Raw genomic sequence first — 56,953 nt, forward strand, 5'->3', positions numbered from 1 at the left:
TAGGACAATTTCAGAATATGTAATTCAAAAGGTACAAGAGGGAGTCTCCCTCCACCCCATCCCCCAGCCTCTCACTCCTCCTCCCCAGAGGTAGAATACCCAAAGATACCTCATTCATGAACAAGTGTATGCATACACATTCTTTTCCGCCTCAAAGATGTACTTCTATACATCTTGCCCCCCCACCCGCCGGCCCTCCCCCCAAGTACATAGCAAGACGTCTGGGAGCTGCTTCTGTCTCTGTCTGCATGAGCTAGCTAAAGTTGTTTTGGGGCTGCCTTTTAAACAGGACAATTTTCCCGTTTTCCCAGTTCCCAGCCCTCCCTGGTGTCTCATGCCTGTCCTGTTTCACTCATTCACAGTTCTTGCCTGGCCCCTTTGGCATCTCAGTTTGCAGAATCTGGCACAGGTGAAGGACAGCCTAGCCACGGAGCACTGGCCCCCTCGCTCTCTGAAGTCTGCAGTTCTTGAACTTCCCAGCAGAGGGAGACACCACTCACACACCCCCCAAACCCCCAAGAGCACCAAAAGGGTCTTCCCAGGGACATTGTAATAGGGAAATGTCTAGGCGAGGGATGCATGCTCTCTTCCCAGAGACAAAGACCCCCTTAGCTGGACTGGGATCCTCCTCTCCAGGCCTCCCTTAACTCTGTTTCTGTCTTCCCGAACCTCCCACTTTGACTGAGCCCCACCCCAGAGCATCCCCTCCACTCCTTGTAGGGACTGGCCCCTTCCTAATGGGAGGAGGGTGGTGGTGGTTGGGGGGTGGAGAGGCCTTGTCCTAGTCTAGGACCTGGGATTGAAAAATTGCCTGAGGGAGTCACATAAAGAAAGCATGTAATTGGGCGGGCCTTCCTTGCTTCCCCATCCCTTTCTGCTAGGAAGTGGGGAGTCCTTTCTCTCTGTCCCCAGCAGACAACCCCCAGCAGAGTCTTGACCTCGGAAACCCCCTTTCCCCATCCTGCCCTCCACCCTCTCCCTGGCCTGGCTCCTGCAGCCCTCTGTCCCACCCCCGAGATGGTGTTGGGGGTCGCCTGGAGTCCAGCTGGTGGCCAGGGCACAGCCACCCCTTTCCTGGCCCTGCCCCTCCCCATGACCCCAATCCTCCGCCAGCCACTCAAAGGCGCCTTGTTCTCCATCCAGCCCCCAGACAAAAGTCCCTCTGTCTGAAAAGGCAGAATTGGGGGGAGGGGGCACCCCAACGAGGACCGTGTGGGGGCCCACGCAGACCCCAGCCAGAAGGAATGCCATGAGGAGGAGGGACAGGAGCGGGGAGGGAGGTGAAGGGAGCCTTGCACAGTGCAATGGCCTTATCCAGAGTGGGAGGCAGCCTCCACCCTAACGCCCACTGCATAGACCCAGGCATCTGGCTCCCAGCACCCCTGGGAAGAGCCTGAGCTGGCAAGGTCTGCTTGATGCTCAGAAACCAGTCTTCAGTCTCTCCTGAGAGCATCAAGGGCATGTGGGAGAGAGGTCATGGTCTAAAGCCCGACAGCCCCCCCCACCCCTTGTGCACCCCCACCCCCACTCCCACCTCATGATCTTGGTCATATCAGCCTCTTCTGCTGACCCTCAAACTGTCAAAAGCAGCAAGTGGTCCGGAAGGGGACCTTGGATGTCCCACAATTGCCACCAAGCCCTCCTCCAAGCGTAACCTGCCATCTAAGTGAAGGAAATGAGACAATTACACCAATGCACTGCTTTCCCCCACCATTCTGTGAGGCAGAAGCTTTGCTGCTAAAGACCTTGAATTTCTTCCTTCCAGGTCCTTTTCACGGGGGCAAGAGATTGAAGAAAGCCCCCTCCCCGGATGCGAGGAGCAGACTTCTGCCCTGTCCTATGCTCCTTCTGCCTACCTGAGGCTGTTGTGACCTTGGGGAGCTCCCTGCTGGGAAGAAAGGGTGGTAGCTGTCTCTTTAAGAGCAGGAATGGGGTGAGAGAGCCCCCGAGCTTTAGGGAGTCTGACTTGTTCTCTACCTGCCCAGGTTTGCCTAGGGCGTGGCAGCTGTGGATAAAGGCAGGACTCAGGCTTAGCAGCTGCATTCTCCCCTTCTCTCCCGGAACTTTCCAAGCAGCCTGGGGAGCCACACAGGTGAGAGGCTGGGGTCCCCTGTTTCCAACACCCTCTCGGCTCTGCCCCCAACCTCTCTCCGCCCCTCTCTAGAACGTCCTCTCTTCAAGGATCTTTTCTGGGAGGCAGGGGACAGGAGGTTAGGGAAAGCACCTTCGACTAATGTGATCATCCCCCCTTCAAGAGGCTGGGTAAGCTAGCTGGGATGAGCCCACCAGTGAGATTGGGGTGACTGGGTAGATCGGGGGTGTCTGAGTTGACCAGAAACATCTGGATCGGGGGTATCTGTGTGGATAGGGTTGGAGCAGGCTGCTTGGGTGGGTGAGGGGTATCTAAGTTGATCAAGGCTGGACTGAGGGTATCAGAGTGCACGGTGGGTGACTGGGTGGACTTGGGCTGTCTAGGGACTGAGGATGTGTGGATCCCAGAGACCTCTTGGAAGAGGGGACAGCGGCTTCCTGGGGGAAACTGTAAGGTGGGGAGGTGGGTAGGAAATTTCAGGGACACGGGAGAGTCATTCTGCACAAGCTTGATGGGCCTGGCCACCATCACGGAGGAACAAAGGGGATAGCAGAGGGCTGACGGTGGAAACGTCCATCACTCGGGTGTTGGGACCGGCAGGGCGGGGAAGGAGCCCAGAGGGGTGGGCACAGCCTCCCTCTGCTGGCTGTCTTCCTCTCCGAGGCTTCACGCCAACTACAGTCAGTCCGGAAGCAGCTCAGGAGCCCCTTCCAGCAACAGCCTGGGAGGGGAAGGTGAGGGCAGATGCCAGACACCAGCTCCCAGTGGCCTGCCCTGTAGGAGAGCCAGGTTGGGAATGTGGCCCCAGGGCTGGGGTGCAGCCAAGATTACTCCCACATCTCCCCTAGGCCAGGGATGCTGGGAGAGATGCCCTGGGGATAGGGAGTAGCAGAGCCCGGCAGCCAGGGGGACTAGGTGAACTCCATGGCAAGAAACTTCAGAGCTGGCACTCTGGGTCCCTGGTGACAGCTGCAGCGTTCAGCTTCGTTAGCAGGGTTTATGGGGCTCCAACAGCAGCGTGGGGTAACCACAGTGCCACCCCATCATGCTGCGGAGTTATATGAATAAGCGTGAAGCGCTGAGACCAGGGCCCAGCGTATGGTAAATGCTCACAGGGCACTAGCTCCTATTACTGGGGTATCATCTCAGGGCCTTAGACAATAGCTGGTCCTTCTCCAGACCTGTGCCTGGAACCACCAGGCTGTCCTGCCCACACACCTGCTCCAGCTCTCTTCCCCAAATCTGCGGGGTCCTGAATGCCTTAGCAATGTTCCCCAAAACTATAGGCCCCCTGCCTGCAAGAAATGGATGCCTTTGAGTCCACCATATGGGATTTAGGGCTGAGAGGATGCCCTGGACCTGAGTGTGCCCAGGGGGAGGGAGGAGCCTGTGAGAATGTGCAAGAAACAGAAGGGAACGTGAGGTGGGGGTGACGTGGAGGGTGCGGAGACAGATGGGGTCACTGTCTTCAGCGGTGGAGAGGAGTCTGGGGACAGAGCAGGGAATGTCAGATGGCTTAGTGAGGGCCCGTGCTGTGCCATCGGTGAAATGAGGGCTGGAACAGATCATCTCTGGGGTTACGGGGTGGGGGGAGGGGAATGGACGAAGACACAGTAAGGTCATTGGAGGGGGCCCAGCACAGGGTGGGGCAAAGGACGTGCTGGACAGTGTCTGCTGGTGGTAGTGGGCGGGTACTGGGAGAGGACTGGGGGACACACAAAGACGGGGGCTTAGCTCAGGCACCCGGAATGGGGAGAGGGTGGGCTGAGACCAGACCAGGAGGGGATCGGAGGGGTTCTTCTTGCTGGACAGGCCTGTCTGGAGAAAGAGGAAGTAATGGTTGCCAGGAGGAGCTTGGCAGGAGCAGGCAGGGGTAGGCGCGGGGGCGGGGCCTGGGGTAGGAGCTGGGGTAGGGCCGGGGTAGGAGCTGGGGCTGGGGCAGGGGTAGAGGCACGGGTAGAGGCAGGGGCAGGGGCTGGGCAGGGATAGAGACAGGATCAGGGGCAGGTACGGGGACAGAGGCCGGGGTAGGGGCAGGGGTTGTGGCAGAGGTAGGGGCTGGGGCAGGGGTAAGGGCTTGGGCTGGGGCTGGGGCGGGGATAGAGGCAGGGGCTGTGGCAGGGGCAGAGGCAGGACAGAAATGAGGAGGAGTCGTTGGGGGCAGAAGATGGGGCTAGGGCTCCAGCCATGTGACTCCTCTCTGCTCTGGCCCTCGCCCCTGCCCCAAGCCTCCAGCTCTCTCCTCCCCACACCCTGCTCTGAGCAGCCTGAGGAGCCAGCTCGAGATCTGTGGAGTCTGGCCAGGGCAGGCAGGCTCTGAGCTGTCTCTGAGAGACACACCCGGCAACCCGGGCCTCCTGCCACCTGGCTCCCTACATCCCATTTCCCAAAACACCCCGAGGCCCCGATAGTCCCGAGTCACAAACAGCCACTGCAGAGCTGGGCTGCTCAAAATCCTGCTCCCTGCCAAGGTGACCCTATGCACCCATGTTTAGTTTTCAGAGCCTCAGTTTCCCCATCTGTAAGCTGGGGCGAACAGCAGGCAGCGCCTCCCTCATTTGGTCACCAGGGCCATGTCCCTAGAGCCCCAGCTCGGTGTTGAGCCAGTGATTCCTGCAGCTCCTCTCCAGGTTCGCGTTGCTGCCACCCACCTTGCACCTCCCCACCCCTCGACCCCCTTTGATGGCTCCTCCTCACCTCCCAGACAGGGCGGTTGGTTAATAGCAGCCTCTCTGCCCCAGGGTGAGTTGTGTACCCTGGAGAGCAGAGTACAAGAGGACTGGAAACCAGAGGCACCGCTCTGGCACCTTGGTGGGGGGGCTCCCATAGAGCTGGACCCTCCCCCCTCCCTCCCCCTCCAGGCCAGCTGGTTGACATGCGGGAGGTGACAACACTGAGCCTGCTCCTCCTCCTGGCAGGTGAGTGTCTGGGCCCCTCACTGCCTTTCCCAAACCCCGCCACAGAGTGTTGGCCAAGCCCCATGTCTGTGCATCTGTGGGTGTATCTGCCTCTCTCGTGCTTTCTGCCTCCCCTGTGGGGCGGCGACTCCCCAGTCAGCATCTCCTTGAGGGTCGCAGTGTTGCACTGATGGTTTCAAGGTGCGCACAAAGACAGGACCCCCTTACGGCAGCGGCTCACACAGCTAGTCACCCCCTTGAGGTCTCCCTGATGAGAAGACTCAGCCCCGGGCACTGGGTCTTCAGCCCTTTATTATGCCCTTTATTATGAGAGGGAGCTGGGAGCTTCGAGGATGTAGCCGTTATGGAAATCCTTTGTGCCTCAGTTTCCCCAGCTCTACTAGTAAGTACTTAGTAGCCACTGTGAGGATTACACAAGTTGGTATTGAGAAGCGGTTAGAACAGGGCCTGGGACAGAGTAAGCTCTAGGTGTTCATGCTTTAAATACAATTAGAACTTATTAATCGCCCTTGAACACACAAAGATCAGAGTTTAGGCCCGGAGCTCAGGTAGCCCACGGCATCTAGCCAGAATGTAATCCTAGTCCTTTGCTTTTATTGTATTTTTTTATCCCTTACGTCGGGCCAGGCTGGCATTCCGTTCAGGGTAGGGAGAGAGGGCTGCATTTTTAAAGAAAGTGTATTAAGTTTATCATTAGTAATTTGCTCTACAAGGAAGCGGTGAGGACACGCCAGAACAGGTGGGGTATGGACGAGGCTCCGAGAATGATTGGGAGCTGGGACCGTCTGTCATCTCAAAGAGAATGTTGCTTGGTTTCTGATGGAGGGAGGATTAGGCAGGTGTCTGGAAACATCAGGCCAAAGAGTGGTCCCAAGCCACCTAGGCTAAAACCTATTTTGGGAGGCAAAATGTGGGCAGACCTGGGGGGCTCACAGGTATGGGGCGGCGGGGGAAGCCCACACCTTCAGGTTTGGGTCCAGGACCCCTGTGCCCTCTGGAGGCGGGGACTTGTCAATTAGGGGCCCCTGAGGCTCTGTGGCCCTGCCTCCCAGCTTTGCTGGGGTCCGCAGGCTATCCCCTCTCCTTCCCGCTTCTCCCAGCAGGCCTGCCTGTCTTGGATGCCAATGACCCAGAAGGTGAGTCAGACTCCACCACCAGGCTCACCCCCAAATTCTAGCCCCCACCCTTGCCTCCTGGCTGTTGTCCTGGATTCATGTTCTTTTTCTCTTTCTTTGCAGATAAAAACAGTCCTTTCTACTATGGTGAGAGCTTGTGCCCCTCTCTCGACTCCCTCCCACCCACTCCCCCTGCTAACATTTTGTGTCTGTGGACCCACGGGGCTTGGGTGGGGGTCCGATGTGGGCAAAACAGGAGGCGAGGGTAGGAAGGGGTAAGGATGGGGAGAGAGAGAGGTCTACATAGTGGAAGAAAGGAACGAGTCACATGGGTCTGGTCCCAGGGAAGGTTCTCTTGGGGCAGGAAGAGGAAGCCGGGAAGGTTCACCAGAAGCCGTTGTTATGGTTCAAATAAAATGCTAGGAGGAGGCTGGCTTTGGAAAAACTGCCCGGAGGAGGGAAGTTATTGGGCAGCCTTTCTGCTGTTGCTCACACACACAGTAGACACCCTCCAAAACCCCCGACCTTTGTACTTTCCGATCTCCCTGCCAGGGCCCCCCCTGCCTCATCTCCCCAGGGCTCTGCTCAGAGAGGCCTTCCCTGACCAGTCTCCCTAAAAGAGCTGCCCTCTGACTTTTTGTTCCCTGGCTCTGCTTATTTGCCTTCAGAATGCTTATCTCCACTTGACCTTCCATTAAATCTCTTATCGGTTGTTTGTGTGTAAGGGAGAATGTGAGCACAGGAGGGCTGCGGAGCTGTTTGTTCTCTCCCCTCTGTATCCACAACTCCCTGCTGGTGGTCCAGTTCCCCATACCCACCTGTTGGATAGATGGAGGTTTGGACGGGGAGGACACAGGCGGGCACTAATGGCCTCCTCTGGGTTTCTCCTAGACTGGCACAGACTTCGGGTCGGTGGGCTCATCTGTGCTGCGGTTCTATGCACCATCGGCATCATCGTCCTCATGAGTGAGTGGGGACCCTGGAGGCCGAGCTGGCAGGGCAGGGCAGGGCTGTGGGTCCTCTCCCTCAACCATCCCTTCTCCCCTGACAGGTGGGAAATGCAAATGCAAGTTCAGCCAGAAGCCCAGGTAAGACGGGCTCCCCATGTGCCTACTTCATACTGAACAGACACCTTTCCCTGGTAAAAGAACTGAATCTCACAGAAAGAGTCCTCCAGGCCTTGCCCTGGAGAATTCCTGCCACTGAGATGTCCCAGGTTTATTCTTCAGAGCTGATCATCTTCAGAGGGCCCGAAAGCCTGAAAAGCTTTGGTCCCATTCCAGGAAAAATAGCCAGGAAGCTCTGTTAGGGCAAGCTGAGAATCCTCTAGCCTTAAGGGAGAGGACAAGGGGGATGGAAACACATCTCACCACTTTTCTTTCCCCAGCCACCATCCGGGGGAAGCCCCACCTCTCATCACTCCAGGTAAGCCGGGAACAGAATGGGGATGCAGAGAACACAGGCCGTGAGGGCTGGGCACGTGCGAGTGTGTGTGCCTGAGTGTGCACGTGTCTTGGGGCGAAAACTCCATCTGCTCTCACAAGCTGACCCATCATCTCTCCCAGGCTCTGCCCAGAACTGTTGAGGATGGATCCATTGAAAGGACACAGAGGTCCCTTCCCATCTCTTCCTCCAAGTCCTGGTTCTGCACGGGAGCCCAGACTCCAGGATGGAATTCTCCCTCTTCTCCTCAGAGCACCTTGCCAGAGCCTCACCTTACCTCTCACTGGAGGGGTCTTTTTGTTCAATTTTTAATTCTAAAAATGGTTCTTGCCTCCTTATCCTTTATTCTAAAAATTGATTAGCCAAGTGTCCTCAAGACTCCCTATGTGTACGTCACAGTGGGCTTTTGAGGACTAGCAGAAGGTGGATTGGATACACCCTGGCAGCTGGGATAGAAGCTGGCAGCTAAATCTCTTTGCTGGAAAAGTTCAAGGCCTGCTGGATGGCATGAGGCCCGCCCTCTACCCCCAAGGCTAGGGGAACCACAACGGCAATTTAAAATTTTCTGGTAGCCAAACGGCAGATGCTTTGGGGAATGAAAGAGGGCTCTAGCCAGATGGAATGCTGGGATATTCCAGTGGACACTGAGACCATCCTGGGAAAACAAGGATGTGGATCTTACTACCACAGTATGATTAGTCAGATACATTGTGATTTTAATGGTAAGACCTCCATGACCCTCCCACTCACCCCCAAGACCCCACTCTATCATAGAAATCCCTTCCTAATACCCAAGTGTCCCTGAGACCTTTAAATAATTCCTCATGACACTCTTAATAATATATAGCGGTGTGAGAACTTCCAAGGAGCCTCAAACTCCCTTGAGACTCCCCAGTACCCAGTAAGATCTCCAAAATGCACCGAAGGGCCACTCTATAAAATGCCCAAAACCCTCTAAAACACCCAAAACTATCTCCTACGATGCACTGAGTCATGACCCAGAATAAACCAGAGACTTGTCCCATACTAATGCCCTTATATCTCTCAAACATCCCATATGCCTCTCCCCCACAACCCACGAGCCCACACGCATCGGGCAAGCGTGAGCGCACCAGGGCAGACAAAATGCACCCCTGGGGCAACCCCCACCCCAATACTGCTCCTGGGACACCATTCCTCCCCCTTGTTATTCTCTCCCAAAGATCCCACAACAACGAGCGGAGCAGCTGCACAGCGCGTTTATTGAGCTCATACACTTTCTCTCCTCTCCCCTGTCCCTCATCGGATATGTGCAGCTGGGCTCCCCACAACAGCTCCTGCTTTCCTACCTATTTCCCACTTTCCCACTTATTTCCCGCGCATGCGCAAGAGGGCCAACATGCTGGTCTTCCGCCTGGGCAGCAGGCATGCGCACAAGCAGCAGAGGAAGTTAGCAAGCCCGGCTGGGAAACCGGCCCAGCGACTGATGACGTAACAGAGGCGGGCACCAAAGCGATTGGCCGGATTGAGTTTAGAGGGAAAGGAAAGCTGTCTCTTTCTCAGTACTTTCTCAGGGAGCAGAAACGGTGGGAGTGGGTTGAGGGGGCGCACTTCCAGACCGCACGGAGTTCTGCACATTATCCCCACCATGACTATTGTATCCTGGCTCCTTGCAGCGCCCCAGCCTGAGCTCCCAAGTCATCTCTAGTGGGGACATGTGCCTCCAGCTGAGATGTTGCTTAAAGACTGGAAGGACAGCTCTTGCCTTGAATTTGGCCTCTGGTCAGGACCTCACAGGTAGTATCAGCCCGAGTAGGGCCAGGAGGCCGGTGTCTTGGGGAGAAAACTCCATCCGCTCTCACAAGCTGACCCGTCATCTCTTCCAGGCTCCCAGTCAAGTGGATATCCAGAGGCCTGGGACTCTCTGTGCCAGTCAGTGCCCCCTAAGGCCCTCCCGGCCATGACCAAGGTCCTGTGGGGTCTCAGGCACTGAGGTCTAACTCGTGATGCTGGTAGATCTGTGTGGGGCCTTTGAAGCAAGCGGCAAAGAGGAAGCGTCTGCCGGCTATGGTGATGTGAGCAAAGGCACGAGGGGCCACCAAGGCTGGGGGCCCCAGCTCCTGTAGAGGTTCCAGGAGCCCCTTGTCAGGCTCAAGGTGAAAGACCTGGCTGAAAGCGAAGTCGCTGCCCAGGATGGCCAGCTGGTCCCTGGCGATGAGCAGTGGTTGGAAGACGTGGGCACCACGTGAAGGAAGTTGCTGCAGGAGGCGGAACATGGAGCCATCCCAGCGCATGACCTGTGAAGTGTGGCGACCAGTTAGGGCCGGGGGTCCAGGAAGGCCAGGCCTGCCAGTAGCACTCTGGGTTTCAGAGCGCCCGGAACAGCTTGGAGTCAGGCCCATAGGTCCCCAAACTCCCACAGCTTTCCTACCTTCATACACCACCCGGTTGCCCAGGCCACAGACTTGAAGTCATTTTTGGCCACTCTCTCTCCCTCACAGCCCACAAAGAATCAGTCTGTTTTACCTACGACGGTATCTATTTTTCCTATCTCCTCTGGTCGCACTCCGCCCAGCCACAGTCACCTCCCTCCATGACGGCAGGCTCTGCCCTAGGCTCCCCACTCTCATCCCTGCACCCACAGTCTGCTCCCCACACACATGTCCCGTGAACACCTGAGTCAGACCATAGCCTTCTAGGCCCAGAGCGCCTGCTTGGCTGTTCCTCAACCCAGAATGAGAATGCTGGAGGGGGTGGACCGTCAGCCTCAGGGGTCCAGAATGTGGTGGCTGTGCTCAAATGTAAGGCTCAGAGTGGATGGGGGCAGTGTTAGTGTTGGGGGGATATGAAGTAGCTTATGGTCACTCAGCCTTGAGGAGTCACAGTGGTCTTAGAGTCGGTGTGGGGGGGTGTGGGGAAGGGGTGGCCAGAGTTCAAAGATCAGTACATCAGGTGGGGTCAGAGTTCAAAGGTGAGGCTGTGCAGTCAGGTCAGAGTTTAGAAGTTCCTGTGCAAGGTGGGAGTCAGAGCTGCAAAGCCAGCCCCGAGGCGGGAGGCCACTGCAGGTCAGATCTGGCTTGTGGCCGCCTGCCCCACCTGACTGGGCCCAGCCTCACCATGGAGTCCCCGATGTAGCGTGTCAGGCACAGGAACACATCGCCCCCGGCCTGGAAATGGCGTGTGGCATAGACGTCCTCGGCCTCGGGGATGTCTGTGCGCCTCTCGAAGCGGCCGCCGAGCCACTGGAAGAGCACAGGCCGCTGGGAGGCAGAGGCCAGCAACAGATGGGGCCGGCCATCCAGCTCCAGGGCCTCGGCGTCCGTGTCCCGGTGCCAGGCGTGCAGGCTCTGGCGGGGGTAGAAGCCGGGCCCATCCTGGCACAGCAGCGTGGTGCTGCCCGCCTTGGAGGCGTCAGCCACCACGAAGCAGGGCTGCCCGTCCAGCCACAGGAGCTCAGCGTCGTTGGGCCGCAGCAGGCGCCGCGGGGCCAGGGCCTGCGTGGGGGCGAGGCGCAGGCCGGGGCTGGGCCGGGCCCACAGCTGCGAGCCCCCCCACAGGCGGGCGGCCAGCACGAAGAGGCGCAGGCCCAGCACCAGTGGCTTGCAGGACACCACCGAGGGCGCTGTGGGAGGGTGGGGTGCAGGAGGGCAGGTTAGGCCGGCCCAGTTGGGCCCCTCCACCCGCTGCAGGCAGAAGGATGGAAAGGGGTGGGGGGGGCAGACTCACCGGACAGCTCTTCCTCAGGCCGGAAGCGCTGTAGGCTGTAGTCCCAGGTGAGGATCAGGCAGCGGCCGGCAAAGGGCTGCGCCAGGACGATGTGGGGCTCCCCCTGGTAGGAGAAAGACTCCACGTCCAGTGCCGACTCCCCAACCGTCTGGAACCAGGACAGCTCTGGGGGTGGCAGGAGAGAGTCAGGTGGGCACTGGGACCTCGCGGGCCCTCATCGCTGAGCCTCGGTTTGCACATCTCTGAAATGAGGACCGTCACAGTGTGCACCTCATAGGGACACAGAGTGGGATCTTTTCATCTACAGATGAATTAAGTCACAACAACAGGGCAATGCTTTGTTTTCTAAGCCGCAGGACACCATCAAACCATTGCTTAGAAACAACATATTTCTCAGTTCATTTAGGGATGTTCCATTCTACCCATTCTACAGATGAGGAAGCTAAGGCCGGCAGGCACAGTCCTGCCTTTCCATCTTCCATGAAAGAGGACGGGAGCACAACCACAGCGCTGACCCCAGCGCTCCCCCAATACCTCCCTCCTGAAATTAGGTGTGGCCCTATCTAGGCCAAGTTCCCCGTGGAGAAAGAGCAAAGTGCTGGCGGTTGTCTCCCTTGTTTGCTAATGGCTCTTCCTGGACTTGGTCTCTTGCCCCTTCTCCCTGTGACCTGGCCGATAGATGGGCCACAACTCAGTTTCAACCATGGAAACCAGGACAACACCCAGGGGCTCACCCACCCGCCGGGACTGCTCACCTCAGACCCTTCTGTCTTCTTTAATTCATGGGATTTTGGACCTCTTGGTTACAGCCACTTAGCTTTATGGTAACGGTACACCAAGGTTGCCCAGCGTGGAGGTGGGTTGTAGACTCCAGGTTATAATACTTCACTCTATATGCAGGGCTCTGTTTCCAGGCACCAGGGTTGAAGCAACAAACCGAGGCACCAAGGATGCCGGCCCAAAGGTGGATCTTTGAAAAATGGTCATCATATCATCACCCCCGGTTCAAAACCCTCCAAGGCTTCCCACGGCCCTCAGGGTAAGATCACTCTGCTCTCTGTGGCAGAACAGAACCCTGCTGCTTTTGATCTCACCTGTGTCCTTCGCTTCACTCACTACCCCAAGATGCTGCCTGCCTTTGATCTGCAAGCAGGACAGACTCTCTGCTGCCTCAGGACCCTTGCACATGCTGTCTCCTCTCTCCAGAGTGCTCTTTCCTCTGTATTTCACTGAGCTATATCTGGATGTAAAGCCACCTCTTCAGAGAAGCCTTCTATGATGCCCCACAGAAGGTAGGACCACCCCATTGCCTTAGTCTCCCTCATTACTCCCTGTGTTTATCACAATGTGTAGCACAAAGTTTGTTTCTGTAGTGTTTTACTTAATGTTTATGTCCTTATCCGCCAGGGCTCTGAGGGCAGGGCTCACGGCTGTCTGGGTTACCACAGTATGCACACTGTCTCTCATAGGACCAGACACAGAGTGGCCTCAGTGACTGTTTGTGGAACAACTGAATAAAGAGGGACTCTTAAGTTAACTTCTCCAGTTCTATGAGTCCCACAAATGCAGAACACAACTTACACTTAGATGCTGGTAAAAATGGATTATTACATTAGTAGCCTTACCCACTCCTTCAGGAAGCCCTCTGTGGCCCTCCCGCTATGCCTGGTCCTTGCTCTGGCTCGGGACACCCAAAGCCCAGCCCTGACCACTCCGGGCTCTCACCCTCCACCTTCCCCTGTGCCGTGGGCTCTGGGAAGGCAAGAGCCAGGGTCGTCCTCATCACCGCTGTTCCTTCTGCACTGCTAAGGACCCATAAAGTTACCAAAACATATTTATGGAAAAGCAGTGTGATCATAGCCAGTCTTTTTAAATAGCTGTTTTTATATTAATAACAGCCACCAGCGTGCACACTTAGGAGGGCCTCACATCAAGGCTCTGCCCCAAATGCAGGTGTGGACGCGTCACCGAATTCTCGCTGCAATCCTATGGCTCCATTTTACAGATGAGGAAACTGAGGCTCAGAAGAGCTAATGCTCATGCTCAGGGGCTCACAAGCTGGGGAACAGCTGGACGGGGAGCGAGGTGAGCCCTTCAGCCCTGGGAGCCATGCCCCTGCTCTCCCACCTTCTTCTGGAACCCCGGCTGCCCCTCCCACCCTGCGGGGAAAGCCCCCACCTATGGCTCTGCACTTGAACGTCTTGGGGTCGAGGTGGCGCAGCTGCATGTGGGCCAGAGCAGGGGGGCCGGCGCAGGCCCCCGTCCCCACGCTGGCATTCACGGTGGGCGTCCACTGCAGCAGCCAGAGGACACGGCAGTCACACTGGAACGGGTTCCCGCGGAGGTCCCTGGGGCAAGAGGCCGGGAAGGGGCTGCGACCTGGCTTCCACGCCACCCTGGCAGCCATGTGCCCCGTCCCCTCCCCAGGCAAGTGTTCTAAATGGGGCACCCCCCCCCCCGGAGGTGGTGTGAAAAATAATGGAAGAACCACAGCAGCCATACTTCTCGGTGTTGGCCAAAAGTGGGCCCAGCGCTCCCCTTCCCTCTCAAACAACCCCCAGCTCTCCGGGCCCAGCCAGCCCCCTTGAGCCTCACACGTGAGTTAGGGTCTCCAGGCCTCGGAAGAGAAATCTGGGGAGGGTCTCGAGGTTATTATTGGCCAGGCTCCTGGTGGAAGGAGAGGAGGAGGAGAAGCTGTCACCCAGGTCAGTGACCCGGATCCCCAGTGTCCCTGGGTGATGGGGTTTGGGGCGGGGAGGTGGAGGTGTGGGGTGAGGCCTTGGGGGGCACGCACAGGTGTGTGAGCGAGCGGAGTCCTCTGAGAGCGTTCTTAGAGATGGAGCCAATCTCATTGTCCTCAATGAAGCTGTGGAGGGAAGGCGGGTTGAGGGGGAGGCCCTCGGTTCCCTGCTGTGGCCCCAGGGCGCTTGGGGACACTCGCCCCATTGAAGCCATAGGCCACTGGAATGTGCTGAAGCCTCCCCAGAAACCTGTCCTCCCCAAGGCTCCAGACGGTCATCCCAGGAGTCATGAACCCAACCACATGCTCGCTGCCAAGCTAACATTGACCCCTGCCTGCACCAGCTCATGGCCGCCCACACTACCTCCAGTGTCACCACTGCCACCGCCACCAACGTCCATCACGACAGACACCCGGGCATCCGTCACCATCCATCCCAACCCCAGTGCCAACAACATGGCCGCAACTCTTGTTAACGCCAGACGGTGCCACCACCACCGCTGCCGACCCCACCACTCACTCCCGTCATCCACACCCACGCCATCGTCACCAAGCCTCACCCAGCAATACTAAGAAGCATCGTCAACAACACAGCCTTCGTGACACCAACAGGACCGCCACCATGGTACCATGGTCACCAGCCCCAACACTCACACCCCCATCACCTCCTCAGAGTTGTCTCCCGTTCAAATGAAATATTTTCTTGTCTCTGGCCTCCCTGTCCTCTCCCTCCTGGGCTCTGCTACATCAGGGAGGGCCTGAAAGAGTCCTGGGTTACCCAGGCCCTTTGTGAATCTTGAGGCACAGAGAGGGGAGGTGAGCATGCTGAGGTCACACAGCTGAGCAGGAGCCCTGACCCCATCGCCCTCCAGGAAGGACCTTTGTTCACACACACCCCCCCCCTACATGCCAATAAGCCTCTACCTCCCTCTGCTCCCGGAACCACAGATGGGTCCCTGCTCCTCTCCCAAGCCCCCATCCCCACTGCCACTCCCTGACCCACTCACAGGTACTGCAGGTGGGACAGACCCGCAAATGCATCGTCCTCGATCACGGAGAAGGAGTTGGATGTGAAGAGGCTGGCAAGGGAGCAAGAAAGACGTTTCCAAAGTTGCTGCTGCCCTCTCTCTGACACGTTAACATTGACCCCCACCCTCCACTCTGATGGGCGTAGTCACACACACACACACACACACACACACACACACACACACAGAGGTACATGTGATTCCTTCGCAGACATGCGCATACACACGTGTGCACACGCCCCCCACGCACCTGTGTGAACACCCACCCACTCCCTCGAGCTAGTTGTCGGCTTAGCTGGGCCCCACTCACAGCAGGTGCAGCGTGGGCACCCTCAGGAAGCTGCCGGCCTTCAGTTGGGTGACTCCAGTCCTAACGAATGAGCTGGGGATGTGGGCAATGGCGGGTGAGGAGACAATCACCCCCAGTGCTCTGGTCCCGCCCCAGAGCCATCTCTTGTTTGGGGGACACTGGTGTGCTGCCCCAACCCCGGATGTCTCTCCTTTCCATCCTAAGGAAACAGGCATTTGCCCTCCTCACTTGGCAAGGATCCTGGCAACATTCAGCTTCCCCCCACCACCCATGGCCGTCCTTCCCCCCTCCCCTCTTGGGTCCCAAATGCTGCCTTGGGCTTTGCAGCCTCCCTTTGGCTCCTGTCCAAATGCCAGCAGCCCCCTTTGAGGCATCCCAACCTCCTTTGCTGCCCACCTCCCAAGATCCTGAAGGGTCCCTGCTTCCTCAGGGACCCCGGCACCCTGCCTCCAGCCCCTGGGGTCCCAGGACTCCCTTCCTTGCCCTCAGGCCCCCCGGAGGGCCTGACACTCACAGTGACAGCAGGGTTGGGGAGAAGTTCTCGGGCAGGTCCGGAGAGCCCTCACACAGGGCACTATCCTTGGAGCAGGAGCAGGTCAGAGGACACTTTCCCTTTGGTGGTCTCCAGGCCACCCCCACGCCGGCTCCAGCCAGCAGCAGCAGCAGCACGCCCGCCCCTCCCATGCCCCCTCACCCCCGCTGAGGCTCCGGCTTCTCTCTGCCCACCCAGCTCAGCGGGCTGGGGCCACTACCTCTGGCGTGCCAGGCGACCCTCCATTCCGCCAGCTGGCACACTCTGTCCTGCCTTGTCTCTCCTTTCTCAGTCTCTCTCTCAGCCTGTCTTTCTTCCTGTATTGCTTTGGTGTCTAATTTTCTGTCTATTTCTCTTTCCTTTTCTGTCTCTCTCTCTCTTTTTGTATTTCTGACTCAGTGAGTTAGTCTGTTTCCCACTCTCTGTCCGTTTTATTTCTTTCTGTCTTTTGGTCTCTGTTTCTCTCTGTCTCTGTTTAAGGCTCTCAGTTTCTGTCTGTTGGCCTCTGTGTGTGTGTGTGTATATCCCTCTGTCTGGTGTCTTTATTTCTCACCACCCTTTCCAGTTCCCTGTTCTTCTCCTCCTCCCACGCCCCTTCTCCTTGGAGGTTTGGGAAAGGGACTCACTGGGCACTGGGTGCGCCCGCAATGCAGCCTAAGAAGGAGGGGGTCAGAGGCCATAGGAAGAGCAGCCCTAAGGAAGGGACTGGATGGCCCCATGGGAGGGGAGGGGCCACAAAGGGCTGGAGCTGCCCTGACCACTCTCAGCTAGCCCCCTCCCCAGATTCCCTACTCCATCCCACTCAGAGTGAGAGGAGGATGTCACCAGGGTGGGGACCGGATGGCTGGCAGGCGGAGGGGGTGGGAGGAGAGACCCCTGGGGGGTTGGAGACATCCTGGCCACGCCCAGCCAGCCCCCTCCCCTGGATCCCTGGAGGGTGTAATGTGCCCCTTCACCAAGGCTCAGAGGGGTGTCCAGCTGCTCCCTCTGGTGGCCACACTCGGCAGGGCAGCTGTCAGACCTCAAACTCAAAGCCTCCCTCCCAGGCCTGAAATTAACCCCTTGAGTGCCCACCAAATACTGGGATAAGAAGCCAACTCCTGGGAAAAATGAAAGTGAGGACGCCACCCCCTTCCTCAGCATTGGCTCTGCACTAGACCCTGTCCTAAAACTTTGTCTGTCAGCTCATGCCGACCTCATCACAACCCTCTGACATTGATCCTATCATTTGGCTATTTTACAGATGGAAACACTGAGGAGAGAGGTCAAGTCAGTTTGAGATTTAGGTTACCAGGCTGGGGCAGAGCCAGCGCTCAAGCCCAGGCAGCTGGCTCCAGGGCCTCTCTGTGTGATTTTGTCTTCTTTCTTGGGAGATCCGAACTCATGGATATTGGTCATTTTCTTTTCTTTTCTTTCTTTCTTTCTTTTTTTTTTTTTTTAAGATTTTATTTATTTATTTGACAGAGAGAGATCGCAAGTAGGCAGAGAGAGGAGGAAGCAGGCTACCCGCGGAGCAGAGAGCCAGATGCAGGGCTCGATCCCAGGACCCTGGGATCATGACCTGAGCCGAAGGCAGAGGCTTTAACCCACTGAGCCACCCAGGTGCCCCGGATATTGGTCATTTTCATTTGGACTAAGCTTTTAGCAATTTGGATAGAGTCTGCCCATTAAATAAGAAAGAATAAAGAAATGACATTTGTTATCCAACCTGAAATAGCAGTAATAATAATCATCGAGCACTTCCTACATGCCTGACTTTACATGAATTTATTCAGTTCTCAAGCAGCCCCATGAGTTGGGTCATACTACTGATGTGTCCTTTGTGCATGGGAAAACTGAGGCTGGAGGAGGTTAAATGATTCCCTTCATGGCCCTGGACAGATCTAAATCGAACCCTTCTCCTCCCACCCCTGAGGAACACACCCAGCCTCTCTGGCCAGGGATGCACACTCAGGAGACTTAACAGCCCTAGCCGTTTCACATAATCACCCCAATTTCCCTCTGAGGGGACTATGAGTTTATCTCCATTTTACAGAAGGAGAAACTGAGCCTCATAGTGGTTACGTCAGGTGGTGGACATCACCCAGTTAGAAAGCGGCGGAGCTGCTCTACTCTGGTGCAGTGGGCCTTGGGAGGGGGAGAAGCCAAGGACGGGCTGGAGCTGGCCAGGTGCCCCCAGCCCTGCTTGCCTTCCCTGCCGCTCTGTCAGCCCTCCCCAGGGCTGCGTAAACATCAGGGTTATCATTAACCAGAGACTGCCACTGCTGGTGGCCCTAGGGTGCAGGGCCATGAGGGGCTGGGGCTCAGACGCACAGGGATGAGAGGGCATTTCAAAGCCCTGTCGGTCCTCTGAGGTGGGTCCTCTGTGTATGCGTGTGCATGTACGCGCACGCGCGTATGTGTGTGTGTGTGTGTGTGTCAGGGCTCTCTACCCCTGTGCCTTGGTCTGAACACGCCCACCTGCTCTCGACTGTGTCCTCCACAGTCTGAGCCCATGATCTGACCCTTTCAGGGTGGGGCCGGTTTCTGTCCTCAGCCACCAGGGGCCTCAGGAGAATTAGCTCCATCTTGCTAAAACCTCAGTTTGCTCATCCCGAAGATGGAATTAATAATAAGACTGTGTGGGGTTCAGAGACCTCTAAGGCTGGCCCTGTGCGATACGTATGATCTCCGTGATTTCTCCATTTTGTGGGATAGAAAACTGAGGCATGTCGGAGAGGTCACACGGGCTGCTGAAGGTCACACAACCAGGATGGCAGAGCTCCCACCGGAAGCCAGGTTTCTCTGTCACCAGAGTCTGTGAGTCCGGCCTGCGGGTGAGGACACCATGTGCATCGTCCTCCACAGAGTCCCACAGGCCATGTGAGATCGGGAAAGGGGAGGTTTGGGATTAAACACATCGACACAAATTTGGAGGTGCCTCACACATGTGTAGGCCTGTCTCCCTGTGACCAAGTGGCCCACTATGCCCTGGTGGCCCACATGTGAGGGTACGAACACAGTTTGTGTGCGTCGGTTTTCGGGATTGTGTGTAAGAGTGGCGGGTCGCAGGGCGGTGTCCTGGACAGAATTTCTGCTTCTCTTTGTGCCCACGGCACTGTGTGCCGTCCCCTGTGTCCCTATGTACACGGCGTATGGGCCTTCCCGTCCCTGAAACCGTGGAGGAGGGCCGGCTGTGTGTCTGGGCTTCTGAGTCCATTTACGTGTGGTGTGTGTATCGCTGTGTTTCTGTCCCCCGGTTTGTATGTCTTCACAAGAGTGTGACCGTTTGTAAGGGTGGACACGTATGTGGCTAGGTTCTTGTGTCTGTCTACGGCATCTATCTGAATGTGTGCGTGTGTGTGTGTGTGTGGTGCACTCATGGGGGACCTCACAGTCAGCAGCAGACAACATACACACACAAATGTCTCAAGAGCCCTGTGGGGCAGCCCAGGTCCCCGCAGAACACTGGGGTTAGGGGTCAGTGGGCTCCTGAGCACTCAGACGGGGATGACCTTAAGAGCCGAATGGGCCCAAACCCCAGAAAGCCTCACAGAAAACCCCTGACCCCCACCCTTGCACCACAGGGCACAAGCGTGGGTGCATGCCTGTGCGGGTACGTGTGTGCGGGCACATGCGTGGGTCCGTGGTCCTGTCCTCCCTCCCGAATCGTCCCTTCTCCGGAGACGCGGGCCGCCGGCTGCTCCTCCATCTGAGCGGAGAGAGTTAACCTAACGGGCCAGGGCGGTCTGGGCTGGGGGCCGCCCCCTGGCCCCCCTCCAGCCCCGGCTCCAGTTACAGCTGCTGGTTGGGGAGGGGAAGGCTGGGGTGGGGCTGGGAGGGGAGATCGCTGAGGGCGGCCGCAGTCCAGCTCTGGGCCAGGGGGTCCAAAGTGCTCACCCCCGGCACAGCCGGACCTTTGGGGGCCTTCTTTCAGCAGGGGACAGCCTGATTGGGGTGAGCGTCCCCTGCCCTCCCCTCCAGGCCTCACCCCCTCGCCTGGCTGGGCCACCTATTTTGGGAGCAGGAGTGGCCAGCCCGTGGCTTCCCAGGCCGGCCAGACCGGAGAGGGAGGGAGTATGGTTGGGACTGTGGGGTTCCCCAGGAGTGGGCGTGGGGGTCCAATGCCTCGCTCCCCTGTTGCTGCGTGTGCCCCTGGCTGGGGTGGCTTTCGGACACTCCTGTGTGTAGGTCGGATTGCGTCACAGTTTGGGGGCACTGGAAGCTCAGATAAAGAGAATCGTTTTAGTAACTGTCTCCACCCCATGTCTTGCTCCAACCAGGAGTCTGGGGAACGGGCGTTGTCTCCATTCCAGCCCCATTGCCTGTGCTTGAGTGTGTGTGTGTGTGTGTCCCTGCCCCTGGCATCTGTCTTCTGTCTCTCAGCCCCACTGCTCTGGGCCTCATGCCACAGGCTTGGTGGCGTCTGCCTGTGGAAGATGTCACCCAGAGGCGGGCGGAGGGGATGTTTTCCCCCCCATTCTCATCATTTCCAGAAGACGAGGAGTGGTGGCCTTTCCCACAGGGGCAGCTGGGAGCGATGTGGCAGCCGGGCCTCACCCCGGCAGGGTTGTGCGTGACCCCCGAGTGGGGGAAGGAAGGCTGTTGCCATGGTGGCCTGTGTGAGGCAAATTCCTCCAGGGTGAAGTGGGAGATATTTATACCCAGGGTCAGGCTGAGAGCTGGCCAGCGGCTGAGGGCAGGAGAGCTGGGATATTACACAGACACAGTGAGGCCGTGGTGTGCGGGCAGGTGGGCCCTCAGGTCCTGGCTGGACCATCCTTCATCCTTCACCCCTCACCGTGTGTGTCTGTGTGTCTGTCTCTCTGGCTGGCTGGGGCAAGCCATCCTGTTCTTCCCCTAGGGTAGGTGTCGGGCATCTGGGGCCTGCTGTGGGAAGGCCCAGGCCTGTGAAGGCCCCTGTGGACCGTGCGTATCTTACCCCTTGCCCTTGCTGTGTGTCGTATGACCCCCACTGTGGCTTGTTTTGGTGTCTGATGAGGCAGGGGGTGCCCCTGCTTCTCCCAGTGGTCAAGCTGGATGATAGACACTTTTGAAATCAAACCCCCAGATCCTGATTTAACCCCTTGGGTTCAAGCCCCAATGGTGGGGGGAATGAGGGAACACATTTCTTGACCCTTGGTGTCCCCCAGGACAATGGAGCCTCTCTACCACATCTTGGTTCTCTGTGTGGGTTTTCTCACCAAGGCCAGCGCAGGTGAGTCTGGGGTATGTAGCCCACCACCCACTTTGGCCCCAAGGGAGGCGGGGTTGGGGTGATGGGAAACCCTTCAAGAGAACCAAGTTGGAGACTCCAAGCTAAATGAGTCAGTGGGGTACCAGGAAATTGGGGGTTTCACATGGGTCCAGTCAGAAGCTAATATTTGGGGTGGGGGCTGATGCTAGGTCAGGCAAAGGTGGACCGTGGGATGGAGGCCCACTTCCCTCAGATGACAGAATCATTGACATCATGGGATAAGACAAGATTTGGGGGCAGTTAGGTGGCCCCTGTCCCACCAAGACAGTGCAGATGAGGCAACTAAGACCTAGAGAGGTTGGGCAGACTGCTCAGGGTCCAACGGTCCCCAGACTCTCAGCCCAGGAGAGTAAAGCCCCCACAAGGTCCCTTTTCGCTCGTCCCTGTCCAGAGTCCCAGGAAGCATCCAACCCCTGACTTCTTTCTCTTTCCAGAAGCTCCACAGGAACACGACCCATTCACCTATGGTAAGGGAGGGAGGGGTGTCTCTCCCTGGGAGCTGGGAGGGCGTATGGCCTGGGTTTGTCCGTGCTGTTCTAGTTACTCCTCTTCTCTTTCTCCATCTCTGTCGCTCTGACTCAGTGTTTGTATCTCTGTCACTCTCCTTCTCTCTCTTGTCTCTCAGATGTCTGACTCTTTGTTTTGATCTCCCCTTGTCTGTCTCTGTCTCTGTGTGTCCGTCTGTTTGATCCCTCTCGGTCTCTCTGAGTCTCTTTCTCCTTTAACCTCTCAGTATGTTATGGCTCATCCTCTGCTGCGCGTCCCTTTCTCCCCTCTCTGTTCCCCTTATCCTCTCCACCAAACTCCCCTACCTCCCTCCTCCGTGCCCTGCCTACCTCCTCCCTTTCCTTCCCACCCTCTCCTCCCCCTGATCCCTCTCTTCCTTCCTCCCTTATCTTCTTCCTTCTCTCTCCTCTCCTCTCCCTATCCTCCTTGCCCCCTCCTCCCCATTCTGCCCCTCTTCTATCCTTCCTCCTCCCCTCCCTGCCCTCACTCTCCTCCCTGCCGCCCACAGACTATCAGACCCTGCGGATCGGAGGACTCATCATCGCCGGGATCCTTTTCATCCTGGGTATCCTCATCGTCCTGAGTGAGTACCCACACCCGGCTACCTCCAGCCCCCGCAAGAGCGGGTTTTCGTCCCCGCCCCGCCCCGCCCCGCCCCGCCCCCGCCCCGCCCTCATCCCCGCCCTCCGCTCCGCCCCATCTCCGCCCCTGTCCCGCCCATCTGCTCCAACCCGCCCTGTTGATGCCCCCGCCCTACCCCGCCCCCGCCACGCCCCTGTCCCCACGGCCGCGCCCCTCGCGAGCCTGAGCCGGCGCAAGAGCGCCGCTCGGTGCCCGCCTGGAGCCGAAGCTCAGTCTCGTCCTCCTCCTACCCCCACCCACAGGCAGAAGGTGCCGGTGCAAATTCAACCAGCAGCAGAGGTAAGAGGTTCCTCCAGGCTCTCACTCATCTGCTTTCGCTCTAGAGGGGCGCTGGGGGTGAGGCGGGGAGTCCTTCGGACCCGCAGCCAGAGACCCTTCAGCAATTATGTATTAAGCACCTACTATGTGCCAAGCCCCAAAGCCAGGCCCAGGGGGACCAAATGGTGAATAAGTAAACTGCCCTCCCTGCCTGGCTGAGCTCCCAGCCCAGTGGGGGCGGCGGCCGTGGGTTCCAGCAGCCCCACAAATATAAAATCACAAAGCGTGGTAAGCGGCGAGAGAAAGAGCCACGGCGAAATGAGATCACCGCACTCGGCGGCCCAGTTTAGCTCAGCGTCCTGTTCCTAGCCCTTTGATTCATCTTTAAATAAAAATTTAAAGCAATGTATGAATACCTTCTCCATGTTAAAACAATTATAGATGTGATTTTAAATAATAGCTAATATTTAGTCCCAAGTGCCAGATACCGATTTATTGTGAATTATCTTATTTACTCCTCACACCCCTTGTATGTCTGGTAGGTGCTGTTATTAACCTCATTTTACTGATGAGGAAACAGAGGCACATGGAGGTGAAGTCACTTGCCCGAGATCACTCCACTAAGAGATGAGGGTTCTGGGTGTCTAGCCTAGGCTGTCTTTAGGCTGTCTGCTCTCCAGTCCTTCCAACACCCCATCCTCCACCAACTTCCAGGCTCTTCCCCAGCACTCGGGGAGGCACTTGTCTCACCCCCTGCCACCCGCTTAAACCGCAACTGGGTGCGCCGGGTTCTGGCGGACCCTGAGCCTGCTCCTTGCCCATCTCTGGCCCTCAGTTCGGGGGACTGTGAAATGAGGGCTGCACTGGGGGATTTATGGGGGTGGTTGCCTCTCTCCTTTTTCATCCCCAATTCCTTCTGCCAGAACTGGGGAACCTGATGAAGAGGAGGGAACTTTCCGCAGCTCTATCCGCCGTGAGTCTGGGGAGACTCTGGTGTTTGGGGGTGAGGGTGGGTTCCAAGAACCCCTTTCCTGGCCGGGACAGGCACGTGGAGGGAGGGGCTTGATCTGAAACCAGAGGGAGTTGCCCTGATGCTCCCTGCTCTGCAGGAGCTGGGGTGCCCCTCCTGACACCCGAACTCTCCGTGTCCTCCCTCAGGTCTGTCCACACGCAGGCGGTAGAGACACCTGGCACGATGGAACCCAGCCAGGTCCTGCAGCTAGGGCTGGGCTGGGGGGTGGGGAGAGGAGAAGGGGGCGAAGGGTGGGATGGGGTGGCTGGGGGGCTCTCTTGCCTCTCACGTTTTTCACCCCCACAGGATTCCCCTGGCTCCTGATGCCGCCCACCCACCACCTGTGCGCCCACCGCCCCCTGGACTGCCCTCTTCCCCAGCCCTGCTCCCACAGACTCCTCTCTGCCGCCCAGACTTCAATAAAACGTGCTTTTCTCTCTTGACAGCGTTTGGTGGATCTGTCAGTCCCTCTGCGCGGAAGCTCGGGCGCCCCCTTGGCCCCGGCAGGGGGCGCCCCCACCCTTGGGGAAGGGGCGGGGACGTCGGGAGTGGGCGGGGGCGGGGGCGGGGGTGGCCAGGACGGGGGCGGGCTCTCCGGGCCCCCATTGGCTACGGCCCCCCCAACACGAGGGCTCCCCCCATCTCCCCCCGACATCAGTCCGTCCAGCTTCCAGCTGCTGCAGCCGCGCCTTCACCGTCTCCGCATCCAGCCGCCCCCTGCTCCGGCCCGGCATGGCGACCCCGACCCAGGCCCCCACAAAGGGTGAGCGCCGCCTGGGGAGAGGGCGAGCGGGTTGGGGGGGGGTCCTGGATCTTAAAGCTTAAGGGAGAGGATCTAGGGAGATTCCAGTACTGAAAAGGGAAGGGAATGGGGAAGGGGATGTCTGTTCCTTCCATGGGTGGAGGCCCCTGCAGTGCACCCCTTGGCGCCCCTCCAGGCCTCGTGGACACCCCCTCCCGGTGGTGTCGTTCCTGTGCGGGACCCGCGGTTGGAGAGCGGCAGTCCCGGGAGAAAGGATGCGCGGACCGGTAGCTATGGCAACCGGGCGGCTGGTTCTGCACAGCGGCGGTAGTGGACGCGAAGAGACGGGCTTCGAGGGTGGGAACGGATGGGTCTGCGACCACAGGGGCTCTCGCAAATTTCAGGGTCTCCAAGATGGGCAAGGGTGGGGGAGGCATATGCCTCTCTTTTCCAGCGCGGGCTTTTATGGTGGGTGTCTCCAGAAATCCCTGACAGGCAGATTCCACGGGAAGGAGGGAGAAGGACGGAAAGACAGGGTGTAGAGAGCTGAAGGAAGTGAGAGAAAGATGGAAAGAGACGGAAGAGAGAGGGAGATGGAAAGGAATGTGAAAAATTGAAAGCCTGAAAGAGAGAGAGAGAGAGCGAGACAGGGGACCCAGAGTCAGAGACACAGAGGGAGACGTGGGGGAAGACAGATAAGATGCCGAAAGAGATTGAGAGTGAAGGGGAAGGCGGAAAGCAACAGAAAAGGATGCAGAGAGAGAAAAAATCAGAAACAAAAAAAGAGGCATAGAGAAAGACACAGAGGAGGAGGAGAGATGGACCCACAGCGCGGGAGAGAGATAGCAGGAGGAGCAGCGTGGGGTGGGGCTGAGCCACTGCGGTGAGCCCCCGCTTGGGCAGGAATGGATGGCGGGACCCTCCTTTCCAGCCAGCATGCAGGGGTGTTGTCTGGTCTGGGAGGTGCACTCAGGTGTGCACACAGATGTCCCTTCTTTACCCCCATTCAGCTGCGGCGCGATTTACATCTCACGCCCCTTAACCCAGTTATGCGCCCACTTAAACACTGGCTGCCCCCTAACAGCCCCCTTTCTTGAGGTTGTCTCTGCAGAGGAACCAGGAGAAGAATGCTCTAATGGGGATGGGGGGGTTTCCAGCACTGAGAGCAGGGCCAGAGGGGATGGGCCAGTGGTGCCGAGGAGCCCCTGGTGGTGAAGGGAACCCCAGTTCCACTCTGATCTCGCCTTCCCTGCCCCCTTTCCCGGCAGGCAGGGGCTGCTGCACCGAGCCATATCTGCAGAATTTGAAGCAGGGCGGGGGGGGGGCTGCAGAGGCTGGAAGCCACCCTAGGGAGAGGGGGCAGGGCTGAGCCAGCGGGCCTGGCGGGAGCCCAGGGCTTCTTTTCGCAGAGATGGTGGTTAACAGGATCGATGGCAGCAGACGGGCCGAGGTGGGAGGACAGACGCCTCAGCCCCACCCCCTCCTTTTCCCCAGTCACAGCAGAAGAGGGGACCGCAGGTCTTGGGAAACCCCGGGGGAGGGGGGAAGAAGAGCATGTTGTGTGTTGCACCACTTAAACTGATTAATGGATCAGTTGTGTGTGTGGGGGAGTATGGGGGAGGGAAATGAGGCCTCTCCCACTCTGTCAGAAAGCAAGAGGGAGAGATGGGGGCAAACAGAAAAGAGATGCAGGAGCACAACCTGTGGGTCCCTATCCTTGAGAAGGACCCTCGGCTTGGCCAGAAGCCAGCCCTGCAGGGCAACACTGAGAGATACAAAGGGAGCAGACGGAGCCAAGTTTGGATCCAGAATTAGACACCTAACCCCCAGGACCCCACCCAGCCTAGGGTGCTGGGACCCATTACCTCTCTTCACCTCTGAAGATGCCCCAGTTGCCATAGCAACCACCTCCTTCCTGATGTCTCCCTGGCAACTGGCCAGGAGTGGTGCACATTTCTTCTCTTGCCTCCTGGCTCCACCCTTAGCCCAGTCTCCCCCTGAGAAACCAGATTCCTGGGGCTGCAGGGACCAGAAGAGGGACTTCTGCGTAGAGCCTGGGGCACCCAGGATGAACTAAAGAGAATTTTGGACCAGGTGCTCCCCCCGTGGGCTCCTGATGGTTTGGGAAGGCGGGCTATTTGGCAACCCAGGAGACAAAGTAGTCTAATCCAACCACTCCACCTCTGATGGGGCTTCCTGCAGCCTAGGGGGGGCTTTCATTCATTCACTCACCCACTCACCCACTCCTGTGTGCATTGTTTCTTTCATTCATTCCAGAAAAGTTCTTAGAAAGACGTTTATAAATGTCAGGATTAATGGCAGAGGAGTCAAGCAAACTTCCTTCCCATCTGGTGGGGGAGCGAAGACAGCACATGCGACTCTAAAATAATGTTTCCCCATCTTGATGCTTTCGAGGACGATTTTTGTCCTATCTAGATGTTCTCCACACTCACATTTACTATTTTCCCTTTAAAGGATTCGTTTTTGACAAAGCTTAATTAATTAGCTTCATTTTATATCACCATCACAAATGGGAAATCAGGACTTTTCTCCCCCCCCCCCCTTTTTTTTTGCCTTAAAGGCAAGTATAAACTCGATTTTTAACAAGTGACTCCATGTTTCTGGGCCTCAGTGTCCTTCTGTGTGGAATAAGGGTGAAGACAGCACCCGTATCAGGGAGCAGCTGTGTAGATGGAAGAGTGTTAACACCTGTGAAGTGCTTAGACCAGAACGTGGCATGCAGTCAGTGCTATCAAATGCTGGTTAGATAGGTAAATAAAGGAGAAAACCAGACAATGTCACAACATTCTACAGAGTTATCACTGTCTGCTGAAGGCTGGGAGCCCAAGGACGGTGTCCTCATGGGAAAAGAGGGAGCTTAGCAAGGCAGAAGGTGTTAAAGACACCTCCACACCTACCCAAGACTTCCTCCTTGAAGACCGGACAGGGCACTAAGAAGGAGAAACTGACACATCATGAGAAATGGTGCTATTCCGAGTCTTGCCTGGGTGCCATCTGTATGCGTCAGTTTAGGCTAGAGTGTGCCATAGTAAAGATTTTATCAAAAATCCCAGGGGCTTCTGACAATCAAGGTTGAAGTCCCACTTATACCATACGTCCACTGCAGGTCGTCCCAGGGGGTGTCTCTGTTCACGAGAGAAAACTTCGCAACACGGGGGCAACAGGCAAAAGGGAGCTCTTGTAAGAACATTTAAATGCTCCAGCCTGGAAGTCACCTGATGCTTCCACTCACAATTCATTGGCCAAAATTAGTCACATGGTCTCCCCCCACCCCCAGTGTCAAGGAAGCTGCCATCCTTCCCCAAGCCTGGAAGAGAAAACTGATGACTGTACCTAGCATTGGCCTCACATTGCTGGTTCCCCTCAGCTAGTGATGCATGCTCTGCAGAATTCAGCTCTAGACAAGACAGAATGTCCTGAGAGCTGTCAGGAATGAGGGAGCCATCAAGATGGGCTTTTTGAATGGGAAGTGTGGTCTAAGCTCTTCTGAAGGGGAATATGGTTTGGGACAGGGAGGTGGGGGATGGGGAAAGGTAAATACACACACACACATTTTATTCACACATTAACACTTCTGAAATTGGGATGAGTCTTCTAATGGTTGGGTGTGTTTTGTATGGTAGAGTTCCATACATATTCACACACACACTGAGAAAGCTATTATGAGATCAATTTTGAATCTTAAAATTGATGTCTTAGAAATAAGTCATAAAATATATATTATATGTAATATAATATAGGGTATTTTATAGGACAATTCCTCTGCATTGGATTCAGTGGCAGGAGTGAGTGGATGAGAATAATAGCCACAGTGCCTAATTTTTTGGGAGCTGTCAAATAACTGAGAAGTTTTAGGGAGTATTCAGGGGAAGCTGATACACTCAACAGTTTATCAGTGGGATTGAAGTCTGTTAACTCCAGCATCATATGCAAATGATAGGTGTATGTGTTTTTTAGGAAGTGAGTCTGTAGCTTGCCTCAGATTTCCACAGGAGGCTAGTTCCAGGACTGCCATGTACAGTTTGGTGGGTTGTGCACTGAACAAGGGAAGGTACTGACTAATGGTGTGAGTGGGGACTGGAATCCAGCCTATGCTCCACGCTTCAAGCCTTGTGTCTTGCCATGCATGAGGCTATATCATTCAGATCAAAGGACATCTTTATCTGATTTCTACCCAGAAAACATTGGGCCAGTGGCCCCATCCGGAGTCTCAAAAATGTTAAGAAACCCAGTGTTGAAATGTGTTTTCCCTCTCTCTCTTTTCCTGTCTTCCTTGCCACAGTTCCTCAGGAACCTGATCCATTTTACTATGGTGAGTGGTAGATGTGATGAGGGTATCCTGGGGCTGGAAAGAGGGGTGGTTGCTGGTCCCCACAGGTTATTGCTGAAGTGGCTTCAGCCCTGGCAACATGATACCTGCTGGGCCACTTGCCGTGTGACCATGAGGTTTCAGTTTACATCGGCTGGGCTCTTGGAGGGCAGAATTGGATTTGGTGGGATGTGGGGGGTGGTACCCACTTTGGACCTCATCATGTCTCTGGGGTGGTACATTGTGGTCACCAGAGAAGCATACAATTCTGAGGCCAGGCTGCCTGGATTTGAATCCTAGCTTATCCACTCACTAGCTGTGTGGCCTTGAGCAAGTAACTTGTCCTCTCTGGGCTCTTCTGCAAAGAAGGGATAGTATTAGCTTTTACCTATGAGGCTTGTGGAAAGCTTTACTTGGGTGATGCCATTATATCATTCCCATGACACTGAAGCGTAAAGAAGTTACCCCCAAGTTGAGCAGACATGGCCCAGGTTCCCTTTCTAAACACCCCTCTGCCCTCTCCCTTTGCTCACTTGTACTGTTCCTCCAATATGCCAAATTCTTTCCCACCCCAGGGCCTTTGCACATGCTGTTCCCTCTGCCAGGAATGCTCCTTGTCTAGCTCTCCACACAGCTGACTAAGCTCCTTTTCCTTCTTCAGAGCTCAGATAAAATATTGACTGCTCTGCTGGGAGAGGCCCTTCCTGACTCTCTGCCAACAGGAGCCACAGACACATCTAGTCATAGTCACATGGCCCAGATGTTTCATTTTATCTTGTTCCTTGTTTTGTCACAATATGAAAGCCAATTCCCTGAGGCAGAGGCCAGGACACTGCTGGTACAGAGTGGGTGCTCTATAAATTCATATTTCAATAAATACAATTGGCCCCTGAACAACGTGGGGATGAGGAGTGCCGAGGCCCCCATGTAGTTGAAAATCCACATGTAACTTTTGACTCCCCCAAAACTTTAACTACTAATAGCCTGCTGTTGACTGGAAGCTTTACCGATGACATACACAGTTGATTAACACATATTTTGTATATTATGTGTATTATGTACTGCATTCTGGCAATGAAGGAAACTAGAGGAAAAAATGTTGTTAAGGAAATCATAAGGAAGAAGGGCGCCTGACTGGCTCAGTCAGTAGAGCATGCAACTCTTTTTTTTTTTTAAGATTTTTATTTATTTATTTGACAGAGAGAGATCACAAGTAGGCAGAGAGGCAGGCAGAGAGAGAGAGGAGGAAGCAGGCTCCCCGCTGAGCAGAAAGCCCGATGTGGGGCTCAATCCCAGGACCCTGGGATTATGACCTGAGCCAAAGGCAGAGGCTTTAACCCACTGAGCCACCCAGACACCCCGAGCATGCAACTCTTGTTTCAGGGTCATGAGTCCGAGCCCCTACTTGGGTGTAGAACTTACCCCCCCCCAAAAAAAATCATGAAGAAGAGAAAATACATTTACAGTGCTATACTATATTTATTGAAAAAACATCACATCTAAGGGGACCTGCATGTTGTTCAAGGATCAATCATATTTACTGTGGCATTTTGGACAAGAATGCTTCTTATGAAGGAAAATACAGGAAAGAATGAGATTATAAAGTGCTAAGGAGAGAATGGGAAATTCCAAATAGACAAGGTTTCAGAGAAGCTTTCACTGACATTTGAATAAAGCCCAGAAATTGGTATGGTGGGAATATTGGCGGGGAGAGAGCTTTCAGGCAGAGGGCACAGCAAATTCAAAGGCCCTGAGGTAGGACCATACCTGATCTGCTCCAGGAATGGCAGAGAGACCAGGATGCCTGGGGGAGGGGACTGAGGCGGAAAGTGGAGTGGGGTGAGGTCTGAGAAGGAACTGCAGCTTTTCCTCAGAATGCACTGGAAGCCAGGGTGGGGTGGGGACTCCAAGCTGGGGGACCCTGATCTGACTCAGCAGGATCCCTGTGTCTGGGGTGCGGGGAGACCACAGAGCAGGTTGCTTGCTGAAATAGTTCAGACAGGTGATAATGGTGAACAGGACCAAGTGGGAGGCAGTAAAAGGAGGGGAGGTACATGTGTCTATGATGTAGAGGATGGTTTTTTGTATACACGAAGCATCTAGGGAGGAGTCAGGGTAAAGAGGTCAAGGGAGCTCTTGAGCTCCTGCTCTCCATCCTCACACTAGCCCATTGTGGGAGCCCCCAGCACAGCCCGCAGCATCCCTGGACCCTGGATCCCTGGCCAGGCAGCCTTGAAGCCAGGTCAAGGCTCCAGGAAGGGCTGAGGTGCTCCCCATGTTGATGTCCCCCATTGTCTCCCCCAGACTATGACACTGTGCAGACGGTGGGCATGACTCTGGCCACCATATTGTTCCTGCTGGGCATCCTCATCATTATCAGTAAGTGTGACCCTTTCCTGGGCTTCAGAGCGCCACCAAGGGGGCTGCCTTGGGATGGCTGGGCATCTACAGTTTCCCTGCTGGCTTTCATCCAGACTCTTACGTCCTGCCTCCTTGTGTCTATCTGTCTCCTCACAGGCAAGAAGGTCAAGTGCAGGAAGGCGGACTCCAGGTCTGAGAGGTCTGGCAGCAGCGGGGAGAGAGAGGAGAGGGGCGGGATCAGCCTGGGGTGCAGGGGTATTTCCCTAACAGAAGGGCTCCAGGGTCCCCCCATCTTTCCCAGAAAGCCTGTGGCTATTGGATTTCTTGATGTTTTTCTCTCTGGTCTTTGCTTCCGCAGCCCAACGTGCAAATCCTGTAAGTCGGAGCTGCCCTCCTCAGGTGAGGGGGAGGAAGGGAAATGGGGGCAGTTGGGGAAGAGGGGTGGCACTGGATGTCCCCCAAGAATGATGCCACCCATGAATGGATGGGCCAACCGCAGTGGGAGCTGAGGCCCCTCGGATGGAAGAGGGTAACCTATGGAGTTAGTGGGGTGTGGGGAACGTCCTAGAGTCCACTGAAGCTTCCCAGAAACAAGCAGACAAGCTCCGGGAAAGCAAGGATGAACTAATTCTCCAGGGGAGAAAGCCACAAGTCTGTGAAGAGAGGTGGGGCCACAGCATTCGGATTAGGGACAGAGCTAAGCACTACAGGACAGGGGGAAGATGGGATATTTTCCAGACCTTATTGTTCAGCTGGGAAGACCAAGGATGAAATGATCAAGAAAAAGGAAGGAGATTGGGCACCTGGCTGGCTCCGCTGGTGGGAGCTTGTGACTCTTGATCTCAGGGTTATGAGTTCGAGCCCCACACTGGGGGTAAAGATTACTTTAAAAGAAGGAAAAAGAAAGAAAAAGGAAGGTGGGAAGGGAGGAGAGGGGGAAGGAGGAGGGAGGAAAGGAGGGAAGGGTTTTTGGATAATTGTATCAAAATAACCAAAGGAGAGACACATAGAATACAGATTTTAAAAACTGATTTTGGAAAAGAGACTATGGGGATGGAAGGAGTATGAGATGGAAAGTACAGGAAGGGAATAAAGTGTGAGAAGGATGGAGGGGGTGTATGTGGGGGGTGGAGAGTGGAGGGGGAGTACAGGAGAGGAAGGGGATGGAAGAGTTGGGGGGTGGGGGGCCATAGAAGGGGTGGCAGGTGTGGAGGGGTGAAGAGTGTGGAGGGAGTGAAAGGTGGAAAAAGGGGTGGGGGCCATGGAGGGAGTGGGGGCATGGAGAGGTAAGGAGTATGAGGGTGTGGGGGTGTGAAGGGGTGAGGGGGGTGGGGAAAGAGGCGGTGCAGGTGGATGGAAGGTGGACAGAGATTAGGTTGTAGGAGGGAATAAGCTGCAGATGAGAGATTGGGACTCCTTGGGGGTGTTAATTCGAATTACGTAAAAATATCCTGACCTGTTTTTAGTGGAACTGTGTCCTTTCCAGGGACTTCTAAAAATCAGAAATGGGAATCTCTCTGCCTCTCACAGAAAGGCTTAGAACTAAAAAGTGGGTCTTGGGGTACTCTGTGCTTGGGGGGATTTTGCGTAGAATTTGATGTGTTTTGTTTTGTGTTCTTTTCATGACATTTAAAAACCCTAAGGGGGGGGTTGTGGATGACTTCTTTGTGGATGAGGGCGGCGGGGGTGGGGTGGGGTGGTTGGCGCTAGTACCTGGGGCAAGGTCTCAGAATATGCCAGGACTGTGACCCACTCCAGTTGCCTGATGGTCCCCAGTGGGTGGGACACAGAGGAATTCCAACTGTGTCCAAACATTGGGGAAATAGGGTGTGTGTCTAGGATGGGGGTATAGGAGGAGGCTGGCGACCCAGGAGGGGCATGGAGATTTCCTTCTAGCAGGGGGGAAATTCCAGAAGGTCCCAAGGTGGGCCAGGGGTCTCCAGCCTCATCACAGGTATGCTCCCCTCCATGACAGTGTCCTGTGGGGCAGGACAAAAGTCACACAGGTGCTCCCTAAAGGAATCATTGTGTGGGGAGGCAAAACATTCCCAGTGTTAGCTCGAGGGTGACAGTTCCTGGGGGTCTGGCTTCCATGGGAGGATGGGGGGAAGGGGGCACTGGTTTGTGGGAAGGGTGCCCGGTGTGGGTGACCACAGCTCTCTGACACTGTCTCTGTGTCTCTCTTTGTCTCCACCCACCCCCCCACCCACGGTCCCCAGCCCCTGGAGGTGGTGGCGTGTAAAACCAGCCCTGGGCACCTCCACTGCTGTCCCTGCCTGAGTGCAGAAGCCTGAGGACCGGGTGGAGGCAGTGGGGACCCCAGCCTTGCGCCGGGGAGCGCTCCCCCGAATGAGCCGCCCCACCCACCCGAGGCTGGTGCGGCTGCACCCCGCTGCCCCTCCCCAGGTCTTGGCAATGACGACCCCCCAAAGAGCCCGTCTGCATCCCGGACCCAGGGACTCAGGCCTCCAGCTCCTGGGGTCCAGGAGTCCAGCCCCAGCCCCCCAGAATGCCCACGTATTGCTCCCCTGCACCTCCCTGTCTCCCCTCCGAAGATCGGTTTCCTTGCACCCTTGGAGTCTCTGTCTTGAGCTTAATAAATGTGCACTTGGTTTTTTCCCCTGTTCTGTCTGTGAGTTCTCATCTGTGGGGACAAAATGGGGGAGAGGGCAAAACTGAACCTTGGGGGAACTCTCTCCCGTCCCCAGGCTTGCCACCTCCTTCTTCCTCCCCTCCCCCAGCGCCCCAGTGGCCTCCCCAGTCTCAGAGACCCGGGAGTTTCCCCTCCCGTGCTCCGCGCCTCCTCCCCAGTTGCCTCCCGTCGCTTCCCCGCCGCCCCCGCCACCCCAGAGTAGACACCCCGCCCACGCTCCCCTGCCTCCCCGAAGGTTTCCCACCCACCAAGACCTGCCGGTGCTCTCCCGCCCTCCTCCCCACAGCGGGTGGGTGGAGGCCACTAACCGGCCTCTCACCCCTGCCCCCCATCGCCCTCAGCGTCTCCCCTTCCTGCTCCCACCGCGGGCTCTGAAGCCAGGAAACCCGAGAGGAAATGACTGAGCCCGTCTCGGTCCCCGCCCGCCAGCTCTCCCCTGGCCACACCCTCCGCCGGGACGCAGCCACCGCCGCTGCCCTCTGTCCACGAGGCTGCCGGCTTGGGACCCCCGGCTCTGACGTAAGTCTCTCCTCCGATCCGCCTGGGCCCGCCTCCCCTCTGCTCAGGGGCAGGGCTCAGGTGCCTGGAGGACTGCTCTTTTCCTGCCTCTCTGCCCCCTTACTCATGCTCCAGTCTCCTCGCCTGCTCTTGGGGCACTACGGTGGGCTGCGGACTCCCTGTGGGCCTCAGTCTCCCCAGCTCTCTGCCATTCCTCTCCAGCCGGGTCTCCAAGAGGTGCCCAGCATCCTGCTCTATTGTCCCTGAGGCAGTGAGGCCCCTAACACCAGCTCACTTTTTCCTCTGAGATCCGGAGCACATTACTCATTCTTCCTCTTTCCCCTCCTTGCTGACTCCTAGCCTCTGGGGACAGCCACGGAGGGAGGCACAGGGGCCCCCTGATCTACTCCTGTGCCTTGTAGGCTCAGCCTTGGTGGGGTAAGTTCTTCTCTGCCCCAGGGGTGCCCCTGTGCTGTGGTTGCTACTGGAAGCCCCTTTCGGTCTGATGCTTCTTGTTTTCTTTGGGGGCCTGCAGATGGAAGAAGGGGGTGGTTGCTGGGGGCCTCCCTCCACTTCTAGAGCCCTCCTTCTCCTTGAAGCCCTGGCGGGGCTGGGGGTGGGTGTCCTTGAAGTCAGAGGTGCTTCCTCTGGGTAAAGAAGGGGCTGCAGGATCCCCACGGGACCGGCGTGTGTATGTGTGTGTGTGTGTGTATGTCGGGGGGAGGTCCTGCCTAGTGACATCATGGCTGACTCCAGCTCCTGTTCACCCCATAGATGTCGCCCTCTGGTTGCCTGTGTCTCCTCACCATCGTTGGCCTGATTCTCCCCACCAGAGGTAAGGCTGAGCCCTTGTCCCCACTCTGTCCCAGAGTGCCCCACCTTGAGTACACTGGTGGGGGGTGGGCGGGCGCCCAGTGGATTTCGATGGCCTGCCCTGTGTCTCCACCCTCCTACCGAGGCAGCACCAGGAAGTGGGGGCTTGGTGGAGGGGACCGGGGTTACACCCTCTTTGCACACCTCGCACCTGGGTGGCCGCTTCCAATGAGTCTGGCCAGAGCCTGTCCTGCTGAGCATCTTCATTTCACCTCCAAGAAGAACTCACTGAGTTTGGTTTGGCTGGGAGACTGGTGTCAGTTTTCTACCGAGCAGCCAGGAACCCTAGGCTCTCAGCAAAGCCGCTCCTTGGACAGCCTGGTAATCCGGGTAATACACGATTAGGCAAAGGGGGTGAGCTGGGGCCAGTCTAAGAGTAAGAACTGTCTCAGTCCTCCCTGGGGAGGGTTTCTAGAAGACAGTACTCATGGTGGGCATTTGCAGGTGCTTTCTACATGGCTTGTGGTGCCTAGGAGAACTCATTTCAACTTAAGCCTTACCCTGTTATGCATACGGTCAAGCCCATTTTATGGATGAGGAGACCGAGGCTCTGCAAAGGGAAGTGTCGTGTGCTAGAGGCTAGAGACCAGTGAGGCTGGCATACAACCATCTTTCTTGCCCCCAGAATTTGGGTCATGTATTCTTTCAGTCATTCGTCAGTGTTCACTGAGCAGCTACTGCGCGCCAGGCTTTATTCTATGCATGGGGGAAGCAGCATCACATAAAACAGGAGCTCACATTCTAGCTGGGAAAGACAGGCAATAAACAATCCATCAGCAAACTGATGGCATGCTAGAAGGTGGTAAATGCTATGGAGAAAAACAGAGCAGAGTAATGAGGACTGTTTCGACGGGGTGGCCCCAGAAGACCTCGCTAGAAGGTGATATTTGGGCAGACACTCAAAGGACATGAGGGAATGAGCCAAGCAGGCATCTGGGGGATGAGTGTTGTCCAGTGAGTGCAAGGAACAGCGCGCAGGCCAAGTGGCTGGGCTGGGGTGAGCAAGGGCAGGGTGGGAAGAGGAGAGGTGAGAGGGGTGACAGGGGACCAGATGGAGGGGAGAGGGGGACAGCCCAGGCCCCACAAGTCCTTTGGCTTGTATTAGGAGCAAGGAGAGGGCTCTGCACAAGCAAGACCTTGACCTGACCCAGGGGTTGACGGGCCCCTCTGGTTGCCAGTGGGAGCAGACTGCAGGGGGCAGGGATGAAGGCAGGGAGCCCCGAGGGGGGGGGTATCCAGGCCAGAGAGGGTGAGGCTGGGCCAGGGTGGGAGCAGTGGCTATATCCAGCTCTGGCTGCATATCAGGGAGTAGGGGAGACCCTTTCCTCTGCTGTGTCCTTTCACCCTGTCTGTAGCCCTGAGAAGCAGATATAGGTAGTACGCCGTCTTTGCAGATGAGATAGCTGAGGTTCAGAGAGAGGACTTCACCTGCTCCAGGTCACATAGGAAGGAAGTCGCTGGAAACAGAATTTGAGACCATAGCCCTGGCTAACTTTAGGACCTGGGCCCACGAGGCTAAATCACCTTTCCTTTCCCACAAGTTTGGGCAAGGGAGAGGAGCTGGAGAAGGAGTGCTGGGCATCAGCGTTTCTTAAAACACTTCCAGGACCATGGATGGATACCACTATTCAAATGTCTGTCTGTCTGTCTGCTGCTCCACCAGTATGTCCTGAGCTACTGCCCACAGCTTCAGAGGGGAGGGCAAGGTGGAATTTTGATGAGAGAAGCGGGGCAAGAGGCTCCTCTCTGACTCCTTGCCCTTGGTTTCTCAGGACAGATACCGAAGGAGGCCACAGTTTTTTCTCCAGCAGACCCAAACCGATCAAACGTTCGTGCTCTGACACCAGCCCCAGGTGAGGAAAGAGAGATAGATCTGTCAAGATCCTGTCACTGCAAATAACAACAGCCACAAAAATCTCAAGCTCTGACCGCTTAGGAATTTTGGATTTGTGCAATCGGAAAGTCTGGTGATGGGCCTTCAGGCATGGTTGGGTCTAGGTGCTCAAATGATGCTATCAGGAACCTGTCTCAGTCTCTTGGTTCTATCTTTTCTGATTTGGCTGGACGATCCTTTTATGGGATCAAGACGGCCCCTAGAGACCTGAGGCTTCCGTGCGTCCTGTTAGGAAGTCGGAGGAAAACGGGTTTCCCCTTCCCCAATCCAGCAAAATTCCCACAACTGAGCATCCCTGACTGGGCTCAGGTGGCAAGTCCAGCCATGAGCTGATCATTGTGGCCACAGGCCAAAGCTGATTGACCATACCCCAGTCTCATGTTCCAACCCCAATAAGACTGGTGCCAGCCTCACTGAATGAAGCAGACCCAGACTCAGGGAATGGTGGTTCATAAGGAAAGTTCCAGGGGCTCTTTCCAGAGGTGGATGAGTTCTGAGTAGGGGCATATGCATCTGTGGGAGGAGAAGGCTGAAGCAGGGCAGGTGTGGGCGAGGCCGTTGGGGCGTTAGCAAGTGGTTCGGTTAATTAAATCATCTCAATTTTATAAAAATTGAGCGGCTACAGAAATCCCCCAGTTCCTCTACCCATAGACCTTCTCCACATCTTCTCTCTCTTCTTTCCCTGTTTCTGGACTCCAGATGCAGACCTAGAACCCAAGCCCACCCCTCAGATAAGCCCGCAGATTGGTGGTGAGTGGAGGAGGGGGCGGGACCGTGGGCCTGGGAGGGACCCCTCTCCTTCTTTCTCTCCCACATGACCCTCCCGGTCCTTGGTTACTCATTTTGGTCCCCCAGCTCTGAACCCTCTGTCTTACTTTGTGGTGGGACAACCAGCCACCCACCTCCGCTTCTTTAGAAACAAATCCTTTGAAATCGTGAAAAAGAATATGCAGACTGAAAAATACAAAACCCATAAACATAGAACTAAAGCAGATTACTCTAAATCGATCCCCTGCATAACCGGCACCCAGCTCAAGGATCAGAGCTTTGCAAACACCCCGGCAACTCCCCAGGGGCCAAAGCCATTCCTTCCTTCCTTTAATCTCTGTATCTTTTGCCTTTTTTGAGTTTTCAAGCGAGTTTTGAATTGTTTCTGGGAGTATCATTCAAAAAGTTCTCCCCGATTTTCTCCATGAATATTTAATGATCCCATAGTACGTGCACACATTCTGCTTGGAAGTGACACAGATATTATAGGCGGGATGAAATCCTATGGTTCATCCCCCATTCTGTTCTCTCCCCGCCATCTCCAAGAGGCCCCCACTGCTGGCGCTGGTTGGGGAGTAGCCCCCCAGAGATGTTGGACCACAGGGGGATTGCCTGCAGAAAATATCCTGACTGGGGAGTGTGTTCCTGTGAGCTGGTCGTTTGCAAAATGATTGTTGTTCTGCAACTTGCTATTCCCCCCCCATGCAACGGTATGTTTGGAGGCTCTCCCCACATTCCTGTATAAACCACTGGTCTTTTTCTTTTGCACTGCTGTCTGGTACTCTGCTTGGATGTCTGCACGCGGTTAAGGAAAACTTGCACGTCTTGTGAACATACTAGTCTTCTCTCCTACACCCAGCAATGCAATAGGCAACCTCATTCCCTCCTCCTTAAGCAAACCCCGTCAACGCTTATGATATATTGGTCATGGTTCTATCTGACCTGCGTTCACTCACTCAATCCTCACCCAAACCTTCTGAGATAGAACAGCCTTCCTTTACTGACAAGGAAACAGAGGCTCAGAATAGCTCACTCAAGGTGTCACAACAAGTCAGGGACTGAGGTGGGACTGGGGGTCCCGGATCTCGGAGTTTACCCACAACGCTATGGGACAAAGAACACGAACACCGACGTGTGTTTTCAAAGCCTCTTGGGAAGTGGCTGTGCAGATTCACCCTACCGCCAGCCACAGGCCAGTGTCCCCCTTTCCCGCCCGCACTGTGACAGCTGCAACATGACCGTCCCTGATTTTTGCGAACCAGAGGAGGGGGAGAGGGCCCTCTGATGTTTTATGGATCTGCAAGCCCTTGTTTCACTCATTGCTCACCCTTCCCTCACTCATCTGACCTGAGTAGGAACAACACCAGAGCAGGAGGAGAAGATCCAGACCCCGAAAATGGAGTCCCAGCAACCGACGGGAGTGCACCCGCCCCTAGCCACAGATCCGAGGACAGGCAAGACCGGCCCAGAAGGTACGGCCTGGGACTAGAAAGGCAACATACAAATTTTGTTTAATTCTCTATCTGGGTCAACAGTTCCCCAAGTACATTTCTCAGAGCACCTGTTTGGGGAATTGTTCATACATTTTCAAAAAACTCTGTTTTGATTTGCGGTCAAAGGTATTTGGGAAACTTTGAGTTAACCACATTTCTTTTTGGCGGGACTTCTTGGAGTCCTACTAACACGTATTTGCAGCAAGCATCCCCTACAGGAGCTTGTTGTATACAGTGTTTTCCAAACCTGATGGACTTTTTTTTTTTCAGGTTCCTTTATAGTGCTGGCACCTGGAAACGTGGATGTAGATGTTTCCTTTGTGTACCTCTTCATGTTAGAGCAGGAGCTTTTCACTTGCAAAATACTGCAAACACAACTAAAAGTAAAATAGATTTATTGGCTATATGTGTTCTGTAAAGTCCCAATATAGGATTTCAGGAACAGCTGGATCCAAGTCCTCAAGGACTGCCATCATAACTGACTTGCTCTCTCTTTCTCAGCTCTGTTGTCTATGTTCTTAAGTTCTCAAGTTTCTTTTCCCCTCTTGGTGGCAAATATAGTCCTATAGTTCTATTTAAGTCATAAACCCAGCAGATAGAGCACATCTCTTTCTCATCTGTAGCCCAAGGCATAGAATTGACACTTACTGGCCAGCTGGGGTCACACGCCCACGTATGGCCAAGGGAGCCAGGGAAACGGATTGCTCTGACTGGTTAGGCCCGAGTCTTGTGCCCACTCTGGGGCTGGAGAGCAGGGTCACCCCTGTCTGCACTGCATAGACCAGAGTCAGGGAAGAAGTAGTTCCCCTCAGGAACAGTGAGTCTGTTAACAGGCATGGGAAAGGATGCTGAGCTGAGGGGAAGCCAGCAGGTGGTCTCCCATTCCTGTGTGACCCATATTTGAAGAGCAGCCCCATCTGGAAGGTACTGTAGCTTGGACCATTCCCAGGCTGACATACATGCACAGTTGTGCAGACTGGGCACTGCACAAGAGCATCACCTCCAAGGCCATGTCACTAACCTTGTGGATTTTTATAATCATTGTAGTTTTCCAGGGATGGCAGTGAAGCATCTGATTCTGACAGAGCCTATCTATTAGAGCAATTTTACCACAGATGGAAATAAAATGTCTTAGAGAAGAGAACTATTCTATTTTCCACCAAAATGGAGGTGCGGGGATTTGTAGTGACTGTGTCCACTCTTCCCAATGGAGAAAGCATTCTCACATCTCTAGATTCATTTGCTGTGAGTCCGTGTTGACCCGAGTTACTCTGTGTTATGATATCATATTCCTGAATATGCGTGAGAGAAATTCAGATGGGCTGAGGGGGTCATGAAATCAAGTGGTAAAAGGCACCTTAGAGCCTTGGCTCACCAGAGCCCTCCTCCCAGGGAAGAAGGAGCTTGGGTCACATGCTCCCCCTTGTGGCCTGTGTTACAATAGAACCAGATGGACTGGGTAAAGCGGGAGCAGGCCCTCCCACCCCAAAGAAAGGGGAAGCTGCTCCTAGGAGGAGAGCCAGCTCTAGGGTGACAGCAGCAGTGGAGTTTGCTCTGTGGCAGGCACTGTGCTAAGCTTTCCCATGTTAACTCATTCAGTGCTCATGGCCCCCTGCGTGGTAGGAACTGTCAAAACCTCATTTTACAGGAGGGCAACTGGGGCTTAGAGAGGTTACTCTGCTAGCCCTGTGCCACACAGCCCAAAGCTGCAGAACCAGAATGTGAGCCCAGGCTCTCTAGGACCAGTGTGCCTGAGCCCCGCACAGCACACAGTCCTTTACGTTCTCTGTGGTTTCCATGTGTCTCTCCTTGCTGCCAGTCTGGCTTGAGCCTTCCCTTGGCCAAGGCTTTCCCGAACATCTCATGATCCTTGCCTGTCGGTTCATACTTAAGAAGTGAGGTGGTGGGGCACCTGGCGGGCTCAGTCTGCTAAGCGACTGCCTTGGGCTCAGGTCATGATCCCAGGAAGGGAAGTCATTGTGCCTTGTCTCCTCCACAACTCATTTCTGCCCTCTGCCACCTTCTAGCCACACCCTCGGCTGAACCCAGTAAAAGCACAACGCTCTCCAAAAGGCAGTCTCCAGGCAAAGGCGGCAGGCCAGACCCTACCCTCGGGACGACTGGTCAGTAACTCCCTTCCCAGACTGGAAACAGGAAATTTCCTATACCCTGTGTATTTCTAGCACCTGGAACCATGCCCAGCACGAAATAGTCCTCTGTAAACATGTGTTGGGTGGATACATGAGTTCAAGGCTGGAAGGAGGGGGTTATAAGGTAGGCGTCCAATAAATGTCTGGATAGACAAACGAATCCATGAATGATTGCCCAGTGCAAACCACCGTGACGCTCAGTGGCTTAAAATAACAACCATTTATGTAGCTCCCAAGGTTGCAGTTTGGAAATTTCATCTGGGCTCAGTTGAGGGGCTCTTCTGGTCTCAGCTGGACTTACTCATGCTTCTGAGATCAGTTTAGGGGTCAGGAAGGGAGCTCTGTTTCAGGGATACCTTGATCTGTCCCTTTGTGGTCTTATCTTCCACTTCCTGCCCAGCCAGCCCCACTGAAGGGGTAGAAATGATTGGTCACATAGAGAGTTCATTCATTCATTCAAAACACATTGACGAGCACCTGCTGTGTTCTAGGTATGAGAGAGAGCAGTGAACAAAGCCAACAAAAATCTCTTCTCTTGGGAAATCTCTTCCCCATTTTTTTTGAGGATAGAGATAATAATAAGAGTTATAAGAATTATCTATCAGGTAGTTTAAAGCTGCTATCAAGAGAAATAAAGTAGCATTATGGGCAGAGGTGACTGGAGGGCCGGGAAGACCTCCCTGAGAAGGAGCTGAGGGGGAGTCATGTGGATGTCTGGGCAGGGGTGTTGCAGGTAGAGGCAGCAGCCAGTGCAAAGGCCCTGAGGTGAGAGGGGCCTTGTCCAGCCGCTAGTGGGGTGGCCATAGAGGTGAGCGCTGGAGTGAGGAGCTGAGGTAGAGAGGGGGTGGGAGCTATGTGGTGCATTGTATGAGGCTTTGGTTCTAAGTATCCCAAGGCTGAGACCCAGGTCCTCCTCCCTCCCTCCCTACTGTCTCCGTCATTCACTGCTTCACTCCACAATTTTTGAGGAACACTGACTTGCTCCCTGTCTGTCCCCCCAGGTTCCAGTGAGGACAACCCCTTCTCCTATGGTAAGTTACCCATGGGAGGAGTGGGAAGAGGCAGAGAGGGAGGCCCCTTTTGTTCTACTCCACTTTTCTCTCTGCAGATGAATACACTCTCCGGAAGCGGGGGCTGCTGGTCGCAGCTGTGCTGTTCATCACTGGCATTGTCATCCTCACGAGTAAGACTCAGAGCTGGGGGAGGCCCCAGCCTCTACATGTCTAGCTACATGTCTGGAGAAACCACACTGGAAGAAGTCAATGGCTTAAAATGATCACCATTGACTTAGCCCAAACATGCCCTTTGGAGATGTAGGCTGAGCTCAGCTGGGTGGTTCTTCTGGTGGCAGCAGGATGGCACAGCAATGGGGAGGGGCAGCCGTGTCCCCACAGCCTGGAGAGGTGACAGGAGGGAGTGGTGGCGCCAGGGACTAGTGGGAGACAGAACTGCAGATGGGGCCACTGGCTTGGGTCATGGCTCTGTGGCTCCAGGGAGAGGTTTCCAGCCTCTGCATGCCCCTGCCCTCCATCCCACCAGGAGGGAGCAGAGGGGGAAGGGATCTGAAACCCAAACCTCTCTCTCTGGCCACGGCCTCCCAGCCAGGGCTCAGCTAGGTGACGAGGGGCCAAGGGGTTGCCCTCTCTTGGGGGTTGGGGACAGCGTTGCATGGAGCCCAGCATTGTATAGGGGATGGGGGCAGAGAGAGAACAATGAGCAGAAAAATGAATTTTTAAAATGCTGTAGATGAACTAAAACACACAGGCCGCCCATTCACAAGCTCTGCGTGAAGCCATATAGCTTACATCAAGTGTTCTTGCCTCTCTTGCCCAACTTCCCCATCAGGAAAACACACACAGCCACATCCTTTTCTGTCTGAGGTGGGAGGCAGAACACTAGCAGTGGTGAGAAGAGATGGTGGGTGCCTCCTGCCCCCCACCGAGTCCAGGACTCGAGAAACACTGTCTCTGCCTTGTTGATCCTGACCTTGTGCTGGAGCCTGTCCTCACCCCCTCCTTCCGCCATCCCCCAGATGGCGGGTGCCTCCTGCCCCCCACCGAGTCCAGGACTCGAGAAACACTGTCTCTGCCTTTGTTGATCCTGACCTTGTGCTGGAGCCTGTCCTCACCCCCTCCTTCCGCCATCCCCCACCCAGACTGCTGTGGGAAGAGTGAAGCTCAGAGAACTAGGGGTGTGCCCAAGGTCATGCAGCACCTGAAAATCAGGGAAGGACTGGACCCAGGTCTGTGTGAGGGCAGAGCCTGAAAGTTAGCTCTGGGGCCGGCAGTGGTTCCGGGGACAGTCATCTGTGGGTACCTACTCTGTGCCTATGCTGTGCCCGGTCCCCACCCTTGGGGAGCTCACATCCAGTGGGGGGATGATAGTAAAAAGGCGAGTGCATTAGTGAGCAGAGTGGACATTGCCAGAAGGAAAAAAAAAGCAGAATAACAAGCCAGGAGGGATGGGAAGAGACACTCCCTTTAAAGAGATAAAGTCAGAACAGATTCTTGATGATGAGAAAGACGATTTGAAAAGCAGGTAAAGGGAGCAGCAAGTTCAAAGCAGGAATTAGCTGAGCATGTTGCAGTAACCACAGGAAGAGGCCGGGGTGGCTGGGACTGTGTGAGCCTGGCGGGGAGTAGAAAGAGGTGAGGAGGCAAAGGTGGCAGCTCGTGACTTGTCTTCTGGAATCCGCCCCCTCATTCACTTTGGTCTGGCCCCCCCAACCTCCACTGTTGTCCATTAAGCCCACCTGTCTCCTTCTACCTCAGGGCCTTTGCACTGGCTATTCCCTCTGCCTGGAACACCCTTCCTCTAGATGTCCACGTGGCTCCCCCCCTACCTCTTTCGATGTGCTCAAATGTCACCTGCTCAGTGAGGCCTCTCTAGTTAATGCCGTGAGGATGGCCCCGGCCCCTGGGCCTCCCTGCCTCCCTCCCGGCTTTAGTTTTCTTCTGAGCCCACATCACCATCTGATCACTGTCCGTACACTTGACTTAGTCATTTTGCTCATTGTTGGTCTCCCCAACTACTAGAAAGTTAGCTCTCGCAGGGCAGGGATTTTATTCATTCCTGTCCCCAGCTGTGCTCCTGGTGCCAAGATCAGAGCCTGGCACATAGTAGGTGTGCAGTAAATATTTGCTGAATGAACGAATCACACACAAGCTCAGAGGGGTTTTCAAGCTCCTCTGTGTGTGTGGGAGGCTGCTTGCTTGGGGCCCTCGCACTCGCTCTTTTCTTGTGTGCCCCTCATCTCTGGCTCAGGGTTGCCCTGGAGCTTCCTGAGGGACAGGGTCAGCAGGCCTTGACCCCTAGCACCCAGAGCACACGCAATAATCACTGTTGTTCCAACTCATGACTGAACCCTTTTCTTCACCCACAGGTGGCAAGTGTAGGCGGTTACCCCAATTATGCCGGAATCGTAACAGGTGAGACCATTGGAAGTAAGGGCCGGCAACTGAATTGATGGGCACCCCAAGACTGAGTCCCCACCGGCTCACCGTGCCCAGCCACCTCCCTCCCCTCGCGAAGCCTGCAGAATAGTCAATAAAGCCCAGCCTGAGAGGGAAGACCCGCATGGAGACAGAGCTGGGGCTGATGGCCCAAGGCCCCTCCCCTCCCCACCCTGCCCACCCAGAGGACTGCCCAGCTCCCTGGGCACTGCTCCCCAAGTTACCCATTGTTTTCAGATGAAAAGTAAAGCACTGTGGTCCTTGCCCATGGCCTCTGATCATTCGTGACTGGGGAGCGGAAAAAAGCAGCTGGGACTGGGGATGGGTCCCCCGAGGAGTGAAGGAAGGGGGCCACAGACTTAAAAGCCAAGGTAGAGAACCCAGAGAACACAGCCTGGCTGGTGTGAGGCAGCAGGGATGGGAGGGTAGGCCGTGGGGACTCTGGCTGGTGGGAGCATCGGCACTGGATTGGGCCCACAGCAGTTCAAGACCCCAGCCTGGTGTCTGGATGTGAGCTCACCCCTCATCTTGGTAGGAAACTGGCCAAGTGCAAATGGAGGTCCCAGGCCCACAGGGGCCTACTTTTCTTTACACTGCAGATCTCTCGTCACTGTGAAGGGCCTCACACAGGAGTGTGGGCTCCCCAGCCTGCCCATCCGAACTCTATCCACAACCCCCACTACAAATGACTGCCTTTGGGCCACCTCTTGGTGGAGGGGGAGGCCCATCAAGAAGGCCACACAGACCCTGGAGGGGGAGGGCTCAAAGCCATTTGGGCAGGGAATTCCGGGGTCCCGGGGACCCTGAGCAGGGTCAAGAAAGGCGTAGGCTCTGGTGGGCACATCCTGAAGGCCCTGGAGAGGGGCTCCGCCGGATAAGGCTGGAGCAGGCCCTCTGTAGCGTGGGGCCCAGGGCAAAGGCCACTCCCCCGGTATACAGGCTATCATGACAAAGTACAGAGACCAGGTCCTGTCCTCGGGGGCTTGCATAACAAGAGTTCACAGACCTTGGGTCACAGCCTCTTCATGGATTATGAAACCAGTTTCGTGGGCTGTGAGTAGCATAAAAAAGTAATAAAACAGAAAAAAAAGAAACTAAAGTAGAAAAAATAGATAAAATAGAAAAAATAGAAAAGTAATAAAATAGAAAAGAAAAACATCAGAGTACACTCCAAATAATCTCTTTATATACTCTTCTCTTGGTTTCGGCTTGGGTCGTGATCTCATGGTCCTGGGATCAAGCCCTGCATCAGGCTCCGTGCCCAGCATGGAGCCCGCTTGAGGTTCTTTCCTCCTCCCTCTCCCTCTCCCTCTGGTCCTCCCCTGGCTTGCGCTCACTCTCCTGTCTCTGTCTCTCAAATAAAAAATAAATGGGATAAATCCCTTGAAAACAAACATGTATTATATGTGATATATATCATGTGGACATGTGTGATATATACTATGTATATGTATAGACATATTACATGGGATACAAGTATATTATATTTGTGATGTATGTAGTATGATATATACGTATGGAGGTTCTAAAAATATTTTTGATTGATAGCCACCAGCTGCTAATTGGAGGCCTAACCCATGGGTGGGGAGGTCATTCATGTGTATATTACACACACACACACACACACACACACACGTGAGTGGATACAAACTGTGGCATATGCTGAGAAGGAATACGGCTCACAACGAAACAAGGAGGACTCGCAGAAGCATTAGCCTGAGTTCTATGAGCCGTTCCAGCGAATAATCAAATCCAAGGTGAGGGAACCATGGAAACCCCCAATTTGTAGTCACGTTTGACAGAAGCTGTCGGTAACCTGGGACCTACGATCCATGGGTGTCAGAAGTGGGGGAGGGGCAGTCTCATGGGACCCACCCATTCCCCTCTGGGCTCCACGTTCACTCTGGTGCATGTGAGAATTGAACTGAATTGTAGGACGACCAGCTGGGGTCATGGGGAATTGCTTGGTGTGGTGATCTTGTGAGTGTCAACAAGCAGCACACAGGAGTGGAGGCAAATTTTTCTCCAGAGTCAAGTTCTGGAAATCATCTGCAAAGTCTTAGCCTAGAGCCCACTCTACCAGGCTTTCCAAAAAGCTTGTCAGCTCCTCATTCCCTATATCAGGCCGAAAAGTGACAGGAATAATTTCAAAATCTCAGTGGCTTACAACGGTAAGGGTGTGTTCGCAGTCATACCTCGTGCTTATCATAGGTTGCCTGGGAGCAATGATGTGACCTAAGCTGATGGAGAAGCCACCATTGGAAACATCTCCGGTATCAGTGACACAAAGAAGAAAGAAGAAGGTGATACCACTGGCTCTTGTAGCCTTTGCCAGAAGGGATATGCACATCATTTCTGCTCACATTTCATTGGCCAGAGCAAATCACACAGCCATGTTTGCGTTCAAGAAGGTAGGAAACTACAATCTTCTTATAGTGAGGGAACTGGGTAATGCCACAAAGGAAAGTTATTATCTCACACACCAAGAATTCTGGAAGCAGAAACCATATTCAATGTCAAGAGCCATAAGTAGGGAACAACAGTGGTTTCAACAAGGTGATTTATTTCTCCCTCACATAACAGAACTATGAAGTGTGTAGTCCGAGACTGGAGAAGGGGTTCGTTGGTGTCATAAGGGACAAGGCTCCTACTGACCTACCACTCTGCCATCCTTAGCATGTGGCTCTAAACCTCATGATCACATAATGGCTGCAGGAGCCTCAACATCATGTCATGTTCCAGAGGAAAAACAAGAAGAAAAGAAAAAGGAGTGGAGGGGAAGGCACCACTAGGTGAGCTTCGTCCTTTTAAAAGGGGATCCCAGGATCCCCTCCCAAAGACTTCTGCTTACTTCCGATTGGCCACTTCTATCTGCTAAAAGAAATTGGGAAATGTAGTCTTTTAGCTGAGTCCATGACACTCTGGCTACCATCATGGAAAACAATAGCCTCAAGGAATGCGTGGATATGGTGGGGAGGATGCTGAGCTTCTCCCAAGTTAAGGATGGGGACTAATGCTATTTTTAATCAAATATGAAAGGAATAAGTAATTCCTAAGACTGGAGTCTGTGGAGACCTCCAGGGGACAGAATACTGATGCTCAGATTCGGAAAAGACATCCAGGAATCTCTCCAGCAAGGCCCCCACTGCTCTTCAAAGGCTGTCCATCTGCTGCCCCAACCCCTTCTGGCACAAGACCCCTTTTTCTGTTGTGGTGTCTAAACTGCAGCTCCTCCCCCGCTCTTACATCAGGGGAGAGATGGCTTGCCAAGACCTAATGGAATGGCTCTCGGAATGCAGCCAGACTCCCAAGTACAATACTGACAAGATTTTTGTTCTAGAAGAATTAAGGCCACATCACACTCACTGGAAGGAATCTGCTTTCTTCACGTGGAACTACCTCGTGCCTTTTTGGGGCTTTTGGGAGGGACTTTCAAGGCTTGCTTCAGTGAGGTGTTGCTTTTAGGGAGGTGGGTGAGTCTGCACTTGATCTTAGCCAAAAGGCCGAGCTCCTGCCTGTGGGGAGATTAAACAGCCTTGGAAACACCCCGTCAGGTGGCTCTGGGATGTGTCCACTTGGCTAGGTGAAATGACATTTCCCAGAAATCCCCTCTCTGTACGCTTCTGGTTAAGGTGGGATGCAAGAGATGTTCTCATGGGGGATGGCGGGGTCAAGGTTGGAGCCGTGGCCATCTTGTGTCTTCCACTAGTCGCTGTTTATCTGTGACGACTCACCTCGTTGGTAGAAAGCAAGAACCGGGCCTGCCTCTGTTCCCACCTCCCCCCTCTTTCAGCTCCTCCAACCCCTGCACCAGCTGCATGCCTAGCCCTGTGATGAGGGGGCCCTGGCTTCTGTGGGACACATACCAAGGTCACAGGCAACTGGTTCTCTGATCTAATCAGATTTTAAGACATTAATGACCCTGTTTCCTGTGGCAAAGGAGACACTGATAGCCCATGGCACAAAGTGGCAAAGCAGTTACTCAGATCAGTACAGATAACTGCCTGTATCAGTAGCGAGGCTCCGGGGTGGACCAAGTATCTGCTTCCATAGGACGTTTTAGTAAAAATAAGGCGGTTAATGAGTGGCTGGTTGCCTCTAAGAATGCTAGAAAACGTGAGGAAAGAAAATGGGGAGCTCAGGGCTTTCTATCCCCAGCCTAAGAGCTGTCCGAGGGACTCGAACGTTTCTGTGGCTGTGGAGAGAGAAACTTATTTCCTGCAGAGAAAGGGCCCAGAGTTCTGAAAACACGCTCAAAGTGAAATCCTGTGAGCAACCAAATTTACAATTCCCATCCAACTTCCAACCTTACACGGTCCTTTGGTTAATGCTAGGGCACTGAATGGGAAGAAACAGGAGCCCAAAAAGTGGGTTTGGGTTATATGGGCAGATTCTGACAAGGCTATCACGTCTCCTTTGCCCATCGAGTGAGCCTGCACCCTTGTCTGGGGAGGATGGTCTCCTATTGCTTGAAGGAACTGGAATGGCCTTTCCTCAAGCGTAGGAGCTGGTGATCCTCCTAAGAACTTTTCTTGCCTCTCAGACCTGTAGCCAGACTCAAGTCTCAACAGAACCCAAAGGGCGAGAAGCAAAATAGGACCTGTGAGGAGATCCCCAGAACAATTGCCAATTTCCATCCACAGAAAACTGCAGAACGTGCGTAGAAATGGGTCTTTGGTGTGCTGAACCAAGGTAGGGCAGAATATAAAATTGGATCAGGCCAAATGTATTGATTTGGCTCACGAAAGCAGAGATTCTAGCTTCGATGCTCCAACATAAGGGTCCAAGAATACCTCTGATGGTTTGCTTGGTTGTTTGACAGACCTGTGTACCCAAAGGTGGCCTGTCCTAGGTTAAAATGTCAGAGGTTCCTTGGTGGACCCGCAGAGCCCGAGTCAGCAAGCCTTGTCTGTAAAAGGCCAGATAGGATATATTTTAGGGTTTATAAGCCAGTGCCGACTGTGGCTCCAGCTTTAGAGTGGAAAAGCAGCCAAAGACAATTGGTAAAAGAATGAGCCTGACTGTGTCCCCATAAAAGTTTATTTATGGACACTGAAATGTTGATTTCATATCATTTTCATGTGTCACACAATATTATTATTCTTTTGATTTTATTTGAATTAAAAATGTGAAAACTGGGATGCCTGGGTGGGTTAAGCATCTGCCTTTGGCTCGTCAGGCTCCTCACTGAGTCCACTTGTCCCTTTCCCTCTCCCTCTGTTCCTCCCCCACTTCATGCACTCACTCTCTCTCTCTCTCTCAGATAAATTTTAAAAAATGTGAGAGCCATTTTTAGCCTGCAGGCCATACAAAACAGCCTGTCCAGTAGATCTGGTCCCTGGGCTGTAGTTTGCTGAGTCCTGTTCTGAAGGAAAGTATCCAAAAGTCTTGGGACCCGGAGGACACAATGCTAAGTAGAATAAGCCAGACACAAGAGAAATAAATACTGCATGATATCACTTGTAAGTGGAATCCATAAAAATCAAATTCATAAAAGCAGAGAGTGGAGTGGTGCTTGCCAGAGGCTGGGGGATGGGAGGAATGGGGAGATGCTGGTCAAAGGGCACAAGGTTCCAATTATATACAAGATGAGCAAATTCCAGAGATCTAATATACAGCATAGTGACCATAGTTAATAATATTGCGTTTATTATAGTAACCCTGAATCTGGCCAAGAGAGTAGATCTCAAGAGTTCTCAACACATACACACACACACACACACACACACACACTGAAAATGTTAATTAGCTTGATTGTGTTAATCATTTCATGATATATACTTATACCAAAACAACACACTGTATACTGTAAATATATAGAATTTTTATTTATTGATGATATCTCAGTTAAGCTGGAAAGAAACCCACATAGGCTTAGAAAGATTGGAATACTGAGTGGCTTTGTCATTTAAGACTAGCTATACCATGGGGCAGGGTGGGCGGTGTTAAAGAGCCACAGTGAGGTCACTGTCATCAGCTGTCATGTGGCTGTCAGAAATAAAGTCATAGGAAGGACTCCTAGCGTCCTTGAAGAGCTTCGTGGTGGCTCTTCTTTGAAGGTCAGAAATCCTAGGGGAAACAGTTGCCCTTGAACTAGGAATTCTAAATTCTATAGGCATGATAGACCAGAGGTGGCAGGGATCCTGCGGGCACTGACACGCCAAAGATCAGATGACATGGTTTCCACTGGAGAGTGAAGCCCAACCAGGAATGAGAACAGGCTGACTTGCAGAGCTCATTGGCATTTCCTAGTTTGAAATGAAATAGGCGGGCAGCCTACTAAAGTCTTGCTTGATCTGAATTAGTGGATGAGCTCTGGGACTAGTGAATGAGTTCAAAGCTAGATGACCAACATAGTCATTGCACCTCGATCATGTCCTACACTTGAGCCTTCGATGAAAGGAGGGGCTGGGATCCTTGGAGGTAGGACCCTGTTATGCTGCCCAAATGCATGCTGGTCGTCTTTCTCCTAGACATCTCTGAGGAGACCTGTGGTCATTTACCAGGCAGCTGTATACCGGGGGGAAAGGAGATAATCTGATTTTCCAAGCATGATTGGACACTGGGTGGGGGGGACTGACTCAAGTTCCTGGAACCCCGGGAGCTAGTGGTTTGTTAGTCAGAGTGGGGCTATGGGGGTCAGGTGATCAACAGAGTTTCTGGGAAGTTCTGCCCACAGAAAGCCTAACTGGTCACTGAATCCATCCTGTGGATATTTGCTCAATGCTTAAATGCATAATGGGAATAGATACATTGAGCAATTATAAAAATTGCAACATTGGTTCCCTGAACCACGGAGTTGATGGCTATCACGGTAGGAAGAGCTAGGTGGAAGTCACTAGAACTCTCTCTGCCTATGCAAATAGCAAATCAAAAGCAATACCACATTCCTGGAGGGATTGTGGAGATTGGTGCCACCAACAAGGCTTGAAAGATGCCAGAGGGGTGAGTCCCACCACAACCCCATCAACTTGCCTCTCTGGACTGTGCAGAAGACAGAGGGAACTGGGAGGAGGACAGTGGATCATTGTAGAGGTAAGCAGGGGAGGTGGCTCCAATGGCTGCTATTGTTCCAAATGGGGTTTCATTGTTGGAGGAATCAGCAGATTTTCTGGGACCTGTTATACAGTTACTGATCTGAAAAACGTGCTTTTTAAAATTTTTTTAAAATTTTTTTCTATACCTGATAGTAAAGACCATCAGAAGTTTGTTTTCAGCTGGCAAAGCCAGAAACGTCTCTACTGTCCCAGCCAAGAGGTATACCAGCGCTCCAGCCCTATGTCATAAGATGGTCTGGACCGAGCTTAGGCACCTGCCTTATTCCCTGGACATCACGCTGGCCCATTACATGGAGTATATTATGATGATGGGATCTGATGAGCAAGAAATAGCCACCACTTTATACACATTGGAAGGACAACTGCATGCCAGAGATTGGGAAATAAATCCTACCCACAAAAAAATTTTCAGTCTATCACTTTAGTGAGCATTCTTGGGGTCCAGGGATTGGAGGGATGTAGAGATATTCCTTTCTGGGTGCAGGCGAAGTTGCTGCTCATGGCCCTCCTGACCCTGAAAGAGAGACCCAATGCTGGGGGAACTTCTTCAGACCTTGGAATCTGCATATACCTCACTTAGAAATATTGCTGTCACTCATTTACTGAGTAATCTGGACAGCTGTGAGTTATAAGTAGGATCCAGAATGAGGGAGAGCCCAGTGACAGATCCAGGCTGAGACAATGGTACTTGAAGCGTCTTGGTAGACAGGGTGCTCTTTGGGGACTCTCTCATTGGTGAATCACGGTGTAGACCTCTAGGATTTTGGAGCAAAGTCAGGTCATTCTCTGAAAATAATTATTCTATCTTTGAAAAAAAAGTTCTTGGCTTTCTCCTGGGCTTTAGTAGAGGCCAAATATCTGACCCCAGGCCACTAAGATACTATGCCAATGGAGCGACATTTCATCACCTGTTGCACGACCCAAGAAATCACAAAGTTAGGCATGCACAGCAGCTATCTGTGGAAGTGGTTTAGACAAGATGGTTCTAGCAGGTGGTGAAGGCATGAGTACTTTGCCTGAGGAAGTTACCCTGATGTCCAGGTCCCTGATTCCTGCTTTAATGCCTTCTTGCTCTCAGACCTCACCTATGGCCTGTGGGGAGTTCTCTATGACTAGTTGACCGAGAAGGAAAAAAATCAGATTTTGCAGATAGTAAAACTCTAGTGATAGGAAACTCGGGTTTATATATAATTCCGAAGGACATAGAGGCACCACCCAAAAGTGGGCAGCTGTATCATGATAGTGCCATCCTGGGACACCCCTGAAGGATGCGGGTCAAGGGAAACTGCCCATAGGCAGAAATTTGAGCAGAGCACCCAGTTGCCCATTTTGACCACAGAAAGAGATGCCCAGAAATACACATCTATATCAATTCATCAGTTGCGACTAATGGTTTGGCTGGATGGTCAGAGACTGCTACAAAGAGGTCTGGGGAAGAGATAAGTAGGTAGGACTCTCCAGAGGAGGAAGAAGAGAATTGTGTCCTACACAGGGGCTTGCCAGAGTGAACTCAGAAAATAAGATTTTTAGGAAGATAGGATAAGCCATCTTGTGGACACCAGTCAGTCACTTTGACCAGCCACTGCCATCATCAACAACCCAGTTCATTAACCATGGAGGGTGGGGGGCGGCCAGGGGAGCTGCGCGTGGGATCTGCAATCAGAACTTCTGCCTGGGGGCGCCTGGGTGGCTCAGTGGGTTAAGCCGCTGCCTTCGGCTCAGGTCATGATCTCAGGGTCCTGGGATCGAGTCCCGCATCGGGCTCTCTGCTCAGCAGGGAGCCTGCTTCCTCCTCTCTCTCTCTCTCTGCCTGCCTCTCTGCCTGCTTGTGATCTGACTCTGTCAAATAAATAAATAAAATCTTAAAAAAAAAAAAAAAAAGAACTTCCGCCCGGAAAGGCTGATCTGGCTACTGCCACTGGTAAGTGCTCAGTCTGCCAGTAGAAAAGACCAGCACTAAATCCCCTGATCCAGCAGCAGTCCCCCAAGCGGATCGGTCAGCTTGGTGATGGCAGGCTGATTACACCGAACGGCTTCCCTCATGGGAAGAGCAGCACTTTTTCTTTCTTTCTTTTAAATAACCGCTTTCTTGTAATATAATGCACATACCATACAATCCACGTCTTTAAAGTGTACCAGCTAATAGTTTTTAGTCTATTCACAGATATGCACGACCTTCACTACAACCCATATTAGAACATTGTCATCACCTGACAAAGAACCTCTGGAGGATTCTGGAAAGATGGCAGAGCGGGAGGCGCAAAGAAGCTGTCTCCCCACCTGTACGGCAATTGCACTGTAGACTCATTTCGGAACTATGGAGACAACTGAAGCCTGAAAACTTCCAGAGGAAGGCTTGGATGGTGCACTGTGGTAATTTCCTTCAATTTCAGTTCTTAGCAGAGTAGCAGCTTCCCAGCCCTCCGCCCCAGCCCCACGGCAGGTGCCTGTGCACATGTTCCTCCAGCAGCTTGCATTACCCCCTGTAGGACCCAAACGGCCAAAAAGCACCTTGTCCTCCAAATATAGAGGATCAGTTGTCTGATCACTGACTGCTGCTGCATTTTCTTTTTTTTCCTTTTTTTTTTCTAGCTTCAGAGGTAGAATTTAGTGGTTCATCAGTTGCCTGTAATACCCAGTGCTCATTTTTTAAAAAAAAGATTTTATTTATATTTATTTAGTATTTATAAATACTGTCAAATAAAAGTATTTATTTGACAGAGAGATAGAGAGAGAGAGCACAAGTAGGCAGAGAGGTAGGCAGAGGGAGAGGGAGAAGCAGGTTCTCTAATGAGCAGGGAGCCCAATGTGGGGCTCGATCCCAGGACGCTGCGATCATGACCTGAGCTGAAGGCAGAGGCTTAACTCACTGAGCCACCCAGGCATCCCAAAATCTCATATTTAAAAAGGAAGCGGATCGCTTCTCGGCCTTTTGGCTAAGATCAAGTGTAGTATCTGTTCTTATCAGTTTAAAAAGGAAGCGGAGGACACTTGTTCCACCCCCAAGAAATGCTTAGGGTGGTCTTGTGGGGTGATGTGAAAAGCTGCTTGACAACACTTGGAAAACACCTAAGGAAATGAAGATCTAAATAAAATTAAAATGTGGTGAGATTCTACCGAATTCTGACACGTAATGCCTTCCCCCACCCCCCAGGCCAAACAATTCTCCAATAGCAGCTGGATGTCCTCCAATTTCACAATTTTGACACTACCTACTCTGAGATAGCATCAGATTCCACGGGTTAAGGGCTCTGTCCTATAAGCCTGGATCCCCTTCAGAAGCCAGAGGGAGGTCCTGGCTGTCTTCCGTGCTGCTGAATGACTAACTATAAATCAGAGGTTCCCACGACCTCCTCCTTGGGTTCAATGAGTGAGCTAAAGTGGCTCACAGAACTCAGGGAAACATTGCACTTACCAGAATGCTGGTTTATTACTGGTTATAAAAGGAAGGTAACTCAGGAACAGCCAGATATAAGGGAGGCAGACAGCAAGATGTTGGGCGGGGTGGGGGTGGCGTGGAGCTTCTGTGCTCTCTCCCCAGATAGCCATGTCTTCACCCACCCGGAAGCTCTAGGAAGCCCACCTTTTTGGGTTTTTATGGAGTCTTCATTACATGGACAAGACTGACCAGTGGCAATTCAACTCAGCCTCCAGGCCCTTCCCTTCCCAGGAGGTAGGGTTATAAGATGCAAACTTCCAAATCTCTAGTCATATGATTGTCCATGGACAATCATATCTCTTCCTTAGGGATGGTCCAAGGATCGCCTCATTAACATAACAAAAGATATCTTTATCTCTCTGTCTGAGGGTTTGAGAAGCTCTGTGTCAGGAATGGAGAATGGAGACCACACGTGTATTTTGTATTATAAATCACAATATCATACATGGGCCATTAAGAAGCTAATATTATTTTAATAATCATTTATAAATACACTTTTTGTTTGCTCTATTATCTGAGAGACATTTTAAAAAATTATTAGTCAAAAGGCTAGTATTATTATGACGTTGGTTTCTTTTGTTTGTTTGTTTAAAGATTTTATTTATTTATTTGACAGGCAGAGATCACAAGTAAGCAGAGAGGCAGGCAGAGAAAGAGGAAGGGAAGCGGGCTCCCTGCCGAGCAGAGAGCCTGATATGGAACTTGATCCCAGGACCCTGAGATCATGACCTGAGTGGAAGGCAGAGGCTTAACCCACTGAGCCACTCAGGCGCCCCTCAAAAAAATTCTTAATTTATGTTTTGGGACACAGAATGTTTAAAGATGTAATTCTGTGACATCAACAACCCAAAGGGTGGGAACAGAGCTGTAAAGGAAGAGTTTTTGTACGTTATTAAAATTAAGCTAGTCTAAATTCAAATCAGAATGTTACAACTTTAGGATGTTAAATATAATCCCCATTGTAACTACAAAGCAAATAGCTATAGAATGCACAAAGGAAATGAGAAAGAAATTCATTCTTTTTTTTTAAGATTTTATTTATTTATTTGACACAGAGAGAGAGATCACAAGTAGGCAAGAGGCAGGTAGAGAGAGAGGGGGAAGCAGGCTCCCCACTGAGCAGACAGCCCGATGTGGATCCCAGGACCCTGAGACCATGACCTGAGCCGAAGGCAGAGGCTTTAACCCACTGAACCACCCAGGCGCCCCGAGAAAGAAATTCAAATACTTGATTATAAAAAAGTTAACTAAACATCAAAGAAGTTAGCAATGTAGCATATGAGGGACTAAAAAGCTGTAAAACATATGGAAATTAAATAAGAAGGTGGCAGAAGTTAATTCCCACCTTATCAATAATTACTATAAATGGGAATGAATGAAACTCTCCAAAGAAAAGACAGAGACTGGCAGGAGGGACAAAAACATATGTTGTTTACAAGAGACTCATTTTAGACCCAAAGAGATTGGATCTAAAATCAGATTGAAAATGAAATAGGTAGAATGGATTGAAATCATCTGAATTCACAAACACATTGAAATACATTGAAAATAGATTGGAAGCAAAAGGATGGAAAAAGATACTCCATTCAAAAAGTAACCAAAAGAGAGCAAGGTGTCTCTACTAATTTCAGAGCAAACAGACTTTAAATAAAAATGTTACAAGAGACAAAGTACATTCTGTATTAAGAAAAAGTTCAATTCAAC

General features: G+C 53.6%; 5 protein-coding genes and 1 pseudogene across 10 annotated transcripts; 5 read left to right on the forward strand and 1 right to left on the reverse strand.

Moving 5' to 3' along the window:
- The first annotated feature begins 1,986 nt into the window (after nucleotides 1-1,986).
- FXYD3 (FXYD domain containing ion transport regulator 3) lies at nucleotides 1,987-7,939 on the forward strand. The gene is given in 8 exon segments (XM_044256307.1): nucleotides 1,987-2,092; nucleotides 4,954-5,010; nucleotides 6,114-6,146; nucleotides 6,249-6,272; nucleotides 7,017-7,122; nucleotides 7,124-7,213; nucleotides 7,513-7,550; nucleotides 7,691-7,939. Coding segments are annotated over 7 exon segments (354 nt in total). The 5' UTR covers nucleotides 1,987-2,092; nucleotides 4,954-4,967; the 3' UTR covers nucleotides 7,711-7,939.
- Nucleotides 7,940-8,790: 851 nt separating this feature from the next.
- LGI4 (leucine rich repeat LGI family member 4) lies at nucleotides 8,791-16,703 on the reverse strand. Its single transcript, XM_044256308.1, has 9 exons — nucleotides 15,866-16,703; nucleotides 15,352-15,423; nucleotides 15,021-15,092; nucleotides 14,068-14,139; nucleotides 13,869-13,940; nucleotides 13,452-13,621; nucleotides 11,274-11,438; nucleotides 10,664-11,169; nucleotides 8,791-9,844 (listed from the first exon to the last, which is right to left on the reverse strand). The coding sequence occupies exons 1-9, from the start codon at nucleotides 16,033-16,035 to the stop codon at nucleotides 9,530-9,532; spliced, it is 1,614 nt and encodes a 537-aa protein (XP_044112243.1). The 5' UTR covers nucleotides 16,036-16,703; the 3' UTR covers nucleotides 8,791-9,529.
- A 3,042-nt stretch (nucleotides 16,704-19,745) lies between these two features.
- On the forward strand, nucleotides 19,746-23,981 carry FXYD1 (FXYD domain containing ion transport regulator 1). Its single transcript, XM_044260441.1, has 9 exons — nucleotides 19,746-19,819; nucleotides 20,727-20,791; nucleotides 21,016-21,080; nucleotides 21,554-21,586; nucleotides 22,135-22,209; nucleotides 22,511-22,547; nucleotides 23,450-23,499; nucleotides 23,685-23,736; nucleotides 23,845-23,981. The coding sequence occupies exons 3-8, from the start codon at nucleotides 21,020-21,022 to the stop codon at nucleotides 23,705-23,707; spliced, it is 279 nt and encodes a 92-aa protein (XP_044116376.1). The 5' UTR covers nucleotides 19,746-19,819; nucleotides 20,727-20,791; nucleotides 21,016-21,019; the 3' UTR covers nucleotides 23,708-23,736; nucleotides 23,845-23,981.
- A 187-nt stretch (nucleotides 23,982-24,168) lies between these two features.
- FXYD7 (FXYD domain containing ion transport regulator 7) lies at nucleotides 24,169-33,595 on the forward strand. 2 transcript variants are annotated; one of them, XM_044256315.1, is made up of 6 exons: nucleotides 24,169-24,301; nucleotides 28,584-28,613; nucleotides 30,915-30,989; nucleotides 31,128-31,170; nucleotides 31,330-31,370; nucleotides 33,191-33,595. In XM_044256315.1, the coding sequence occupies exons 1-6, from the start codon at nucleotides 24,271-24,273 to the stop codon at nucleotides 33,211-33,213; spliced, it is 243 nt and encodes an 80-aa protein (XP_044112250.1). In that variant the 5' UTR covers nucleotides 24,169-24,270; the 3' UTR covers nucleotides 33,214-33,595. The 2 variants fall into 2 exon arrangements, with proteins under 2 accessions (XP_044112250.1, XP_044112251.1); XM_044256316.1 differs by having other exon boundaries at nucleotides 31,128-31,161.
- Nucleotides 33,596-33,872: 277 nt separating this feature from the next.
- On the forward strand, nucleotides 33,873-45,016 carry FXYD5 (FXYD domain containing ion transport regulator 5). 5 transcript variants are annotated; one of them, XM_044256312.1, is made up of 11 exons: nucleotides 34,081-34,143; nucleotides 34,483-34,560; nucleotides 34,897-34,957; nucleotides 36,768-36,848; nucleotides 37,589-37,639; nucleotides 39,013-39,129; nucleotides 39,421-39,533; nucleotides 41,178-41,273; nucleotides 42,302-42,331; nucleotides 42,409-42,483; nucleotides 44,683-45,016. In XM_044256312.1, exons 3-11 carry the CDS (start codon nucleotides 34,897-34,899, stop codon nucleotides 44,764-44,766), a joined length of 708 nt encoding a protein of 235 aa, XP_044112247.1. In that variant the 5' UTR covers nucleotides 34,081-34,143; nucleotides 34,483-34,560; the 3' UTR covers nucleotides 44,767-45,016. The 5 variants fall into 5 exon arrangements, with proteins under 5 accessions (XP_044112248.1, XP_044112246.1, XP_044112245.1 ...); XM_044256310.1 differs by lacking the exon at nucleotides 34,483-34,560 and having other exon boundaries at nucleotides 33,879-34,143; XM_044256311.1 differs by lacking the exons at nucleotides 34,483-34,560; nucleotides 37,589-37,639 and having other exon boundaries at nucleotides 33,875-34,143.
- A 9,710-nt stretch (nucleotides 45,017-54,726) lies between these two features.
- LOC122914665 lies at nucleotides 54,727-54,870 on the forward strand (annotated as a pseudogene).
- The last annotated feature ends 2,083 nt before the right edge of the window (nucleotides 54,871-56,953 follow it).

This window comes from Neovison vison, chromosome 7 (assembly GCF_020171115.1).
Source record: "Neovison vison isolate M4711 chromosome 7, ASM_NN_V1, whole genome shotgun sequence".
Lineage (NCBI taxonomy): Eukaryota > Metazoa > Chordata > Mammalia > Carnivora > Mustelidae > Neogale > Neogale vison.

Excerpts from the sequence above, each read along its gene's own strand:
- LGI4 (XM_044256308.1), bottom strand. The coding sequence starts at position 16,035 with ATGGGAGGGGCGGGCGTGCTGCTGCTGCTGCTGGCTGGAGCCGGCGTG. Across the intron at positions 15,424-15,865 it reads TCCCCAACCCTGCTGTCACT|CTCATTCGTTAGGACTGGAG; the intron begins GTGAGTGTCAGG and ends CCACATCCCCAG. Across the intron at positions 11,170-11,273 it reads GCCTGAGGAAGAGCTGTCCG|CGCCCTCGGTGGTGTCCTGC; the intron begins GTGAGTCTGCCC and ends ACCCTCCCACAG.
- FXYD1 (XM_044260441.1), top strand. The coding sequence starts at position 21,020 with ATGGAGCCTCTCTACCACATCTTGGTTCTCTGTGTGGGTTTTCTCACC. Across the intron at positions 21,587-22,134 it reads ACACGACCCATTCACCTATG|ACTATCAGACCCTGCGGATC; the intron begins GTAAGGGAGGGA and ends TGCCGCCCACAG. Across the intron at positions 23,500-23,684 it reads TTTCCGCAGCTCTATCCGCC|GTCTGTCCACACGCAGGCGG; the intron begins GTGAGTCTGGGG and ends GTCCTCCCTCAG.
- FXYD7 (XM_044256315.1), top strand. The coding sequence starts at position 24,271 with ATGGCGACCCCGACCCAGGCCCCCACAAAGG. Across the intron at positions 28,614-30,914 it reads ACCTGATCCATTTTACTATG|ACTATGACACTGTGCAGACG; the intron begins GTGAGTGGTAGA and ends TGTCTCCCCCAG. Across the intron at positions 31,371-33,190 it reads GTCGGAGCTGCCCTCCTCAG|CCCCTGGAGGTGGTGGCGTG; the intron begins GTGAGGGGGAGG and ends CACGGTCCCCAG.
- FXYD5 (XM_044256310.1), top strand. The coding sequence starts at position 34,021 with ATGACTGAGCCCGTCTCGGTCCCCGCCCGCCAGCTCTCCCCTGGCCAC. Across the intron at positions 36,849-37,588 it reads TGCTCTGACACCAGCCCCAG|ATGCAGACCTAGAACCCAAG; the intron begins GTGAGGAAAGAG and ends TCTGGACTCCAG. Across the intron at positions 39,534-41,177 it reads TACTGCAAACACAACTAAAA|CCACACCCTCGGCTGAACCC; the intron begins GTAAAATAGATT and ends GCCACCTTCTAG.